Genomic DNA, 71136 nt, shown 5'->3' with positions numbered 1-71136 from the left:
TTTTCTAGATGCATGGATGCAAGCTGTCAGTGGGTCTACCATTCCAAATGGCAGTATTTTATATATTCATACATTAATCCATAGTAAAGAAATACATATATGTATTTCATTAATAAAAACAAGTAATCAGTGTAGTGTTATTGTGAAACTATGGGAATACCATATTACTCATCAACCATATACATGATTTAACAACTGATAATTCTTAACTGAGCTAATGCTTTCATAAAGATTTGTAGAAAGAGAACTTATTGCATCTGCCTCTTTCGTAGAAATTCTTCTGTAAAATACGCCTTTGCCCCTTCATTGGAGTCTGTTCAAGTTAGCCTGAAAGGGTAGGATGAATACTCAGTTCTTTCCCTGTATTCACCAATTTACTAATACAAACTGAGAAGCTTGTTTGTTAGTGATATGATATATAATTTATTTTCCAAATTGGTACACTTTTGAGAACAAAAGTGAGTGCCATTAATCATGAAGTCAGGATGTTCCTCAGAAAGCAAGGCCATATGGTCACTCTTTAAAGAGTTATGTGTACAATTTTTTACTAGTTTTCCATTTCTGAGTATCATTATAGAATTATAGATTTCTTTAATTCAATGTTTAATCCACTCTAATCATTATTGTTTTGATACTCAGATTATTAAATTTTTGATCAATAGAGACTTCTTACGCTAACTCCTATGTGTTCTCAACACAGGCCCATTAACTTTTTTTCAATAATCTTAATGTTGAAGCGTATGTAGAAAATGACAAGTTTATAGCTAGATAGATTCTTACAATGTGAATATACCTATACAATCAATATTATGTTAAGAAATAGTGTTGCAGTTTTTGTAGTTTGGTGAGCAGGAGGGAATGGCACCTGGTAGCTTTTTTTCTCCCCCATTGCTTGGCAAGCGGGAAGGAGGGTTACTGTGTTAGAGAATTCCTCCAGTGCTGCTTCTCCAGCTTGAAATCTCTGGCTGCCATGACCTCTGCCCAGGGCTGTGCTCCAGCCTGCCAGGCTCACTCTGTCCACTCGGCTCAGCAGACTGAACTCAGCTCATGCCCTGGCCTGGATCCCACACCCACCATAGGTTCTGCACTCAGCCTGTGGCTGGACCAGGCATGCCACAAGCAGCTTCCACATTGAGCATTGGTGTCTAGACAAGGGTAATGTGTTGGCATCTGAAAACTTGGAGATGCCAACAACTGTGAAGCCCCAAGAAGTGTTACAGCTCTTGCACAGAGTGTCCTGAGATCTAAGTATCAACAAATGTTACACTTCTCTCTTGTTCCTGCCACTCACAGCTTGGTGAGTTCCAGGTTCTTGTCCCATGGCCAAAAAGAATAAGGCACACAGACACTGGATAGTGAGTAGGGCAAAGAAAAATTTTATTGAGTGACAGAGAAAAGCTCTCAGAGGAGAGGGGACCAAAGAACAGGTAGCTCTATTTGTGACAGGGGGCCTGAAGGTGGGTAGGCCTCTGTGAGACTGAGTCCGGGGTTTTTATGGACTTTGAGTGAGGGAGTGCATGCTGATTGGTCCATGGGTGAATTGGGAAAAGCACCAACTGATTGGTTAAAAGACATCGAGGAAGTTCTCATTTCCATCATGGACTCTTCCCAGAACTGACAGCTCAGTTTTCAGGCTTTAAACTGCCTTTGGCTTGAAGGTCAGTTTTCACCAGGGACCTGTCCCTGTCTGCCTAGGAATTTGTATGTCTCCTGTTGCTATTAATAGCAGATTACTACCAACTCTCCCCCACACCACCACTGTGCAAGAAGTTCTGGACCCAGTCATTATTCTCACAATCCAGTGGGTAACCCCTATCCTGATTTCAAACGTCATAGATTATTTTTTCTGTTTCTGAACTATTATGTATTTAACTCTTTTGTCTGGCTTCTTTCACTTACTATTATGTGGTGAGGGTCAACATTCCTTCATATTGTTGCATGTGATTTAGTGTGTTTATCTTCATTGCTGTAGAATATTATCTTGCATAAATATAACACAAATATTTAATCCATTTTACTGGAGATAAATATTTAATTTGTTCCTGATTTTGGCAATTGCAAAGAGTGCTGCTATGAGCGCACTGTTGGACACAATTTTGAGAGACATGTGCACTCCTTTGTCTTAGAAATATGCACAGGATGAGGATTGCTCCATCACAGGTTGTATTAGTCTGTTCTCACACTGCTATAAAGAACTGCCCAAGACTGGGTAATTTATAAAGGAAAGAGATTTAATTGACTCACAATTCTGCATGGCTTGGGAAGCCTCAAAAACTTACAATCATTGTGGAAGGGAAAGCAGGCACATCTTACATGGAAGCAGGTGAGAGAGAGCAAGTATTTGAAGGAGGAACTGTCAAAGGCTTGTAAAACCATCAGATCTCATAACAACTCACTAACTATCACAAGAACAACATGAGGAAATCTGCCTCCATGATCCAATCACTTCCTATTCTCAACACATGGGGAATACAGATCACTTCCTTGACACATGGAGATTACAATTTGAGATGATATTTGGGCGGGGACGCAGAGCCAAACCATATCATTCCGATCCTGGTCCCTCCCAAATCTAATGTCTTTCACATTCAAAACCAATCATGCCTCCCCAGCAGTCCCCAGAGACTTAACTCATTTCAGCACTAATATAAAAGTATAAGTCCAAAGTTTCATGTGAGACAAGGCAAGTCCCTACCACTTAGAAGCCTGTAAAATCAAAAGCAAGTTAGTTACTTCCAAGATACAATGGGGTTACAGACATTGGATAAATGTTCTCATTCCAAATGGGAGAAATTGACCAAAACAAAGGGGCCACAGCCTCCATGCAAGTCCAAGACCCAGTGGGGCAATCATTAAATTTTAAAGCCCCCAAATGATCTCTTTTTACTCCATGTCTCACATCCAGGTCATGCTGATGCAAAAACTGGGTTCCCATGGCGTTGGGCAGGTCCGCTCCTGTGGCTTTGCAGAGTACCACCCACCTCCTGGCTGCTTTCATGGGCTAGCATTGAGTGTCTGCAGCTTTTCCAGGCACATGGTGCAAGCTGTCAGTGGATCTACCATTCTGGGGTCTGGAGGATGTTGGCTGTCTTCTCACAGCTCCACTAGGCAGTGCCACAGTGGGGATCTGTGTGTGGGCTCCAACCCCACATTTCCCTTCCATGCTGCCCTAGCAGAGGTTCTCCAGGAAGGCTCTACCCCTGCAGCAGACTTCTATCTGGACATCCAGGCATTTCCATACATCCTCTGAACTCTAGGTGCAGGTTCCCAAACCTTAATTCTTGAATTCTGTGTACCCACAGGCCCAATACCATGTGAAAGCTGCCAAGGATTGGCAGCTTCTAAAACTATGGCCCGAGCTGTTCCTTGGCCCCTTTTAGTGCCAACTGGAGCTGGAGCTGCTGGGATGCAGGGCACCAAATCCCAAGGCTGCACAAAGCAGCAGAGCCAGGGGCCTGGCCCACGAAACCATTTTTTCCTCCTAGGCTTCCAGGTCTGTGATGGGAGGGGCTGCCTCAAAGGTCTCTGACATGCCCTGGAGATATTTTCCCAATTGTCTTGGCTATTAATGTTTGGCTTCTTATTACTCATACAAATTTCTATAGCCAGCTTAAATTTCTCCCCAGAAAATGGGTTTTTCTTTTCTATCACATCGTCAGGCTACAAATTTTCCAAACTTTTATGCTCTACTTCCCTTTTAAACGTAAGATCCAATTTCAGATAATCCCTTTCAAGTTCAAAGTTCCACAGATATCTAGGGCAGAGGCAAAAATGCCACCAGTCTCTTTGCTAAAGCATAGAAAGAGTAATCTTCATTCCAGCTCCCACTAAGTTCCTCATCTCCATTTGAGACCACCTCAGCTTGAACTTCATTGTCCACATCACTATCAGCATTTTGGTCCAAACCATTTAACAAGTCTCTAGGAGGTTCCAAACTTTTCCATATCTTCCTGTCTTCTTCTGAGGCCTCCAAACTGTTCCAACGTCTGCCTGTTACCCAGTTCCAAAGTTGCTTCCATATTTTCTGTATCTTTATAGCAGTATCCCACTACCTTGATACAAATTAACTATATTAGTTCATTCTCACACTGTTATAAAGAATTGTCCAAGAATGTTAATTTATAAAGAAAAGAGGTTTAATTGACTCATGGTTCTGAATTGCTGGAGATGCCTCAGGAAACTTACAATCATGGCAGAATGGGAAGTAGGCACATTTTACATGGCAGCCAGTGAGAGAGAATGAATGTTTGAAGGAGGAACTGTCAAACACTTATACAACCATCAGATCTCACAAGAACTTGCTCTCTATCACGAAAGCAGCATGAGGGAAACTGTCCTCATGATCCAATCACCTCCCTCCCTTAACACTTGGGGATTACAGGTCCCTCCCTCAACATGGGGATTACAATTTGAGATGAGATTTAGGTGGCGACACAGAGCCAAACCATATAACAGGTATAGAAACGTTCATATATAGTGGATATTACCAAACAATTTTACAAAGCATTTGTACCAATTTACCCTTGCACAGTAGTATATGAGAGTTCAATGCTACACATATTTGCCCAACACCTAGTATAATCTATCTTTTTTTTTCATTTTAGCCATTCTAGTGTCTATATGTACTGCTATCCACAAATAAAAATTTGTAGCTTTAGCTTTCATCCTTCTGATAAGTAATGAAGTCCGGTACACATTAATATGTTTATGGTCTATTTGGATATCATATTTACTGAATTTCATGGTCAATTTATTTTCTTTATTTTTTTTTTTTTTTTTTTGAGACGGAGTCTCGCTCTGTCGCCGGGGCTGGAGCGCAGTGGCCGGATCTCAGCTCACTGCAAGCTCCGCCTCCCGGGTTTAAGCCATTCTCCTGCCTCAGCCTCCCGAGTAGCTGGGACTACAGGCGCCCGCCACCTCGCCCGGCTAGTTTTTTGTATTTTTTTAGTAGAGACGGGGTTTCACCGTATTCGCCAGGATGGTCTCGATCTCCTGACCTCGTGATCCGCCCGTCTTGGCCTCCCAAAGTGCTGGGATTACAGGCTTGAGCCACCGCGCCCGGCCGGTCAATTTATTTTCTAATTTTTCTATTGGGTTGTATGTATTTTTCTTATTTATTTGTAGATAATCTTTATATATGTTTGATATGAGTTGTTTATCAGAGATACATATTGCAAATATCTTCTAGCTTATATGTCACATCCTTATTTTATTAATGATATTTTCTGATAAAGAGAAGTTATTTTTAATGTAGTCCAGTTTATTATTTTCTTCCTTTATGGCTGTCAGATTTTGTGCTCTGATAAAAAATCTTTACCTACCAAAAGTCATGATAATATTCTTTTGTTACCTTCTAAATTATGTGTTTTAATATTTACTTGTATTTTATTTTGTGCAAACCTTATTCAAGTATAACATACCTACAGAAAAGTACATGAATCATAAGTGTATAATTTGATGAATTTTTCACACTGAAAACACTATTAGCATCAAGATCAAGAAATAATATTATACCAGAACTCCAGAAGTTATTTATTATACACTCCCTACATGATTCCTCTGCAGCTTGCATAGTCTCAGTTAACTGACTCAAGTTTAAAAATTACTTTAAGAAAAAGATCTGAGTTAAAGTTATTTTCATATAAGGAAACTGAATAGTACAACTATTCAGCTTTCTAATTATGTTTTTCATCATGTAATTTTATTTTATTATTATTAGTTTTTGATACAGAGTCTCACTCTGTTACCCAGTTGGCATGCAGTGGCACGATCTTGGCTCACTGCAACTTCCGCCTCTCAGGTTTAAGCTGTTATCCTGCCTCAGCCTCCTGAGTAGCTGGGATTACAAGCACGTGCCACTATGCCCAGCTAATTTTTGTATTTTTAGTAGAGATGGTGTTTCACCATGTTGGCCAGGATGGCCTCGATCTCTTGACCTCATGATCCACCCTCCTTGCCCTCCCAACATGCTGGGATTACAGGTGTGAGCCACTGCACCCAGCCAATTTTCTGGTTTATAGTACTGGAAGCTTTAAACTTATTAAATATATTGAATGAAAACATAATGATCAATATTAGCTTACATACAGATATATTACTAAAAATAATTGACTATACATACACGTCCAAAGGTATACACACACACGATCCTTATTGGGATTAAAATCAAGTAGTCTATTTAGACTATAAAGTCAGGGAGTATTTCTTTGATTTCCTCTAAACATAAGTTTTATTTTACGAATGCTTGAGATGTCATAAAGGCTCAAACTTGAATTTGCTTGAAAGCATGAACAACTGTTTCTTTTTAAGTACAGTAGAAATCTCTACCACTTACTCACTTTAGAAATTGACTTGCTGCTCAATTTAAATATGAATCTAAATATTTTTGAAGAATTATATTTTAAGAAATAAAATGAATGATTGCCATAGCCATCATTTTATTTGCCAATAACAAGGTCATTAAAAAATAACTTTCACATGCCTCCTATAAGAAGATGTATTGGCTTTAACATACTTCTTATAAAAGTAGTTTATTTAGTATTTTTTTTCACAGAAAACTCGACTGGAGTCCTGAAAAAGTAGTTTTAATTTGACAACTACTCCAATCACTAAATGTTAAGATAACTAACTTCTTTTCAGTGCCTCTTATTGAAAGTTAGATACTATATAAAAATATAAAATATAGAAAGAAATGAAGATGATGATAAAGACATTCTAGAAAAATTTCTAAAAATACAAAACATGTTTAAAACAGTATAGAGAGAGATAATTTTATCTAGATTATTGCTGTATTTGCAAAGCAGACTTCTATATTGACATCTACTGGTTTAATTATCTGAATCAATTTGCTTTCATTTAAATCTAACTTTAGAAAGAGGTAAATACAGAAATGGGACTCTAATTGCCACAGAGTGTCTTAGCTAATTCTTCATAGAACTAGAAATTTATACACACATACTGTGACATTAATGAACATAGATATTTTCTTTCAAAACTTTTTAAATGTAACAGAAAAAATTTAAATCTAGGAGAGAATTACTATATTAGTGATTTAGATGTATATAATAATACCGATTTATCCCTAGAACAAGTTTTTGAGGTCATGTTTAACTATTTCTTTCTACAAAGGTGCTTACTTTCCATTATTTTTTATAATAACATAATAAAAATATAGAGACTTTAAAAATAATGGCATCACATGCAATAATGCTATGTCTAAGTCTATAAAAATCTATACACAATAAATACTATTCAGCCATTAAAAAAAAGGAAATTCTGTCATTTATGACAATACGGATGAACCTGGAGGACATTACATTAAGTGAAATAAGCCAGGCACAGAAAGACACATACCACATGGCCTCACTTATGTGGAGTCAGAAATCGTGCACTTTGGGAGGCTGAGGCGGGCAGATTACCTGAGGTCAGGAGTTCAAGACCAGCCTGACCAACATGGAGAAACCCCATCTCTACTAAAAATACAAAAATGACTGGGGCGTGGTGACGCATACCTGTGATTCCAGCTACTTGGGAGGCTGAGGCAGGAGAATCACTTGAACCTGAGAGGCGGAGGTTGTGGTGAGCTAAGATCGTCCCACTGCACTCCATTCTGGGCAATAAGAGCGAAACTCCATTCAAAAATAAATAAATAAATAAAAATAAAGAGTGGAGTGGTGGTCATGAGAGCCTGGATCCTTGGTTAGTTGGAAGAGGGGTAGGGAGATATTGGTCAAATGATGCATAATTACATTTAGATAGAAAGAATAAATTTAAGAGATCTACTGTGTAGTAAGATGACTAGAGTTAATTATTCATGGATATTTGTTTTATATGACCTTCTTCTTTTTAATAGTTACATAGTTCATTGTACCAATATACCAATATTTGTCTAAAATGTCCCTTAAACATCATCACTGTTGATAGATTTTGCTACTATAAACAATGTTGCAATGAATATACTTTTAGAAACATCTTTGCCTTCCTGTAGCATTATAGCTGTAGAATTAATATCTAACTGTGTCCAAAAGTAGAAATGTTGACGGCATGTTAATATCCATCAAAATTTTAGATACACATAGCCAAGTTGGCCTTCAAAAAAGGCTGCACTATATTATACATCCACTAACACTGTATAAAAGTGCTTGTTTCCCCATACTCTTGCCAAAACAAGATATTAACCATCTTTAATATTGCCAATCTTATGGATAAACAGTAGTCGTATATTGTTGTTTTGATATGCATTTATTTAATTAAATTGAGCACAATGGAGCCAATTGAGCAACTTTTTCTATTTTTACTAATTGTTTGCACGTGTATTTCTGAAAATGGGGAATTATAAAGATATTATTCTTGTTCCTAGTTCATCCTATGTTGTGTATCCAATTTGGTAGCATATATATGAATGAATTTCTCAAAGGGTGACATACTTACTACAAATGGCATTTGAAACGTATTTAGGTGGTACATGGAATATTTTTATTTTATAGCCATTATTTATATTTATGTAGACTTGGGAAAAAGTCACTTTCTATTTGTAATATAATTCAAAGATTCAATTTAAAAAACATTTCAGTTTGAAACTAATTTGACTTTAAAATACATTAAATAATATAAGTAGAAATACTTTTCAGTCTGTATGTGAGTAACTGAATTTTGGTACATACTGGGTTAATACATGTATTATTCTCACCATTAAATATACACTAAGCAAGAGGAAAGATAGTTTATTAAGTTTCATTGCTTATGCAAAGCATAGCCATAATAGTATCAGAGTTAGCAAGTATAAATAGAATAGTATAGTATCAGAGTTAGCAAGTACAAATTGACATATGTTTACATTCAATGTATAGGCTTTATCCACAACCAAAATATAAGAAAGTAAATATATTTGTTTATTTAAAACATCTTAGAAGTCATATAATTCCACTCATAAGAACTTCATTGTAGTTATATAATAAAGACTTTATCAACATAGCCACAATACAATATCACATTCAACAATACTAACAACAATTCCTTAATATAAATTTTCTCCATGTTTATTTTGTTGCAGTAGTCTGTAAGATCTATGTTTCAGTTGGATCCAAAATTCAACAACGAAAATGGTTCACACTTTGGGATTGATGTCATGCCTGAGTACTGTAATTTTAATTTCTGTAGTTTTTATTTGCCTCAGGGCTTGGGAGATTTTTGGAAGATGTGAAATACTATAAGATTACTTTTGCAGAAATTAGCCTACCTTCACAAAACTGGAAGGTTAAATATTTGTTGATGATAATTGGGGAAAAAAACAAAATTGGAGTTGAAAAGAAAAATAGAAGCAAAAATCAAGTAAAGGGGATGCTTTTGTAAGGAAGACTTTATATTTAATAAAGTACAAATAAAGTAAGACAAAGCAAAGTACTTTAACCCCTTTAACTGTCAACCTAAGTTAGCGACAAAACATAGATGGAAAGTAGTTGTTAAAATCATCAAATTTTTCTGCTGTTTTCTAAATTAGGTTATTGTATGCAAAGCTAAGCCCATGTAACTAAGCGAATTGGGAAAAGGGATTGAGAAATCCCTTAGTTTCAAATGGTAGTTTTCCTTTTTCTTAATTAAAATAAATATTATACTGTCTGTGTGTGTTTTTTTCTTTATAAAGCTATTGAATGGGAAGTATTGATTAGAGGAGGGTGTTAGAGGGGATCTCTATAGCAGAAAGAGAAATCTTCAAATTTTGTAAATAGGAACCATATAAGTTAATTTAGTTAATATAGCAGAAACTGAAGCAGTCAATAAACCTTGCTAAAAGCAGAAAAAATAAAGATGGAAGAAATTTTGCATTATTGGGGATACTTAACATTCTAGCAATGCCTTGCCACTCTTAAGAGACTGGCATTACATCTCTTACTCCAACTCTCTTCATATAGCATCAATATAGTTTTTGACCATGTCACAGGTGGCAAAGCAGTCCACAGAATATTAGATAAGCATGAAATTGTACACTGATTATTTCTAATAAATATTTAGGCTTTTAAAAAATTATTTTTCAACTCTCAATACTCTTCAAAATAAGATAATAGCTCTAGCCCTTCTAAATGTAGAAGACAATTAGTAGTACCCGAGATTATTCTAACATTATAAGTTTACCTAGGTGTAGGTATATAAAAGAGAGAATAATCTAAATTGATATGACTTCATTTTGTATGGCCAGCTTTTCTATATTATGGGAAAAGTTGGCTATTTATTAAACATAAAGAGACACATTATTACATTAATTATTAGAAAAAGGGAACTCGTATGACTTTTGCTTATCATGTCTCAAAACAGATTTTCCAAAGAGGAAACCTCCCCAACAAACAAAATAGTAAAATTAAGCAACCTGCGTTCATCAACAGTGCGAGTAATTCTGAGCAATGCCATTTTTATTTTAATAACATAAAAATCTAGCATTTTGATTGATACAGATTATTTTCTTCATGAGTTAGATCACAGGCATAAATTGGCATAATTTCAGAGAAAAAAATAACTATTTTCCAAATGCACAAATACAAATTTCATTTCATTTATTATCCTATTCCATTTTGTAACGGGGCATTACATTTATTTCATTTTCACAGAACTGTAGCTAGTTCTGTTAATAACAAAAATGGTACTTTTTATCATCATCTAATACTAATCAATCATTCAAAAATGCCTGCATAGGATTATTTTGTACAAAATCACAAAGCAAAATGAATTTGAAAGTAAAAGATTCCCTTGGAATGTATAGTATATTTCTTTTCTTTCTTCTTTTTTTTAATCACTCTCAACAGAGTGGTTTTATACCCAACACATTTTCATTATTTCATTTTCTCTTACGCAATTCTGAAGAATTTCACATTTTGCCTTAAATATAATATTCTGAGTGAGTTTCATTTTATTGTCCACACGAATGCTATTTTAACTCTATCCCAGCTCTATTTCATTTTTGTGAAAGATACTGAATTTTAAAGTTGTCTCTTATAAAGTTGTGGTCTTAACGTAAATGAAACAAATTTGGAACTACGAAACTGAAAATTAAAAAGTAACTTGCAGTCAGGTAAAAATGATATAGGCTAGACCTATAAGGCTTGTGTCGTAGATATTGTATACCATGTGGGCATTATATGCACAAATTAGCCTACCTTTGTAGACACCTGAAACTCATAGGTCTCATCCTTAGAAAGATGGTTTCTATTTCAAATTTTCTACATTCTGATGCCAGGCATCTCACCGGATGCTCAGCTATCTTGTGAAAGAAACCAGATACCTTTTTGCAAATGTGAACCTCATTATTATTCCGTTCTGCTAGGGTCTGTCAAAAATTTGATATCAGTAGTAATTCAGCTTCATAGTTTCATCTAGCCATCAAGTCAAATCTAGCTAATGGGCTGGAATCATAGATTGGCTTTCATGCCCTCTGGTGGATGCTCAAAGAAACTGCTACACTCATTAGTAAAAATGAAAAAAAACAAAACAAAAAAAAAACAAAAAAAACCTCATTTTAGAAAAATGAACATTCTTGGCCTGGCGCTGTGGCTCCGCCTGTAATAACAGGAGGCCGATGTGGGCGGATGACCTGAGGTCAGGAGTTCGAGACCAGCCTGGCCAACATGGCAAAACCCTGTCTCCTCTAAAAATAAAAAAAAAAAAAAAAAAGTTAGCCATCCATTGTGGGGGGCACCTGTAATCCCTGCTACTCGGGAGGCTGAGGGAGGAGAATTGCTTGAACCTGGAAGGCGGAAGTTGCAGTGAGCCGAGATCGCACTACTGCACCGCAGCCTGGGTGACAGTGAGACTCTGTCTCCAAAAATAGATAAATAACTAACTTTCTTTAACATGGGAAGAAAAAAATTCAGTCCTATTACAAACACAGAAATAAACCAATCAACCAACCAACACCAAATAGGTACTTTTGTTTGAAGTGCACTGACCCATAAATGCAAGTAACTTTAAAATAAATTCCGATTACTTCAACTCTGACTTTCACTACTGTCTTAGGCAAATTAGCTGCTAAATCATTAGCCCTGTTTCTAGATGTGCTTACACTTTTCTAAGGGTTAATTATAACCACTGCCTGCTCTGCAAACGGAATGGGATGTAACATATGTAGCTCATAGGATACAAACAAAAACTTTTTCTTAGAGTCAATCATTTGAGGTCAATGTAGTTATATTGATCATTCTCTGATGTTTACTTATTATAGTCACTTTTAAAGTTAGAAGATCATAGTGGAAAAATATCTGAAATAGGAACTGGAAGATGACAATACTAGTCTCTAGTTTTGCTTCTTACACTAATTAGCTATACAACTTGGGCAAGTCAAATCCTCTTCCAGGGTCCACACTTTCTCATCTGTTAAATGAAAGCAGACACACATGCATAGATAGATAGATAGATGGATAGATAGATAGATAGATAGATAGATAGAGAGAGAGAGAGAGATCTTTTGTGTCTATTTTTTATAACAGAATCTGTGAGCTTTTCAACTATAAAAGTATATATATACATTATTGAAAAATTAAAAAATCGAGAAACATAAAAAATGAAACCACCTGTAGCCCCATTATCTGAAGATATGTTTTACATTTTTTACTTCTTTATAGTATGACTTCCTTTGTTGGCTTGGAATCACAAGCTATAACACTGCCAAATCATGTACTTGTTTAATTTTATATTTCTTTCTATTTAAGAAATAAATGAACTTCATTTTAAAAGTCAAGTAGTACTATAGAATCGTAATAGAAATCAGAACTTTCCTGCCATACCTAATCCCACACATTATCTCTGAGTCCAATTTCTTGAGACGACAATTTTCAACTCTTTTAGTATTTTGTTACAAATATTTATGATCTAATTCTAAAATTATGTGCTTTAGCACCATTTGGTTTTTCCTTTAATTAATTAAATTTCCACCATCTGAGATTAGCATTTATGTTTCTTACTGTATCCTGCCACCTTCCTTCACAAACCTTTTCCCTTTGCCTATCTTGTTAATATAAATAATACATATTTCAAAATATTAATTTAAAAATTTTAATTAATTTAAATATTACTTACATTATTCATCACTTAACCATTTTTAACAGTACTAATTATTTGTAATTTTCATAGCTTAACCATTTTATAGTTAATTTAATTTTTGTTTTTCATGGATTTAATAAATGCCTTTTTTCACTTCCTCGGTTTTCTACTTACTACTAATTTAACATTGAAGTTACATGTATATTTTTCTTTAATCATTCCTCTTATTTTCTGTAGCTCATTGCTGTTATGTTCTGATTGGAATTGGCTCTTCTTCGGGCTGCTGCAATGCTGTCTTCCTATAGATTAACTTCATTATCATTTTCAGAATTCTCTTCACTTCTTTTGCCTCTAATGCTTGGACATTTCTGGATTGCCATAGCAAATATTAGCTTAATCATTCTATTTCTTCCATGACACTTAGCAAAGCAGAGAAACTCAAAGTCTCAGTCAATCATGACAACCATCTGTGTCCATCTCATTCATCTTTCCAAGTACTAAAATCTTATGATTAACTTTCTTCTTACTGTCATCTTCTTATCTCTGTCTCTGTGACTTAAAAACATTTTAATTTCTTTCCTATAATCAGTAGGTTTCTGAAGAGAGTAGACGTGTTCATTCTGCCATGTTTAATTTGAAGTTAGGAATAGCCAGGTCACAAAATTGTCATTAGAATAAAATCTGATAGCATATATGAAAGCAGTTTGTTCACCATATAGCCCTACACACACACCAGAGACTACTGCAGTACATAAACACAAGCTTCTTCATATCTTTTTCATCAGCAGATACAAGTGAGATTATGTTAACAGCACTAAGTCAGCTGTGTCTGGCTTTTACTCACCCTCACTTTCATAAGGCCTTACCCCCATTAAATCCTCTTCCAGTTTTTCGGGGATTTCCAGAACTAGGAAACATTACTTTAAAACTTAAGTACAGGCAATGATTTCCTTCACTTGAAGATTTACATTCTAGCCCTGGAAGAAACATACCAGACTACCAGTAGAAAAGTACATGATGCTCCTTATATTATAAAAAGATTACTCCACATATTAAAAGTTTCTTTACATCATGTGTCATTAGGGAATTGCAAATTAAAACAACAATGGAATACTACTGCATATCTATTAGAATGGCCAACATTCAGAAGACTGACAACATCAAATGCTGGTGAGAATGTGGAGCAACAGGAACTCTCATTCATTGCCACTAGAATTCCAAAATGGTACAGACACTTTGAAAGATAGGTTAGTGGTTTTGTTGCAAAACTAAACATACAATCCAACAAACATGCTCTTGGTATTTACCCAAAGGAGTTAAAAACTTATATCTCCACAAAATCTTGCATATGGATATTGACAGTAGCTTTATGCATAATTGCCAAAACTTGGAAGCAACCAAGATATCCTTCACCAGGTGAAGGCATACGTAAACTTTGGTAAAGCAGACAATGGATTTTATTTAACCCTGAAAAGAAATGAGCTATCAAGCCATGAAAAGACATAGAGGAAACTTATGTGCATATTACTAGGTTAAAGAAGCTAACCTGAAAAGGCTACATACTGTATGATTCCAACTATAGGGCATTCTAAAAATGCAAAGCCATGGAGAAAATAAAAAGACCAGTGGTTGTTTGGATTTAGAAGGGAGGGAAGAAAGGATAGATAGGCAGAGCACAGAGGACTTTCAGGGGCAGTGAAATTACTTTGTGGGACACTGTAATGGTAGGTACATGTCATTCTAAATTTGCCAGACCTAGAGAATGTACAACACCAAGAGTGAGTCATAATATAAACTATGGACTTTGGATGATAATGATGTCAGTATAGGCACGTCAATTATAAGAAGTGTATCACTCTGGTGAGAGATGTTGGTAATGGGGGAGGTTATATAAGTGTCAAAGCAGGGTGTATATAAGAAATCTCTCTACCTTCTGCTCAATATTCCTGTGGACCTAAAACTGCTCTTAAGATAGTTTATTACAAAGGATTACCCTAGCTTCTATGGCTCCAAGTATTTTTTTGGCCTGAGCAACAGTTGCAGTTAACTGAGATGGGGAAGGTTTGGATAAAACAGATTTGGAAAAAGGAGATTAGGAAATAAGTTTGGTCAAGTTAAATTTGAGATATCTATTGATGTTTATTGTTTTGTTCAACAAATTTGTCAGCTGAAGATCATATGGCATGATGTTTTTTTCTGTCCCCCTGCTGATGGCCACTGCCAAAATGCCACTTGAAGATATCTCATTGCTACTTCTGCAGTCCTCATGAGAACAGGTATCTATGCCGAAGGTTCTTAGAATGGTGCTGCAATAAATGCCAAGCCTTGAGGCTCCAGGGAAACACTATGGACTATGGAGTCCACATTCATTCCTGTAAAAGGGGAACTTTTCTTTTCTCCCCGTATTGTCATTAAACGTGCTCCAAATCTTCAGCAATCTCCTTTACCTTCTATCTACAATTTCTTCCTCCTCAGGCTGAGGCATAAAACCTCTTAGACTGAGACTTGTAATCTTTTCCTTTTCCTCTTCATTTATCCTTTACCCTTCAACTCCAAACCTTTCTTTTTCCTACTCTCTCCCCTTACCTTCATTCAAATATTATCTTTCTGGTTCTGGTTCTGGTTCCGGACATGTTGGATTCTTGGCTTGGGCTATTGTTAAATTATAATAATTTTTATGGACTCCACACTAGGAAAGAGTTTAAAGCAGAAAATGGTGTGATGTATACTGCAGTGGAGCCCTAAACGTGATGGAAACAACTTTCAGCACCTAATCGTTGCCTATTTGGGTGTGAGTGGAAAAGCATTAATTTGGTTGTGTAGCATAAAAGTATGACACAGCAGTGACACATCAAGAGCCCACTAATTTACTATTTAAACATCTCCATGACCCAAATTTTTTCCAACATCCATTCTTTTGTCGAATTGTCCTTCCTCAGACTATATGAATAGACCTCTGGACATTTCCGATAACTGAAATAACTATTCCTAAATTTGATGTTTTGGAATTACAGATGTCGTTAATGCTTTAAATTGATAATCCACACCTAAAATCAGCTTGTTTTTAGAATTTCTTCATATGGAGGTGGGGAGCCTAACGTGCCAAAACATGGAGCAGGAGCAGGATATAGGTCAGCGGTTTGAGTTTGAAGGTGAATTCCAACAGGTGGACTCACAGCTGCTTCTGTCCCTGGAAAGAGAAAGATGAAGACTTGTAATCTTTCTAGTGAGCATAAAACATAGGTACAGGAACTGCCCAATAAAATCTGGCATTTCTGAAGCAACAGGAAATTATTTGTATCTATGAGAAAAAATTACAACTATCTTGCTCTTTGCAGGGAAGGTTTAGTCACCATAGCAAAAAAAAATCACTTACCTGAATCGATGAAATCATCATTGTCTAACCCATCAAGAAGCATTTACAATTTAGCAACTGAAACTAGAAGGAATATTCTCTTTTGTACATCACAAAACAGGATTCCTCAACACTAATAGCATTTCAGCTAATGCTCCCAACATGGGAAATGTAAGTTGCATTAGAAAAATTAAAATATCACTTTTGAAATTGTATTATTTTACATTTATGTTTGCAAACTTCAACTAATACAAGTAATTAATTATTCCTCTTTAGTAAATAGTAAAAATGTTAAGCTCGGTGATGAAAAGCATGTATTTAAAGTATACACACAATAAAGGAATATATTCTAAAATTTAAAAAAATACTTTGAAATCAAAGCTGGTGACTTCTAGATTAGGCATAATACAGGACATTAACTATTACAAACTGGCCTTTTATTTCACTAACTGGTAACTTTGAAAGAAAGACAATATGCTTACTCTAATGGCTCTTTTGGAAATTGCCTGTTAGTATTTCCTTGAAAGATTGGGTAACACAAAAAAAAATAGTGCTATTTTATAACCATCTTTATATTAATATATGGCTGTATATATAAAGATGGTTTATATATATATATAAAGATGGTTTATATATATATACACACACACACACATGCATACACACATACATACACACATATATATAAATGCTTATATATAAAGAATATGTATTCACCTGGATATATTCACCTGGATCCTTACCCACCTTTAAATGATTTTGACTGCCTTTTGCCAAAACAATAGCAACCACTAAAAATTCATCTTTAAAAAGAAACTAGTCCCTTGAACTGAATCTGGCCTCCGTCTTTTTGTATATTGGATTTACGAAACATAATCTTATTCATACATTTACATATTGTCTATGGCTGCTGTTGTACTACCATGGCAGCGATAAGTAGTCCCCACCTAGACCATACATTTTGCAAAGCCAAAAATAATTTCTATCTGTCTGTTAATGGAAAAAGTTTGCTGACCTTCCTTAAAGGAGTAAGATTTGATGCCATTAGGAATATTCCAAACAACATGCCACAACGATCAAAAGAATTCAAAGAGTAGTTGCATATTAGACATTAGCTGCTTCACTAGGATCCATATGGAGATTACTCAAAATGATTACTTTGAAGAGGATAATGTTAATTTAGAATGATGGATTTTCATACAGTTGCGTTTGTCTTATTTCTTATCTCACAGGTACCAGAGCAAAGACTAATAATTCAAGTATGTAAAGGGTGGAGCATATTTAGAATATATGTCTCACCTTCTGGTTTAGCACTTTTCTTAGAGTTATCTATTTGATTAAATAGTCTACTTTTGGGTTATTACATAATTTTTTTTACCTCAGTTTTTTCTTAGGCAATAAAGGTATAATACTAGTGTCTACCTCTATAAAAGCAAGGCTAAATGAGTATAAAGTACTTAAAACAAGGCCTGGCACAGTAATTATGCATCAGGGTTTACTATTATTATTACAATATGTCAAGAACTGTACTAATGCTAGGAACGTGCATGTATCTTCTTTTATTTACAATATTATTTTTCAATCCATCCTCTTTTCATGGTTAAATAATGATTTAGACATTATCATTATTAATTATAATATAGAAGTTATTAAATGAAAAGTATTACGGAGTTAGAGCCCTTTGCAGTTTGTAAGTTTGGGTTGATGTCAGATAAGTCTGTGGGACTTGATCAATCAGAGTTAACACTGGTAAAATACAGTTGTCCCAGTAATTTCCTCCATTGTGAATACTTGCAATGAATGATGGCTATTTCCTTGGTGAACTGCACCTAGTGTATTCAGTACAAAGTCAAAGGTAACTCTCTTTCTGCCTAGAAATGGTCAACCAAACTACTTGACACATCTATTATTTGTACTAGCTCCAATTTATGTCTACGATTGCCACTGTCAATATTGTGCTGCCAGTGATAGAGTCTTCATAGTTGTTTTCGTAGAAAACTTTCATTATCTTCTTACTACAAATTTTGCTGTTGATCTTAAACTTGTTATTAAAACCACAAGGCATTGGGTAAACATAATTAAGCCAATGTGCTCAGGAAGTTTTGAAAACCAAATATAGGTTATATCAGTTTTCAATCTTTTTTCAAAGCATGTTTACATATAATATCAAGTGATTGGATACTGGGGAGAGCAGACATTTCTATCTTTTGACAAATTAAGAAACTGAGAGAACTGAATAAAAAATGCCAGCAAAAATCCTATAGTTTTTACAGAACTGCTGTCTAAGATATCAGAGTTTATTGTTTAATTTTGTAAAACCAATACACTTACTGCTTAGTTTTTATAGCCAGAGTGGAGATTTCCTATGTTTTTAAGAATCACTCAAATAGACTTCACCTCTTTCTATATGTTCTTTCTACCTATTTCTCCTCTTTCCTTTACTTCATTCCTTTCTCTTCTATGGGAGTGGCCAGAAGAACTGAATTTGAATCACAGTTCTGCCATCTACTTACTATGTTGCTTAATCTCTAAGTGCCTTTGTTCCCTCATTCGTAGAGTGGTCAGAATGATAGTGAACTTTCATAGAGTGATAAGGAAGAATAAATGAGATTCGGGATGTCAAGTGTTAGCACAGGGCATGGCTCCTGGGAAATGCTCAATGAATGAGTCATTACTATTATCGCGTCTTTCCATGAAAATCTGTGAATGAAATACTTCCTTTTTTATTACTGAAAATAAGTCACAGAATATTTACACATACAACATGAAACATAGGGAAATGACATTTCTGAAAAATCATAAAATAAAAGAATCCTGGGAGACTTGGAGGGAGAAGAGAGCAGAGCCTGTAAGACCTTGCTTCTTGTTCACCTCTCTGGAGCCCTCTTTTTTATCCCCAGCACAGAGCACTCATATGTAATCACTGCTGGAATGCTGGTATTTCTATTTTCCCAGAAATAAGAAAGAGGGAAGATTATCCCTGAAACTGCAGAAGAAATGGGGTCAGAGAGATTGTATAGTTGCATTATCAAGCAATCTGCCCCAATGAGAAGCTAAGCCAAGATAAGTGTCCCTAGGACGGGTGTCCCCTTGGGCTTCATCTTGCAATCAGCTCAGGAAAGGCAGGGAACCTCATCGGGAAGCCTTGTCAAGCCTGAGGGAACCCAGCTCCAATCCAGAGACCTCATGGCATAGAGGCAAAGGGACCCTTATTTAAATGTTATGTGATTGATTATGTTTTATTAAAAACACGGACAAACAGTTGTGGGGGTCCCTCTCCTATGCTCTCCAATTCTCTCTTTTCTAATGCATAGTTAATTGTTTTTCTGCCTCAAGCTCTATTTGTCCTTTTCTCACCTCCAAAACTCCAAGCATTTTCCATTATCTTTAGATGTCTTGCTTCCTCATTAATACGGATTTTTATTCAGAATCACAACTTTATTTTTAATAAAACATTATTGTCATCCTCATTTTTAGTAATTAAAATAAAAATAACCTTTCATTTTTAATAAATTCCAAAATTCCTTTGACATTGCCTACTTTTAATATACAAATTTAAGAAACAAAACAAAACAATTAACCTAATCAATAAAACCAAAATCCTTATCTTTTTTTAAAAACTATTTTTAATATCTGTTTTATCCTGTCATAATTATAGTCCTTGGATTTATGAACTGCTGAGCAACGATCACAAACAATAGAGATTTGGGATACAGACGGTCATGTGAGAATTTTCATGATTTTTCTCTTTTTTTTTCCTCAATCTTTACTAAAAATTTGCATACATTCCTTTTAAAAAATCACTGTCTGTGGCTCAGTGTGTATTTTCACTTCCCATTTCCACATTTTAGAGAGGGGGGAAAAACTGGTTGTAGATTGATATGATTTGGATCTGTGTCCCCGTCCAAATCCAGTGTTGCATTGTAATCCCTAATGTTGTAGGTGGGGCCCGGTGGGAGTTGACTGGGTCATGGAAATGGTTTCTCATGAATGATTTAGCACCATACCCTTGGTGCTGTTCTCGTGATAGTGAGTTCCCATGAGATCTGGTTGTTTAAAAGTGTGTAACACCTCCCGGCTCCCTCTCTCTTCCTCCTGGCCCAGCCATGTGAAGTGCTTGCTCCCTCTTTGCCTTCTGCCATGATTTAAGTTTCCTGGGGCCTCCCCAGAAGCCAAGCAGATGCCAGCATCATGCTTCCCATACAGCCTGCAGAACCATAAGCCAATTTTAAACTTTCTTTTTCATAAATTACCCAGTCTCAGGTATTTATTTATAGTAATGTGAGAATGGACTAATACAGGAAGTCTTCTGTGTTTTCAGTTGTATTATCACTTAGGAGATATTCTGAAGGCATTATTAAATTAGGTAAGATAGTGAGTGATATGGTTTGGCTGTGTCCCCACCCAAATCTCATCTTGATTTGTACTCCCATAATTCCCACGTGTTGTGGGAGGGATTTGGTGGAAGACAAGTGAATGGCAGGGTGGCTTCCCCCATACTGTTCTTGTGGTAGTGAATAGGTCTCATAAGATCTGATGGTTTTATCAGGGGTTTCCACTTTTGCATTTTCCTTATTCTCTCTTTGTCGCTGCCATCTATGTAAGATGTGACTTGCCCCTCCTTGCTTGCTACCATGATTGTGAGGATTCCCCAGCCGCATGAAACTGTAAGTCCAATTAAACCTATTTCTTTTGTAAATTGCTCAGTCTCAGGTATGTCTTTATCAGCAGCATGAAAATGGACTGATACACTAAGATAAGAAAACATCGAAACGAATGAAAAAAAATTACCTAAACATGGATGCTGAACAAAATACACCCACATAATACTAGAATTATTCATCTTTGACAGTTCAGAGAAGGAACTAATAAGGTCTCAGAAGCTACAGCATGGATGATGCCATTTGAGAAGACATGAAGGCATTGAGTGGATGCTCTCTGGGTTATAGCAGAGATGGTGAAGGAGAACCAGATCCAGAAGATGAGTTAAGTTCAGGGGAGCATAACAAGGGGAGAAGAAAGAGGAGGAGATTCTGGAGCCGTGACCAGGAAGAGGAAGTGGGGCTGAAGAAAAAAAGAAGAATTTAGAGTCTGTATAAAATAAGTAGGTTTGAATTTTAGTCCTTAAAATATCTCTGATTTAAACTGTTTCTTCTCTTCTTCCTCTTTCTCTTGCTCTGCATCTTCTCCTTCTTTGCCTTCTTGACTTTCTTCTGATCTTCTCTTCTTCTTCTTTCTCTGACAGCCCCTCTTCCTCCTCACTCCCCAAGAGAGGAGTTGTATTAGTTTACTAGGGCTGTCATAACAAAGTACCACAGACTGGATCACTTAAATAACAGAGATTTATTTTGTCACAATTTTGGAGTCTAGACATCCATGACCAAGGTGTCAGCAGGGTAGGTTTCTTCTGAGGCCTGTCTCCTTGGATTGCAGATGGCCACCCTTCTCCTTGTGTCTCTATATGGTCTTTACTTTGTGCCTGTCTGTCTGTGTGCGAATATCTTCTTATAAGAATGCTGGCCATATTGAATTAAGGTTCATCCCAATTACCTCATTTTAATTTCATTGTCTTTGTCTTTTTAAAGGCGCTATCTTCAAATGTAGTCATATTCTGAGAAACTGGGGTTAGAATTTGAACATATGAAATTGGGTGGGGGACAGCTCAGCCCACAACAGGGGGCATCAGAGGGAATATTTTTCCCTTTCTGAAGGGTAAGAGCTTCCTGACATATTGTGGACACGGAGAGTGTCCATTGAGCACAGTAAGTGCCAGGATCTTTTCTACTGAATCCAAGACTTTTGAGAAGCCCCGAGTCTAAGGACCCACACTTCAGGGGTATAGATCCTATGAAGAGGAAGGAAGACCAGTTATCTAAAGACTGAATCAGCAGAGCACTGTGAAAAGACGGGAACATTAGTCCAGGAAATGCTACTGGGGTCTGCGGTGTTTGGGTGAGATCCCACAGACCTCTCCCAGACAGGAAATCTCACCAGACATTGGGATGGGCTGTGTTGGCAACACCTTCCTTAAATACCTCTTATAAGGATCCAAGCCAGGTGTTTTCTTCTTTCTGTTTAGTATTTCTAATCAGAATAACTGGCAACCTGTGCCATGTAATAGTGTCAGTAGTTCTGATTGAAAGAAATGTTCTATTTTATGTATTTTAACATTAGCACAATTTGACCACCTCAGTTTCTCAGTCAAAAGTTTCCTCTGAGTTCTGCTTAGTTGAGGGCAGCTTCCAGGAGATCCTGAGGGTCAAACCTTTGCTCCACAGGTCAGAAGAGCCGAGCTATTTCAATTAATGTATTCAATAAATGGTGATAATTAAGTAAAATAAGTTTGGATAAAAATTTTAAAAATTAAGTTCTGGGAGGAACCCAACATTAATATATCAAATCTAGTCTCTCCATTAAAATGTTTCAAATGACCCATTTCCCACATTCTGTATTCAGTGGGGAACATCCCATCTTCTCCTTTGTGCTCAAGAAATGGCAGGGAGTTCAGAAACCTTATTTTATATTCTAACATGTCACCTGTGTCATTCCAGAGATTTCTCACTTTTCTCTTTCTCTTCTGAACAGGGACTGTGAGGGAAATTCAGAAGCACAGTCCCATAACCTCAGTGTGGGTGTATGAATCCTGAGGCAGCTGGACTCAATTCTTAACTGTGAGCACATACTCTGTGGGAGCTGCGGAGGTAGATGCTGCGGTTTTGACCCTCACCTCCTTCTGTAGCCACAAAAGCAAGTGGTTCTCTTAACTTCCCTTTTGGAAAGCAGCTTCTTTTTATAGAAATACTAGGTAGGAAGAATCATTTGTATGGAGAAGTGAAGGTATCATGAAGATCCAGTGAGGAACGTAAATTTAGCATGGGTCCAGGTTTCAAATTGTCTTAAAATATTGACTGCCTGAAATTTACTTCCAGAAATTACTAGGTAAGAAGTCGCTAGAGATGGGAGATCACCACTTCCTAAATTACTCTTTTGTATTTTGTTTTGGAGAAGAGAAACAGGAATGCCACAAAGCTCAGCTCTGGGCATCATATCCACATCAAAGACTGTATGAATGGCTGTTCCCTGCCTGTCCTGCCATCCTGAGCATCCCTGGGACACGATGGAACATGGGCAGTGGGTGGAACAACCTAACAATCAATTCAGCGTAGGCACAAGAAAAGATAAATAGGACAGAGTACGTAATGGGAATCAATAGTAGAGAGATTTGCAGTGCATCTCAGGATGGAAGAGTTTAAATGTTTCTTGAGCAAAATGAGATCCAGAAGTTAAACCAGTGGAATTGGGAGGAAAGAACAGAGTAAGGATGGGCATGAAGATCCTGGAGCAAAAGCCCTACCACTGAAAAGCTGCTCTATCGAAAACTGTAGGTGTTCAAAGAGTGAGGCTGTACTTAGTGTCCAGGGATGGGCTGGGCTGTCAGTGACCAGCCTACGTTTTCATAGGTTCCCTATTCCCAATTCTGGACAGTTTAAGCTCGATTCGTTGACTTGCAGTAAACATCTATGCATGCATGCTTCCCCTTGAGAGTGAGAGAAGTAAATAACATCCTCTAAGATAAATAATAGTCGCTTTTCCAAGTTGATATTTAGGAGTTAGAGATAATATCTGAAAATCCTCAAATTACTGCTTAGCATTTGACAGACGTAAAAAAAATTGTGACCGTATTTTTTTAAAAAAGCAGTTTACCCCCAAGGGGTTGTTTTTTTGTGTGTGTGCCTGTTCTGAATGATTTCAGAGTAATATAGAGAATGCGAGTCTATTGTCCATCACTCAGTGCTAGCACATGCAGTGTGCTAAAGCAGTACATCAGCCTCAACACCTTCTCTCACACTCATGGCTGTTCAGCCAAGTTCAAGAGCATGTATGGAAACTGCCATGCAAGAAATAGAAAAACATTAGATAAAGAGGTATATAACCATGGCACATAAACTGCTTTAAAATTTTTAACAGTATAACTGTTAGCTTAACAATACACTTAAAATTAAAAACAAAATTCTTTTAAGATTCAAGATAGTTGAGGAAAAGGTCTGTCTCAAAGTGAGAGAAGAGCTGAAAATACTAGGCTGCGTTTTTCTTTTTAGAAACTTAAGCTCAGATAAAAGAAGCATGATTGCATTGACTTATTAAATACCTCTACGTAAATAAAGAAAAATAGTCCAATGTTATCATGTTGACTCCTTTGACTAACATATTTTGTTAAAAGATCAGTAACCCTATTTCCCTCTATGCCCCGTGGAAGGTGCTTTTGTAGGAAGAAGAACTATTGTTTTGGAGACTTTAATTATCCTTCCTAAAATAACCACTTCCCAGACTGATAATGTGTTGCCTCTGTTAAATAACTTTTGAAGGAAAAAAAATGTTGGAGGTGAATATAATCATTATCTTAGAAAACTAAGTTTGATGTTAACACATTTTTGTTTATTTTTACCCCACTTTTCATCTTGCTGTTAGTTTTCCTCAGGGAACACCCTACTCCATCTGTTGCAAATTTCATGGTGGCCCAAGTTTCTGATAGATGGCTTTGGCTATTATCTCTGTTAAGCACTCTCGAGGTAACTGTGGTGTGTAATGCAGCACCTTAGAATAAAGTCTCACAACAGTCCTGGTTGAGACAATACTTAAGATGAGGAAATAGCTATCAATTACGGCCTCCCAGAAATCAGTAAGTTGTTTTTTTCTTCTGCTCACAGTTAAGGCTGGCAGCTACAAATAACTCTAAGCCCTTAATTTCCTGCAGTCTTTACTTCCTTATGTAAACTGGAAAATGAAGGGAAGGGCATGGTTTTTGGAGGGGCTCGGAAGCTGACAGGATCAGGATGCTGAGATGAAAGGGGATGAAAATTGACATTCTCCTGACCACTTCACGGAATTTCAGATTCTGCCTTGACCGCAGACAATCTGGAAAGTGTTGCTCAATGTTACTTCAGATGAGTTCAGTAAAGCATAGAAAGCTCAGTAAATGAGATTATAAATAGAAGTTAAGATAGGTTGATAATAAAAGCTCAGAGATGCTTTTCGGTACCCTAAACCCTACCATTCACCTGGACTGCCCAGCCCTGCATACTCCTTCTCTTCTGCTTGCTGAACAACAAACTATTTAGTTGCTTTCCTTATACAACTGTGCGTCAGTTCCCCAGACACATTTTCTTTCTTCTGGGATTGCCTTTCTTATGACATTTTCTCCTTTAAAGTCTCCTCAATGCAGTCAATGGTGTCTCCAATAAGCCACATCTTTTTCTAAGTTCAGACATCTGCTTTTGGGAGAACAGCTTTTCAATTCACCACAAAACCGCAAAGTATCAAAAAAGAGTCCAGAAGTGTATAGACAACTCACCATAAATGGAGTCCAAGTCTCCAACAGCAAAAACGGCCATGGTGCGCCTGTGAGAATCAATTCGGGGCCTCCTCAGCCAGCACTGGAGGCAGAGAACCACTGCTCCACAGAGAAGAGCTGCCACCAAAACCAGCAGCAGGATCCTGACTCCAAAAGTAACCGAGAAAAGAATGAGGTAGAGCATGCGGGGAAGTTAAGAGCTTCCATTACTACCTAGAAGTGGGGTGAGGATTCAGCTAGACTGGCCACAAGCAATGTGGGACACCGAATTCCTTAAACAATTTCCTACCACCACCCATACATTTCCATTGAACTGGAAATATTCTTTGGCCTTTTCCAGGTGGTAATAATCATTTTCTCCTTAGAAATTGGAGGCTTATTCTAAAAGGCAGTGTCTTAATTCATTCATCCATTCTTCCTTTCAGACATCCATCCATCCATTCATCCATCCATGCATCCATTCATTCATCCATTCATCCTTTCATCCATCCATCCATTCATCCATCCATGCATCCGTCCATTCATTCATTCATCCCTTCAGCCATCCATCCATCCACCCATCCATCCATCCATGTATCCATCCATCCATCCATCCATCCATCCGTCCATCCTTTCATCCACCCAGTTAGTATTTAAGCAACTGCACACACTTTAGATATTGGGGTTAGGAATTCAAAAGTAGGCAGAGAGGGTCTTTGCCTTTAAGGAGATAACCCGCAAATTGAGTGAACTGACAATGTTAAGTTTAGAATATACAAATGTCAAGATTTAAGAGGTTAAGATTTCTGAAGGGGCCGGGTGCAGTGGCTCATGCCTGTAATCCCAACACTTTGGGAGTCCAAGGTGGGCAGATCATGAGGTCAGGAGATCGAGACCATCCTGGCCAACATGGTGAAACCCTGTCTCTACTAAAATACAAAAAATTAGCTGGATGTGGTGGTGCATGCCTGTAGTCCCAGCTACTTGGGAGACTGAGGCAGAAGAATTGCTTGAACCCAGGAGGCGGAGGTTGCAGGGAGCCAAGATCATGCCACTGAACTACAGCCTGGTGACAGAGCAAAACTCTGTCTCGAAACAAAAAAAATCTGTAGGATTATCTCATGGAAGAGCTAGTGGTCATTTGGAATGGCTTTTAAGGCCAGAACTAGTATCAGTGGAGGGTCATTTAAGGAGATTTCAATAACAATGTTTTTTTCTACTATATTTTCAAAAATAACAATTATTTTGCTGTTAAAGATTTTCAACTCTAGAATAAACTTATTTTTAAAAATAGTGAGTCCCTTTGTCACAAGAAGTGTTTAAGGAAACATTGGCCAACAATCTGCAAGTGATATTTCTATATTCATTTGCATGACCCCTAATCTTTCCTTAAGCTGTATGATTTCATGTACCATCTTGAATTATTTAGGAGAAAGAGTGTGTATATACCACCAACTGTCATGTAAAACAAAAGTAAGATATCCTTACCAGATATACCAGCCTTTAGGGTGTTGATCATTATAATTTACACACCTGGTGATAAAGGAAGAGGGTTAGTCCTGGAACTCTGGATAGCCAAAGCCTATTTCTTTCACCCAATAACATTGGTATTGATCACACTTGTTTCTCCAGAACAATCATCTACCTATTCCCATACCAGCCCACACCTCCCGGCACCCAGCACAATTATGCAAATATTTATGCCCACTCAATTCAAGGCACTGAGAATACAAGTAAATGTGAAATTATCAGATTATATATAAACAGATAATTGCATTATAATGGGTTTGATTCTAGAGTTACAAATACTGTTATGCATTGAGAAGGCAGTGACTAACTCTTCAGGGACAACAAATCACAGGTGTCGGGTGTTAGGCAGATAACCATTATAGCTATATACTGTTCATCTAGAAACCCACAGTCACGTAAAACTCAAATTCTCCAGGGAAGAACATCTTGGTAGAGAACAGGAGGCATCGGACAACTGTTTGCACTCTTGTTATACAATTGGTGAGGAAAGAAATTAGGCCAGGAGGAAAATGAATGAATGTGACCATACCTACCATTTACCAAGGAGTTAGAAGTGGATTCCTTCAGTCAGGAAGTTGACCCTCCTGTGTGTGTCTAGCCACAACTCAATCATTCTTAAGACAAGTTTTAAAAGGTCACAGACAGACAAAGTTCACAGAGTGATTTTTGGGAGGTATAACTCGGCAGGCGTAGAGTCCCTCACTGTGCCTAACGTGGCATACTAAATGTAAGTGGGCTGATGGACGCTTTTCATACCTCAGTATACGAACTACTTTTAAGGTATTCTGTGCTTCAGCAGTGGAAATCTGTTATTCACAGTCAGATACGCTTCTGAGAAGACACTATACTTAATCATATCTTCTTCAGCCGTTGTTAAAATAACTCAGTTCATTTCAGTTTGAAGACATTCATAAATGTCAGTTAATTTATTACGTCTAGCTTCCCTGAGGAGGCAGGGTGTCATCACATCATCATATCAGTCAGAAATGACTTTTAACATATGTGAAGTGTCCATTTAAAAATTTTATCACAAACGTTTAAGACAGAAACCAATCACCCAGCCTACAGATGATTTCATCCCCCTCCACGTATACATCTCTGCTGCTTTTTTTTTCTATCTGTTCTTTGTTTGTTTGCTCTTTGTTCTCAGCACACAGAGTGTTTAGCAAAATTCGCAGGTATGCCTGTAGTCTCAGCTACTCAGGAGGCTGAGGCAGGAGAACGGCGTGAACCTGGGAGGCGGAGCTTGCAGTGAGCCAAGATAGCACCACCACATTCCAGCCTGGGCAACAGAGCGAGACTCCATCTCAAAAAAAAAAAAAGAAAAAAAGAAAAAAAATTCACAAGTATGGCTGGAAAAAAAAATGGCAACTGAAGTAAGACTTTAAAAAGCATTCTAAGACAAATGACCATCAATAAAAGACGTGAAAAATAATTAATGGGATATACTTACAGAGGAATATTATTAAATCATCAAAAATAATGTAGACATGCTTATAAATAAGTCTTGCTAAGTAGTATAGAGACTTCAGTCTTACTTTGTATATATTATTTTTCACAAGTACAATGATTTCACCAAAATTACTACCAGACATACATATACACCAAACTACTAAAGTGCCCACTTCTCTTGAAGATGGCATTATGAAGAACTCTATCCCTTTACTATTGTTTGAATTATTGTAATGTACATGAATCACTTTGTAGTAAAAAGAACTTTAAAATATTACGTTAAAAAATTAAAACATTAAAAATACAGATTGTTTAAGAGGCAGAAGTGGGGAAATTCTCTTGGTGTCCTGATTCAGTGAATAAAGCAGAAGGGTTTGTTTTGTTTTGTTTTGTTTGTTTTGTTTTGAATTGTGACATCTAAGCTCATGACCAGGAATACGGATTATTCCACCTCCCTCCTCTTCCTTTTCTTTTTTTCTATTTTAAAATAGCCCCTTTACTTATAGTTGAACTCAATTCTAAATATTAACCACCTCATTTTGTTTCTTAAATCTAATTTTTAAGGCCCTCTGTTTTTTTTCTTTCTGGGCTAACAATTTTCCAAACCGACTTGTTTCACTTTTTCTTTCTGAGCTGGTGCACCCTCTGGTGGAGCTTCTGATAAGCAATAACATGGCTAGGAAGCAGTTAGCTGGAGAAATGCAGTAATCATGTAAGTTCTAAATTGCAGGCACCTTTGAGATCGCTTATTCACCTTTAGGATTTTGCACAGTGTACCACTGAGACTTAAGGTGGAGAAAGGAAGTGGGGAGGTCACTACCTAGTCAGAGAACTACACATGTGTCTTCTGGCTCCATATGCTCCCCTCCCTAAACATTATTTCCATTTCTCTCTTAAATTCAAGTTTTAAACAGATACTTTTTGAGTTCCTAAAAAACTAAGAGTATTCTAATTACTCAAATATTACTTCCAAGATAGTCAGTATGGGAAACGTTATATTTTTGAAAATGAAATTATTCCTCAGAGATTGGTCAAATCGGTATGATTATGCTAAAAAGAAATATAATCATCGGGGGCGGTGAGAGCTGACTCTAATGTGTGAGAAAGACATTTGGAATAAGAATTATCTGGAGTTCGTTGTTGAAGGAGATAATTTCTGTCCTTATCAGAATGATTTCCTTTTGTTACTCTGATGTCATGGAGATGATTTCTGTGCTACACGGACGGTGAGATGAGTTGATCTTTATTCTTCTTCTTGGTGCTGAGAATCTGTGGACCTTAGATTAACTCTACATTTACGAATTTGATAAATTCAGGAAGAAATATGCAGAGTTGCTCCACTGGTTTCTCTGTCACATCTCTCAGCATTTTCTGGGGCAGACACTCTTCTAAAATCAAATGTGTAACTATATGTGAAATAACGGACTCTCAAACTTCCATCCCTATACGTTTGGGTCATACTATTATAATTCTCCTTTTACAACTGAGAAAACTCAGTCACAGAGACGTTAAGTAACTTGCCCAAGTTAGCATAGCTGGAAGTGGTAGAACTAGGTTTTAAACTCAAATGTTCTGGCTGCAGAGTCCATGTCTCTTAGCACCATGTAGTGGTGCAACTGGGAACAGTAATAGCCAGTTCTAACCTCATATTACTGTGTGGAGTATTGCCTGAGTGAATCCAATATCCCGTGTTCCAAATGCTTTAAGGAAATACTGAAAATTTTTTAAAAAATGGAAATGAGAGCCTGGTGAGGATCAGACAAAGAGAATAGGCCAATAGTGAGATCAGTTTGTAAACCGAATATAGTAAATACCATATATAAAATTTGAATTGAACTGTAGATCTGACTTAAGCTTCCTAGCAGCTAACATAATGAGAGAGAATATTGGTTATGTAGTGTCCTCTAAAATTAACAAAATGAACAGCATTACTCACCAGATGTACAACTATTCCTGGCATAGAACCGAGAGAAAAATTCAAGCTATGAGGCCTCACAAAGAGAGCACTGTTAACATAAGAACAGTGTTTTCCATAGTATTCTCAGAATAAATTCAACAACAAATTTCATGATTTTTTTTTTTTGTTATTTTTAAAAAGTCATTTCACAACATAGGCCAAAGTACAATTCAGCTACAGTAATTTGAGGGACGGATGAGTCACAAATCATATCACCCAGAAACTGGTAGTAAATTGTACACTATCTCAAAGAATGAATGGACTGTGTATCTCTCAGGTATTTCACCAGATGTGTAATTGATTAAATGTTGGATATACAATATAACTTTGTGGTTGAAATTCTGGGCTCGGGAGTCAGTCCCAGGTCCAAGTCCAAGTTCTGCCTTTTAATTTGCTTTCCTACTCCTGAGTAAACTATTTCTCTTTATCGAAGCCAAGCAAGATGTGGTATGTCATTAGAAAATCTATCAATGCAATTAATTTATAGAATCTTTTATATGTATAGTCATATTTATGTTTCATAAATCAATCTATTTTTGTAGATTCATGCACATCAGTGTCCTTGGCAATTTATCAGAAGAGGACTAAGTTAGAAGTATGATAAGAGGGGCTCTGTCATGTTTTATTTCATAAAATAAATTACTGATAGCATTTAAATTTTATACAAAGACAGCACACCAATGCTTTGTTCATGTTAAAAATAGAGTTATAAAAGTAAAATAATTGGATTGGATCAGAAAAACATACCCTGGTGTTTGAAAACAAATTTAAATAGGTAATAATAAAATAGACCAGTTTTTTTGTTGTTGTTATTTGAGACGGAGTCTCGCTCTGTCACCCAGGCTGGAGTGCAGTGGTGCGATCTCGGCTCACTACAAGCTCCACCTCCCAGGTTCAAGTGATACTCCTGCCTCAGCCTCTTGATCAGCTGGGATTACAGGTGTGTGACACCACACCTGGCTAATTTTTGTATTTTCAGTAGAGATGGGGTTTCACCATGTTGGCCAGGCTGGTCTCGAACTCCCCACCTCAGGTGATCCACCCACCTTGGCCTCCCAAAGTGCTAGGATTACAGGGTTAGCCACTGCACCTGGTCGATCGACCAGTTTTTTTTTTTTAATGGAAAATATATGCAAATTGTTTTGCACAATTCTTGGAACATGGAAGTTGACTAATACAAATGTTTTTATTTCTAGCTAATCAGCACCTCCTCCACCATGGCCTCTACCTAGGCGACCCGTGTTTCGTGTTTTTACTTTGATACTCCCTTGCATTCCAATCCAAGTCTCCCTTTCCGGTGTCCATTTTGCACGTGAACTTTGGACAAGTTACTGTCCTTTTGTGTTTCTTATTTCTGAAAGACATTTAGAGTAGGCCATCTTTATGGTCCTTTTCACTGTAATCTGCCATGTTTGTGTGTTACTGTCTAATAGCAGTGCTGGTAAATGGATGAATATGGTCTCTTAGCTGGGTAGTGTATTTTAACAGGAGATAATGTCCCAGATCAAAGAAGCGATTCTAAACTGAAGTCTCTTGTATAAATATAGTTAGAGAAAGAGGATTTTGTTGGAGGGGACTTTTTACTCCTGCAGAAAACAGCGTGACTTTCCTTATAGATTCATTCCACTGACACTGTCTTGTGATAACAAAAGATTTGAGATATTGTGCCCATCTTCAATACATTTTCTTACCTCATACGACCACCCTACATTCCCAGCCACTCTCTTTTTTGTTTTTATTTTCTGCCCATTTACATTTCATTTGAGGGTTTGGTTTTGTTTTGTTTTTACTCAAAAGCAATTGTACTAAATAATGACAAACATTACAGACACTTAGATGCAAAATGATGTAGCCAAAGAATGTGATACCTAAGTACCAGTTGAAGCCCTACTACTAATTTACTATTTCTCTTACGTTTCAATTCCTTCACCTAAAAGGGAGAACAGTAGCCTCAGTAGCTCTAAAGTCAGCATAAAAACTTTCTTAATATCATATTTTTTCTGTCGCGTTGATTAGAGTTAGATTCAACATTTAAGATCCTTTCCAATTCTGAACTTCTTTATTTTGTTAGTGTGGGTCAAAGGCAGAAGATAAGGAGATAAGATAAGGGCAGCCAGGAAATCCGGAGTCAGATAAGCATGCAAACAATCAAATCCTCTGTTACATCACAAACAGCATAAGACAGAGTGAAAAAGCAGTTCCAAAATTAACGTAAAGAAATAGCAATCGAGAGCCACGCAAAAGCTGAAAGAGCAGCACAAATTTAATAAGCAGATTGTTAACCATAAGATGATCTACCAGAAACAGGTGGATGGTCCCAATCCCTGCTGTGCAATACAAGCATAAGCCTCCTGCTATACACGGAGCATGGCTTTGAGGGTAACAGGCAATGAAAACAGCTAACAGTAAGGGCTGCAACCAGGAGAAGATAGTGCTGGGTGGAAGTGCTTTTCTGACACTAAATCACAATGAATTACAGATATTAATTATCGGTACCATTATGAATGGCACCTTCTCTTCATCTCCTGAATAGAATTCTGAGAACCATTAAGTCTATAGCACAAAAAGTGAAAAAACTGAGTCAATTGTTCACATAATTCATATCACGAGCACTTTGAAATATACACACAGTACAGGTTAGAATTTTGATTAATTTGCTTGTATTTTAAACTGAGTTATACAGAAAACTGCCTCCCTTGGTCACTGTGATTTTTGAGTGTGGATGCAGCCATAGATAACATCGTGATTCTTTTATGAACTTAAAATACCCTTGAAACCTTGAGGAAGAGAAATTCAGTGTGCAAAAATATCTAGAAATCAGCTAGACCTCTTATTTAGTTAACAAAGCTGATCGTAATGAAAATTACCTTTCCTGTTTAAAAAAAAATTGAGCAATCTGCATTTACAAACTATTTACTTTTCTTCTGATTATAATGATCATTTGTAACTCAGCTGGGCTTTTTCTAATGACTTGAGCCTTTTTTATACTTTGAATTTTTTAAATGCTAAATAAAAACATGTAGTTTTTTGGTGTTTACTTACATTTCATCTTCTTCACATGGTAGGTCCGAGAGCACCAACTGAAACACATGTTGTAGAACAATAAAATCCAAACATCTCATCAATCTAATCCTTTAATACAAGCAGCGCCTAGAGACAATGTGGGTTTATATCATTTCGTTTGCTTTTTTAATTAAAAGCTCTGTAGCAGACTTTATTGTTGGTACACAGAATTTTAATTGAAAAAAATCTCTGGGTGGATTCTTAAGCTCAGCAGTGGCAGAAGATATATGTTTTGAACCAGATTCCATTTCTACATACCAGTATAAATGGATTTTACGACAATTTTTGTTTTTTCTATACGCAGATTTTGCTTGCTCTAAAGAGCTTTTGTGCACCTTGCATTTTTTCTTTTCATGTTTTAGCTGGAGGACAGCGGTTCATTATTAGTGAGTATTATTTTCACGCAAAAAAAAAGTTCCAAGTACATACATGGAAACAGAAGTCAATCCTATCAGCATTAATGGGTACTAAATATATATTCATGAAAGGGTGACTTTAACCTGCTCTAAGGGTAAGACCCATTTAAGATCACATGACATTCCAGTTGAGATTTACAGTCTTCTCTTTATCAGAGAAGAGGAAAAAAGTAATCATTTTGTTTGCTTTGTTTGAAAAGACCAATACTATAAGCATTCTAAAATAATGCTCTTAGCTGTCTGCACTGAGTGTCATAGGTTACAACATCTCATACACCAAATCACAAGGAAAAAGGCGCTTCTTTCTAAAGGTTTTATTATCTGTTTGCTTGCTTGACCCTTTGAACCAGGACTCCTTCCTCGCACAATGAGAAAGTCTTTAAATAGCATTTATATGTAGCTCTAAATACTTCGTTGATGAGGTCAGTTGAAGTATTTATTTTCCTGGACTATAACATGCACATAAAAGTAAAAGAAGTTACAAAATTTAAAATGATAGACTTGGGATTTCTATGTGAGATGTGTCTTTTCCCCCCTTAATCCCAAATACATCTTCTTCAGCACCTTGTATTTACTCCACCAAGTTTATCTGGGCAAAGAGATTTGTGGAGTTGCAGATGGAGCCATGAATTGGCCATCAGAGAGCATGGTAATGAACAATTTATAAGCACAGAAAATGAGTTGCATTCTTTTTTGCTAGGATGCTGCAAATAGATTTGCATACTAAGTGAAAGGAAAGTGAACATTCACATTTTGTCCATAAAGAAAGTTTATTTATGAGTAGATGAAATCATCTGGGATCCAGCTTAACAGATAAATGATGCCAGCATTTCACTTTCTGGTCACTTCCATGTCTTTTGTGTGTGTTGTAACCTAGCAATAGTACACAGTATTAAATTATTAGCACCTAACTGCCAACACATTACCTTTCAAACTTCCAGTTATTATGAAGAGGTAAGAAAAGCCATAATTTACTTTAGATCTAAATATTTCAGGTACCTTACATTGAAGTAGCACAGATATAGAGATGCACGTATTAGTCAGAAAGGGATGCTGGAGCAGAGGAACTGAAATAAATCCTAAAATGGTTCTGTCCACATCAGTCAGCATTGAAAAACTGTCAAGCATCCAGTATGGTTGCAGGCAATAGTAAACACGTCTTAAATTAATCCAGCCATAGCATTTTGTTCTGTGTCAATAGCATTTTGAATTAAAAAAAAAAATTACAGCATAGCAAAGTTAAACAAAGGTTAAATTTGCAATCACATTATTTCAGTAGCAATAGAACTAATTAAAGGAGAAATAAGACTAATGCCATGGACATTTTGTTTTGTCCCTCTGACCAATGAATACAAGAAATCATAAGATGCTAGTAACGCTTGAAAGAAATCTTTTAAATGTAGAACAGTTAAGTTGCTCACATATAAACCTATAGCAAATCAAGTCCTCAGAGTACCTCTGGAAACCTTAACCCAGAAAGAGAGAGAGTTACCTGGAATAGTGGCAAACACAAGATCCCTATTGTTGAGATCACTGAAGTGACACTGAAAAGTCTGGATCTTGACATATTTAAAGGACAATCAGCTTAGGATCATGGTTTGCTGCCTGTGTTTATTTCCTTCTTTTCAGAACTTACTGGCTTCCCTGTAAGTTACGCTTCCTACCAGGACATGCATTAATAATGGCTCCTTGTGACTGATAAAGTGCGTGCTAGGGGAAGGAATGTTGGGTACATGTTTACAGGTACTAAGAGCCCAAGGAGTTTAAGGTCAGAACTTCAGTACTGTTTGTCAAGGCCTGTAAAAGTAGGGGTTATAAATGCTGACCTCCAGCCCTAGCTGGCTACTTAATAACTTTCCGCATCCAAGTGCATGTTTTATTCCAGGAAACTTCTGAGTTTCTAATACTATCTCATATTTGGAACATTTATTCAATTTTCTTCCTTTGTTGGTACTCTTTGTTCTCCTACACACCATTTTCAGTTCCAGGTCTAACCCAACCTTAGGCATAAAGCTTTCCCTGTTTTATTGCGATAATATCCCTCTTTTAAACCAGGTTTATTTCAGTGTTTATTTTATGAAACAACTCCATCACTACCACTGAAAAATAAAGCTAGAATATCTAGGGAAATTCTGAAAGAAAGAAGAGGCACTAACCTATTGTATATTAAGATGTCTTAATCTATGCATTTGACAAAAATTAATACTGATACATGTAAATAATAAGGTAAATGTAAAAGAATAGAGAGTTTAGAAATGGAGAGTTTAGACTCAAATAAACAAATTTATTTAAGCTTCCATTTTAAACTAGTGGAGAGAAGATGGATATCTTTCAGGGTACAATGAAGAACTAAATGGTTATGTGGAAAGAATGTAACGAATGATTGTTAAGATGCTTAACCTCAGTCATAATTAGATAAACATACCTTAGAATTATAATCAGATTGGCAAATTCAAAAAATTGATACTATAGGGAGGAGGGATAAATATGGGGAAGCAAATACTCTCTTATATGTTTGGGAAAACTGTACAGCTTATCTGGAAAACAAGTAGGCAATATACATCAGCATAAAAAATAAATATGCCCTGACAGCAAGAATTCTCCTCGCAAGATACGTGAACCTACCCCTTACACATGGCACAAATTATTATATGCAATGATGTTCATCAGAGCATTGTTGGTGTTAACAAAATATTGGAAACAGCAAATATTCATGAAAATGTGACTGAGTACAAAATGGTTATATAAATTTAACAGAATACTAGGAATCTGCTTTAAAAGGTGGAGACAGATCACAGATGCTGATATGGAGAGGTCTCTAATAGTTATTAAGTAAAAGGTACAAAAATCACAGAATATTGTGTACATCATGTTACCTTTGTATGCAAAAATAGGAAGGTAGAGCTATAGTATTCTCTCCATACACAAAGCTTAGGCATATATGCTTATATATGCATAGGATGTCTCTGCATGAAACTGCTAACAGTGGTTGCTCTGGAAAAGGGAAATTGGAAACTAAGAAAACAAGAGTGGGAAGGAAATTTACTTTTCACTGTTACTTCCTTGTATTTTTGATATTTTTTACAATGTCTAGATGTCATCTAAGTATTTTATACATACATTCACTTCTAACAGCCAATTTTGAAGGCAGTCATCTACAATGCAGAATGAGAATATTATAATTCAAGCTCCAGTGTAGTTCACCAAGTCCAATTCAAATTGTAATATATGAACCCATTTATGATCACACACATAGATTACTCTAGAAACAAACCAGCAGTGTTAGTTATCTAAACTACTGCACAGAGTTGGCCATCATAGTGTACGGACTAGTTGAGCTGCATCTGGATGGGTGAAGCCGACTGTGTGGTGACCATGGTCTGTTTAGTATGCAGCCACAGTCACAGCCATGCATTTCAAAGCAGAGGAAGGGCTTGGTGCCAATGCCAATAGGAGAAAAGTAAACCAAATCTACAGATTTATTTATCCCTAAGACACCCTCCATTTTGAGTGTCTCTGAAGCCTGTAATTAAACAGAATGAAAAATAGGCTTTTCACTGGTGAACTTATTTATTAGGCAGTCAGAAGCCTGACTTCCGTCAGTGGAGTCAATGATCTTAAGAATTTCTGGGAAAGGAAGAGGCCAGATGACTGGAAAAGAGAATGGAAATAAGGGCAGCATATTTGGTTTTGCTTCAGAAACTGCAATAATGACCAACTAGATACATGGATTAGATAATTCTTGTCCAAAAAAAAAAAAAAAAAAAAAAAAAAAAAAGCATGATTCTGCAGCAGCTGCCTGACTAGGAGTATGGTAGCTGAGTGGAGGTGGAGTCTATAGTCACAATAGTAACGCAAACACCACTATTATATTTGGTGCTAAAATCAAATTTTACATTCATTTCCACCTTTCTATTTCCAAATTGCCATTTATCCATTTACATCTGTGACTTCCCCACGCCACTTCCAAAGTCCAGCATAATATTTTCTAAGACAGTAGTTTCTCCATTATATTTCCTTCCTAGCATCATGACAGTGTGGTGGTCACGGAATAGAAAACCTGACCATAAGTACAATTTTACCTGCAAAGTTTTTTAAATAGATACTTACAATTAAAATAGCTTATTTTGTGATAAATTTAAATTCGCATGCAGTCTTAAGAACTACTACAGAGATCCCATATACTCTTCATTTAGTTTACCCCAGTGGTAGCATCTTACATAACTGTTACACAGTATCACAACCGGAAAATTGACATGGAGAAAATCCACCATCTGTATGATTTTTTAAAAAAATTATGTACATAGTAGTCGTTCACATGTATGGGGCACATGTGATATTTTATCACTTAACATGTGTGATTAATTTTGTAAGTCCAGCTACATCCTTATGTGCATGAACTTGTGGTAGTGAATTGTCATCACTGGAAAGTCAAGCTGAAGATGGATGAGTGCTATACATAGCAGTATGGTCTCTTAGATCACTAAGATTCTAGGGACTGTTTATGTTTGATTATAAGAGTAGAAGTAAGCAAAACTTGAATCTGTAGAAGAGGAAAGGACATGCACTGTGACAGTGTATAAAATTCGCCCAGTACTTGGATGGCGGACCTTTCATCTACGTCTTTGTTGCAAGAGAATGGGCACACATATATTCAACTTCACAGCTCTGGTTATTCACCTGTCTCTTTTCTTTGTGAGAAGGAATTAATCCTTCTGAAATGGCCGGAATTCAGGAAATATGAAAACTATCCTCTGGATTTGGAGCCTGACATAAGTCAAAATTCCCTGAAGCTCTGAAGTCATATCAATATTTGTCTTTAAAGGTCATGGCATGCAGCTGTTCGAAAGGATTGAGGACCAAAATTCAAGGAATTAAGCGAGAATAAATAAAAGGTATGAATAAAAGTGGGCATGCATAAAGGAAGGTCCAAAGGGCAAGCAAGGGAGCACCAGCTACTCTCTTTATCAAAATTAAAAGTGCAAGTTAAGGTTCTAGGAGTTAGGAAGCCTTGGTCACTAATAAGCAGCAGTATGACAATAACAGTTATTTATAAAAGCTGCATTTTCTAAAATAATGATAATAATATTGAATTATCTTTCTCAAATAATTTCATTAAAAATCACATTGAAACTATCAACATGAAATCAGATATTGCACAGATGTAAGATGTTGATTACTAGAGCATAAAACACAACAAAATAAAATAAAATAAACGAGAATTTCAAAATTAATTCAGAGATCCATGGAAACAATAGGAGTTGAGGTAATACAAGGAGGACATAAAATGAGGCAGCAAGCTGTCGGAGTCTCTAGTTTCTCCATTTGCTTCTTCCCGCAGTGAAAGGAAATATTGATTACATTGCCAAATCAATGATCAACTTTTAGTCATCTTACTTTAAGTAATGGACAACATTTGACACAGTTAATCACTTCTTGCTCCTTTACCTTCCTCACTTGGCTTCAAGAACAGTAGCGTTTTGATTTGCCTCCCAGTTTACTGACCATTTCTGTTCAACTCTCTAGACCTGACATGTTAGGGATGCCTTCAGACTCAGTTCTCAGACCTCTTTCTCTTCTATATACATCCACTCTCTCAAGAATCACAGTCAGTCTTACAGATTATCATCCATAAAATGACAACTCTGAGATTTGTATCTTCAATCCAGATAGTTCCCCTGAACTCATGTAATCAACTCCATATCAGTTGGCTGGGGAGGAGATTGTCGTGATATTTAATATAGCTGCTGAGGAAAACGTCACTGAGAATGTGGCATTTCAGCAAGGACCTTAAGGAAGTGATGAAGTAAGCCACATGGAAAAATGGGAGAGGTGCATTTCAGACAAAGGAAAGATCAAATGCAAAGCCCCCTGAGACAGAAGAATACCTGGGAAGTGTGTGGAAAAGCAAGAAGGCAGAGTGCCTAGAACAGACAGAGTTGAGCAGAGACTGTCAGTTGGCTGGGGAGGAGATTGTTGTGGTAGCAGCTGAGGAAACATCACATGTCACATCACATCCATGTCATCATTGGACATATTAGACTTCTGCAAATAAACTTAACCCAAACCTAGCTTCTCACTTTTCTTATCTCTTCTCTATCCTTTGTGTTTTCTCCAAATATTTCCTATATCAGTAAGCTAAAACACCCTTTTTGTTTTCTCAGGCCAAAAATCTTATAAATATTTTTTAGTTCTCTCCTTCATGTGCCATGTCTAATGTATCGGTAAATCCTGTAGTCTCAAATTTCAAAATATATACAGACCCTCAACACTTTTTACTACCTTGACTAGCAACTTTTTACCTAACTTACTCACCAACCACCTTCATATGTTACCAAAATTACCATCAATAGGTTCTTAGCAGGTACTTCTGTTTTTCCATTTGCCTATCTACAATATAGCAACAAGAATGATGGTGTTTTTGTTTTTGTTTTTGTTTTTGTTTTGACAGAATCTCCCTCTTCCACCCAGGCTAGAGAGTGCAGTGGCACAATCTTGTTTCATTGCAACCTCCACCTCCCAGGTTCAATCGATTCTCCTGCCTCAGTCTCCCAAGTAGCTGGGATTACAGGTGCCCACAACCATGCCTGGCTAATTTTTGTATTATTAGTAGAGACGGGGTTTCACCAAGTTGGCCAGGCTGGTCTTGAACTCCTGACCTCAGGTGATCCACCTGCCTCAGTCTCCCAAAGCACTGAGATTACAGGCATGAGCCACCGCACCCAGTCATGATGTTCTTAACTATGTCAGATCCTGTCACTTCTCCACACAAAACTCTCAAGTAACTTCTTAATTACCGCAAAGTAAAATGAAGATACTTTTTATAATGGCTTAGTAGGCCTCACAAGGTCTGTTCTCCCTTCTCTTTCTGGCCTACTAATCTTCTCTCAAGTCAATCTGTTCTGGGCACTTTGGCCTTCTTGCCTTTTTACAAACTTCCCAGGCATTTTCCTGCCTCAGGGCTTTCTATGATCTTCCCTTTGTCTGAAATGCACCTCTCACACTTTCCATATGGCTTCCCTCCTCACTTCTTTAAGGTCTTTGCTGAAATGCCACATTCTCATTGATGTTTTCCTCCACTGCTATAATCGATATCACAACCATCTCCTCTCAGCCAACACTCTCTATCCTATGTTTGTAATTTATGTTTTCAAAAAAATTTTGGAAAATGCTCATTTGTAATACTACATATACAGTATTTATTTATTATTTTTGCCCATCATTTGGAATGTAAACTGCATGAAGAAAGGGAATTTTGCCTCTTTTATTCACTGTGTATCTCCACTACCTAAAATAGAACCTTTCACATACTATGTCCTCAATAAATATTTGATGAATAGATGAACTAGTTGATTAACTAAGTAATGTTTAAGTGACCTGGACTAGAGGCTGGTTAAAAATCATCATAACAGTTGGCTAACTAGAAAGGAAACTGCTTAGGTCACTTTTGCTAGAATTTTACTGATTAAGCTAATGTCATGTGAATATAAGAAACCGTTAACCAGAAAAATATGAAGAGGAAGGAAGAGAATCAATGTTGCCACAAAGGCACAGTCGGTAGATGAATCTAAGGCCAGGTTGGGGAAATAGTATCTCTACAGCTTTTCGAATAGGAAAACTTGACATTGGTTTGTTCGACATTCATTACTAGATTGTACCAGTAACTAAGAGGCCGTGTCTGAAATGGACCATTAAATGTAGTCCTTTGCAAATTTAACACAAATTATATCACTCTGAAAAGTGCTTTGACATAACTTGGAGTTAAACATTTGCTATAAGTGGCACTGCTTATGGTAATAATTGACAAACAGTGCTTAGGTTAGATGTGTTTAAGGGTAGGAGTTGTTTCATTAACTGACCACATTATCGAATTCCTGATAAATTGCAAATTCTGGTTTGTTTTTAAAATCATTGAATAAACATTGCCGTTGTTTAATAGGTGAGTTTACTGGTCTACTAAATACAATGTGGCAGATATTAAACTCTATTCCATGATTCCTTTCACACATTTTACTGGAATTTTCTTCATTGTAAAATATTAAAAGTTTAGAATTCTAACTTTCAAAATTGGTTATGCAGAGTATTACCCAAACCTTTGTGAATGTATGAAGAATAAATACTCTTAGTTCTTTTATATCTCATTTGACATACCTCCCTTCCTACTTTCATTTTGGGCTGCCAGATTTTCTCACTTTGTACATAAATATTAGAGTCAGGGTTATCTTAAAAATAATAAAGAATACTTTTTAAGCTGTTTGTTTTGTTGTTTTAAATCCAGAAGAGGTGATGAGAGAATTCAGAATTTATCAATTTTGCTGTTTCCACGACAGTTAGTAAAGGGCAAATGTGACTTGTTAGGCCCATCCCTCACTATGAAAATTGGCTCTGTTTGGTTTGTGGAGAGAATACAAGCTCCTGGAAGCTTCTTTTATTTTCACATATCACGCTGACCAAAATAGCCACAACTTTCTGATCTAAGCAGATCGTACTAACTGTCGCCACTATTTACCAAGTCTCTGACACTGGATAAGTTATTTGCAATTAGTGATTGCTTAAGCCTTACCGTAACTTACTTTCATGTAAAGTCATTCCATTTTACAGATGGAGATGGTAAAACAATAGAACTTGTGCACCTTGCCAACGTTCATATAGCTAGCAAGTGAGAGAAGAGGAATTGGAAAAAGAAACGACCATGTCTGCCAGCAGCATGTGTACACAAATGCTCCTCTTCTCTCTTTAACTTCAATGTATTGCTGTCTAGACATGAAGTACATACAGAGTCATCATTCTGTTAGTCATGAATACACTGATGGCATTTGCTTCCACAGACCTTTGTTGGTACTCACTGTGTGCTCGATTTTGGGGATACAGAGATGAAGTCTCAAGTCTGTTTCTTATGTCAAACACACAGAGGACTGGAATACGTTTTCTTTAATAACTGTGTAAAGAAAATGCAATTTGGATTTAAAGAGATAGCAATTAGTTTTTGCATTGGAAAGAGCTAAAAACAATAACTGCCTAATCAAAATCGATTCCTCTTATAGCAATGGTTTTATTGAACTATTTACTCCTCTTCCATGTAGCTTAGGTTTTATCCCCATGGAAGGCTCAACCATTTGTGGTATACATTCATTCACCTTGTTAACAATTGGTTTAGACATAGTATTAGTTTAGGTGTGTCCAGTGTTAGATAATGAGACACGAGAAGAAATATACTATGGGGAATTTGGATTATAGAAACATTTCTCCACACTTATAAAATATTAACTGGAGGGTGATGAAACTTTCTGACTCTGAATTCTTTGCGTTTAAAACCTTGTGTCTATTTCATAGCAAGTTTCATGGAGGAGACATTATCAGAGATGAATCATTAAGTATGCATAAAGAAAAGTGAATGTTATGAGCATCTCAGGTGGAAGACAACAGATGAGCAAAGGTACAGAGTCAAGAGTGTGTAAGACATACTTGGGGAATGGCAACAAGGGACTTCAATGAGGCTAGAAACAGGAATGCGGGGATATACTGTGGAGGCTTTGATTATCAGAATAAGAAGACGGAACAAGTCTTTCTCTTCAGGAAATGAAATTGCTTCGAGGATTTTTAAGCAAAGTGATACCATGATTAGTATCTCATTTAGAGATCATTCTGGCTGGAGAAAATGTCAAGTGAAGTACTTGCTACTATTAACATCTAAACCACAAAATGGTTGCACGTACTTCAGCATATTATTAATAATTAATCATGTCTTTACTTAGTTTTTATTCAGGTGTTAAACATGTTAATAGTTGATCAGATTTTTAACAGAATGATGAAAGTAATTTAGGCTATAAATGTACCAAAATATCAAGGAAACCAAATATTCATTTTCCCATCACATAATTTTGACAGAAATTCCCTTGAATGAGGAATGTGAAAGAAAAGGAAAGGTTGACCAGTGAATGCCCTAGGGAGAATTTCTGCTCCATGAAGTCTGCATTCCTCTATGACTGAGGACAGGAGCACTTTGTGTCTGTAATTTAGACTGTAATTTGGGTTGCGATAGGGTGACACTAAGTGGCTGAAAAGGGAAAGGCTTAGTTAATGGAAATCAACAGAAGAACAAAAAATTGCACTTGTGGTGACATTCATGACTCCCTGGCAACAACATAAGAAAATTATATTCAGAGTAACTTAGAATCTTGAAAAAAAACATTTTAAGCTAGCAACTTCTTTCTTTCTGTGAAGCTTAAGATTCTTGTGCAAAGATGACATAAACCAACAAATATTGAATCATATAAGTTATATAAGCTGAATTAAAGGATAAGGTCTTTTCCTTTTAAATGAAAAAAAAATACCTTGCTATTACATTTTCTGATTCACATAGTTTTTTAGGTAGCTTTTTTCATTTTGGGGCATTATTCATAATAATAATAAACAGTAAAATAATTTTGCTTATCAGAATATAAAATGCACAATGGATTTTCAATGTAATGTTTCTGAGTAAATCTACTCCAGTAAATAAATATACATGCAATACTTAACTAACGCACTGCTTTAGATCTATTCAAAAATGTTTACCACACAGGGAAAGAAAAGATTATTTTTTCTGGCAAGCTCTGTAGTAAATTTGTGTTTTTATTTTTTTTCGTACTGCTAAAACTGTTATTGAGAGGAGTTATATTTTTATCTACTGAAAATTAAAAGGACTTCCTACTCTAATATTCATTTATTCCTCTATTTATTCAATAATTATTAGATTGAACCATATAAAATTATATTTTGTTGGTTGAAATGATTTAATACTCTCAATTATATATGATTCAACCTACTATTTATTAAGAACGTCTAGGTGATGATGATAGATATATGATATCTCTGAACATGGACACTTTTATCACTCTGGTATGAAAAACCCACTGGAGAAGTCTATTTTATCTTTGGGTAATTCTCACAAAATACATAACTTTTCTTCCTTAATGGAACTGATTTTTTTTCCACACATTGATTTTAATTCTGGATTTTTAAAGTCTTTTTAGTAAATGTTGTCTTATTTAATTTGTAATTATCAAATGAAATTGCAGATGGGGACACGGATGAAGAAAGGGGAGAGGTCGGCCAAGGGCACAAAGGAGAAATGGGCTCTAGTAATTTGTTACACAATATGGGGTGTGTAGCTGATCATGTACTGCATATTTCAAAAGAGCTAAAATAATGGATTTTTTTTTCTTTTTCTTTTTTGAAACGGAGTCTCGCTCTGTCTCCCAGGCTGGAGTGCAGTGGCGCAATCTCAGCTCACTGCAAGCTCCGCCTCCCGGGTTCCCGCCATTCTCCCGCCTCAGCCTCCCGAGTAGCTGGGACTACAGGCGCCGCCACCTCGCCCGGCTAGTTTTTTGTATTTTTAATAGAGACGGGGTTTCACCGTGTTAGCCAGGATGGTCTCACTCGTGATCCACCCGCCTCAGCCTCCCAAAGTGCTGGGATTACAGGCATGAGCCACCACGCCTGGCCTTAAAATAATGGATTTTAAATGTTTTCACCACAAAGAAACAATGAGCCACTGAGGAAATGGATATGTTGTCTCTGGCATTTAGAGCCACAAAGAGACAAATCTATTCCAGTTTATATATGATTAATCTTCAGATATCAGGTAACTAACTCTGCACTTACTTCTTCTTCTGTTCCATCGTCTTCACTTCTCTGGATTAAACACTTCAGTTGCCACACGTAAAATGTGACCATCCCAAATCGACATTTGAAAATGTTGGCCATTTCATCTTTTCAATTTTCTCCTCTTTCAGTTTCTGAGACATTTCTCTCTTCTGGTTTTCTTCCTGCATCTCAGATTTTCTTTCATTTTCTCTTGATTCTTTTTCTGTTACTAACCAACCCCTTTACCAACAATGTTCCCAGTAGCTTATCCTTTTGCCATGTTCTCTAAAGATACACTAGATGACTTCATTCTGCCCTTTATCTTCAGCTACCATTTATATGCTAAATGTTTCTAGATTTCTATCTCTAGATAAAGTTTTGAACTGCAGACCTGTGTATTTAACTGTCTCACAGACATAGCTACTGGAAGTCTCACCTATCCTTCCAGCTAAATCTGTCCTCAACTTGAATACATCATCTCTATCCACCCCATCACTCAGAGAAGAAACATAGTTACCCCTGTTATACCGTCATTCTCAGTGTCTGCTCCCAACCCCACCACAACACACAAATTCTACCTCCTTGCTTTCTTAAGATAGGAATCGGTCTTAACATACGACCTTATTTTTAGTAACAACTTCACTGAGATGTATATAATTCAGGTATCATACTAGTTACCATTTAAAGTGTACAGTTCAATGATTTTAATATATTCTCAGAGCTGTGCTACATCATCATTTCAGAATATTTTTATCATCCCCCAAAGAAACCCTGTACCCTTTAGCTATCATCCACCCTCCCAACTCTCTATCCTCCCCATCCCTAAACGCTACTAAGCTACTTCCTATCACCATAGATTTTCCTGTTTTGCATATGTAATGCAAATTAATTCATACAATATGTGATCTCTGGGACTGCATATTGTATGATTTCATTTGCGTTATATATGCAAAATAGGAAAATCTTTGGAAAACCATTTAGCAATGAATACTGAAATATATTCTACCTAAAGCCTTCTTTTGCTTCACATGATGTTTTCAAGGTTCATCCATTCTGTGTCATGTATTATTACTTCACTCCTTTTTGGGGTTAAATAATATTCCATTGTATGAATTTGCCACATTATATTTCTGTGTTCATCAGCTGATGGACATTCGAGTTGTTTTCACCTTTTAACTTTTATGAATAATGTTATGACCATTGATGTACAAGTTCTTGCATGGACAAATGTTTCTTTCTATATATCTCATACAGATACATATCATATGTAGAGTCAAAGAAATAAATATGTTTATTTATGAAATAATTACATATCTCATATACATAAATAAATAATTCAAATTGCTGGGTCAAATTGTAACTCTATATTTAGTTTTGTTGAGGAAATTCCAGACTCTTGTCCAAAGCAACTATACCAACTTACACCCCCACCAGGAGCGTATGAGGGTTCTGACTTCTCCACATCATTGTTAATACCTATTATTGACATTCTAAAATTATAGCCAGTCTAGGTGTAGGTATAAAGTTGAATCTTATTGTGGTTTTGATTAACATGTTCCTGACAACTAATGATCTTAGCAACTTTTCTTGTTTTTATTGATGATTCATATATCTTCTTTGGATATTTACTTTTTTTGCAAAACTATGTGTAAAACTGATGATAAGTCTGACTTGAAGATTTGACAGAATTTACCAGTAAATTCTCAAATTTGATGAGCCTCATGGGCCTGGGATTGTTTTAAGAAAATGTTTTAACTATGAGTTTAATTTATAAAAGTGATATAAAGATATTTATTTTTTGTTCTTTTGAGTCAGGTTTTGTTATTGTATTTTTTTCCTGCAAATTTTGTCTAATTGTCAAATTTGTTGGCATCAGGATGTTCTTAATATTTTCTCATTATCTTTTTTTAATGTCTGTATGACATTTGGTGGTATATTAGTTATGCTTCTCCAGAGAAACAGAATGACTAGGATATACAGATGCTCCATGACTTATAGTGTGGTTACTTCTTGATAAACCAATTGTAAGATGAAAATATGAATAGTTGAAAATGCACTCCCTACACGTAACTTCTACAACATCATAGCTTAGCCTAGCCTACCTCAAACACACTTTAAAAACTAACATTAGTGGCTGGGCACAGTGGCTCACGCCTGTAATCCCAGCACTTTGGGAGGCCAAGACAGGCGGATCACAAGGTCAGGAGATCGAGACCATCTTGGCTAACACGGTGAAACCCCGTCTCTACAAAAAATACAAAAAATTAGCCGGGTGAGGTGGCGGGCGCCTGTAGTCCCAGCTACTCGGGAGGCTGAGGCAGGAGAATGGAACCCGGGAGGCAGAGCTTGCAGTGAGCTGAGATCTGGCCACTGCACTCCAGCCTGGGCGACAGAGCGAGACTCCGTCTAAAAAAAAAAAAAAAAAAAAACCACAAAACTAACATTAGCCTATAGTTGGCCAAAATCATCTAACACAACACAAAACCTATTCTATAACAAAATGCTGAATACCTCACATAATTTGTTGAATGCTACACAGAAAGCGAAAAACCAGATAATCACAAAGATACTCAAAATACAGTTTCTACTGAATGCATATTACTTTCACACTATCATAAAACTGAAAAATTTTAAATTGAACCATTGTAAGTCAGGGACCATCTGTACATAGATATATAAGAGAGAATTTCTTATGGGAATTAGTTCATGCAATTATGGAAACTGAGAAGTCCCACAGTATGCCATCTGCAAACTGGAGAGCCGAGAAAGCCAGTAGTGTAATTCAGTTGGTGCCAGAAGGACTGAGAACTAAGGGAGCCAATGATGTAATTCTTAATCTGACCCCAAAGGCCTGAGAGCCTGGGAAGGAGGTAGGAGGATGCTGGTATAAGCCCCAGAGTCCAAAGGCATGAGAATCAGTAAAGTTCCAGTGTAAAAGGAGAGGAGATGAAAGTCCCAGCTCCAAAAGAAAGATATAATTCACCCTTTCTCCAACTTTTTGTTCTATACTTTGGATTCTGGCTATAATTCTGGGTCTGTCTGGTATAGGCAGTTAGACTCAGACTTCTATGGGTTCGTTCCCATAATTAAGGGTTATTGCTATTGCTGTCTTCCCTCCAGCCACAATCCTACTCCATCTCAGTTCCTTTCCTTGTTTCCTGTGGCCACACACACAAAAAAAACTCTGGGTTGTTGGAGCCTTGGTTGACAACATGGTGCCACTCTGTAGCTGTGGTTCATTTTCAAGTACCACCAAACGAAAAACAAAATCTGATGACCCATCCCCATTCTTGTTTCTTCTCCACATTTTGACTCCATTCCATAGTCTATTTATTTTGGTTTACTATCCCGACTAAGCAAAAGGTAGTTGTCTTATTTTGTGTAGCATTTATAGTTGTAATCAGTAGGATCGTGGGACTATTAGGAGCTCACACAGTACTAGAGCTGGAACTTGCACTGCTTTCTTTGGAATGTGTTCTATTTTATTTTTTGGTCATATGTTCTATAGGATATTACATTTTGAATTATAGGAAAGGAGGAAGAATTGTGACAAAAGAATTTGTATTCAATTATTTATCCTACACTTCTAGTAAATGACGAGGTTCAAAGTACAGGGAAAGGAAAGTCTGAGTTTCAGTCAAAGTTGAAGTTATTTAGTTGTTTGTACTTGGAAAAGGGATGTTGCTTCTAAAAACCGCAATTTACTTGGGGTTATATTATCAGGCCTCCTGTGGCAAATCTTTATGAATTCCAGACTTTTATAGAAAATACGGGATTATTACACTTGCAATCCTAAACAGCTATCTCAACAGATAATTTTACTTACTATCTGTGATTATTAAGAAGCACTGTAGCATTAATGCATCCATTTTGAAAAGCTAAAAGAGGAAACTAAGAAGCCTACAGGCATGAGTTTTTTATCTACATTGTTGCCACCCCCACAGTTAAAGCTAAAGTAATCATCATCTGCTGATCTATCACGCCCTAAGCATATTTTTCTTTGCCAAGATTTCAGGCAGGCTTGGAATTAAGTATCTAAATTAGAAATTATCTTATCTGATTATTAACTTATAGGTCTGTTTCATTTTTTAATGAAGGCAATTAAAAATATGATGAACCCAGAAAAATAGACTGTTTGAAAGCTCTTTATGGTCCTCATCACTTAGAAGAATAGCTATGCAATAAAATACAATTGAAATTTAAAGATTTAAGATGAAAACCACTGTGACTATAATTTTTATCTTTATAAGCTTTTTGGTATTCAGTAAAGGAATAAGGAATAATTTTTAAATTACATTTGATCCTTCATCCAGTTACTTTTATTTCTGCCTACAGAACAAATGGTATTTCTGCATACCCATTTGTTTACTAGAATTTGTATCCAGATGTTACTTGTAACTGGCATACAGATAAAACACCTCTGACAAAAATAAGTTATTTGAGATTTCAAGTCTTAAATTTCATTTAATCCTATTAAGGAAAGGACAGAAGGAAAGCAAATGACTTTTTTTTTTAAATATAAGAATTGTAACTTTTATTCCCTTTTGATAGACTGACATAGTTTTAGACTGGACTTTGAAATTATATGATAATAACCAGCACTTTTCATGAAGCATTATCAAGTCAATTTCCTTGGCAAAGCCATTTAGCAATGAATACTGAAATATATTCTGCTTAAAGGTATTTTATCAGCTAGTTCATGAATACTGTATTTGAAATTTTACATTTGGATGGTATATTTGAATGCAGCCTGATAAATACCAAAAATGATTGTTGAGAACCTCAGAATTTTAATGACTGTGAATAATTTATTTTCTTTTTTCATTTTAGATTTTCAAAGAACTTGTCCATAATTCTCACTTTAACATAATTTCAGTATCTTTATTTTTTCCTATAATTCTTTCATAAGTAAAATCTCTGGAACTATGATAATGATTTGTTGTGTTATGATGTCCTGAATATTTGTTTCTGCTCTTTCAAATTGTGTGATATATAGGAAGACCCTAGAAGTAAAGCTAGAAGTCGTCTCTGGTTGTCTTCTGAGTTTTGCTCTGAGTTTTGTTGAATGAGTTTTTGATAAACCAAGTAACCCCTTGCTTTCCAACCACTTCTAAATGGAGAAATCTTGTTCCATTACCACAGCAGAAGTTTGAAATGACACTCTTTGAAAAGTGTCATCTCATTCTCCCATGATGTCTTGTGCAAGCTGATATTTCGATATATAAATTATTGATGTTGATTAACAGTTACACCATATCTGATTTGGTTAAAATTCCTCCCTATATGGACAACTAAAGATGCTTGATTTAATAGACTACAGAAAGGGTGTAGCTGAACTAACAGGATGGAAAAGAATCTCTAACTGCTAGAAATGAAGAGTAATATATTCATGGGCTGAATCTCTGGAAACCATGGAATAGAGTAAACAGAACAGTTGAGCAGCAGATTCAGTCTACCTAGCACTTGGATTTTAATGACGTAAATTTAGCTTGCTCAAGTAAAAAGTTGTAAAAGTGACTGATGCCTAGGCCTTGGCCCCTAAGAAGGTTGAAGCCTCAGTGAAAGGGTAAACAAATAAAATCTTCACATTGACATTGGAAGCAGACAGAAAAGAATGAAGTTTCTATCCATCTAGATTCTGTATCAAAACAAAAAAAAAATAGAAGAATTTGTAAATCTGAACTCAAGTCCAAACATTAGAGTCTAAATTGCCCAAAACTGCAAGATATAGAAATCCTTGTCTCAATCATTAAGATAAAAGTTGATCACAAACCAGTGTGTGCCAAACAAAAGCAAATCCAAAATAACTCTCAAGAGAAATTCTACAATTCAGGCCACGAAGAAATCTCACAGAAGAAGGCCTTTTGAAAAATATCACAATAAAAGTAGATTATGAGAAATTAGTAAGAACTAAAATATGAATTAGAGAATTAAAAATAAATTAAATGACATTATCTATAATTTAGCAGAGACAATGAGATAAAAACGTGGAAGACAGGTTCTGAAATGGGAGGACAGAATGAGAATGCCCAATATATATTTGATAAGAGTTCCAGAACACAAAATAGAAAATGAGGGAGTCTACGGTTGAAGAGATCATGGTTGAAATTTTTCAGAATTAAAATTCTACGTATTCAAAAGCTACATATTCAAATTAAAATTCTACATACTTTTTATATAACGTTTAAAAGTTATATAAAGAGTAAATAATTCTACACTTAGACACATTTTAGTAAAACTTCAGAATGTCAAATCAAAGAGATATGCAAAATACAACTAAATAGAAAATATAGATTATGTATTTAAAGTACTGCAGTTAGACTATAGATAGTGCAATGAAAACAATGAAGGTCAAGATTTTGAAACACCTTCAGTTTGAAGACAAAATAACTGCTAACCTATAATTCTCTACCCAGCTAATCAATCAAGAGTAAGGGTCATAAAGAAAATTTCAGATAAAGACTGAGAGGATTTTCCCCAGTAGGGCTTTTATTCAGGAAGAAGGGTTTTACATCCTGAAATAAATGGAATATAAGAAGCAATGGTGAGCAAAATATTAAGAAATGTGTGAGAAAATATAAACATTGAAGTATTCTTATTATTTTCATGTTTTTTGTTTGAAAGGTAAAGTTATTGACTGAAGTTTACATCAAATCTGAAGTTAAATTTAAGCAAAAAAATATGTAAATGAAAATGTAAAAGTTTTAAATTAGTAGTGGCAAGAAAAGGAGATACATTCCTCTTAGATACAAATCCAAGAGGAAGTATAAGTACCTGTCCCTGTAGTGAAAACTTGTCAATTTTGAAAACTTACCTAGATAGTGTCAAAAAAAGTAAAGTATCCTTTCTCAAAAAAAAGGAGATACATTCTATTACACTAAAGTTAATCTAATGAAAGTATAGAAAAATGGCAAAGGAGAAAGAATGGTATGAGAAAATTAAATAAATATATACGGGGCAAAATGGCCGACTAGACACAGACTGGTGAAACAGCTACCACTAAGGCACCAGATGACTGGTACACTCCTAACATATCTTCAGAGGGAAGGATAGAGAGTGGATGGAGGGAAGACATGGAAGCTGGACTCACAGGGGAGGAATCTGGAAACGCTGCACAGGGCTAGTGTGCACTGGGACTTGTTCCTGGCCGCCAGTGTCTCTGGAAGAATAGGTGAGTTGAACGAGCAAGGAGCAACTTGCTCTGGCCATAGACCTCTGGAATCACAGCAGGAGGAGACCCCTCAACCACCATGGACATTGGAATTGGCAGGAAGAGCTACTAAGAGAAGTGGTAGGGGCAGCAAGCCAGCTGATATGGAACCCAGAGGGTTTGGTGTAGGTGTGTCTGTAGTGGAGCAAGGCCTGGGACAGCCTTCCCCCTAAACTCAACTTGCTCCCATTGGAGGCTTTAGTCCTAGGGGAACTGTTGGATCTGAACTCTATAGAACAGTTTTGCCCATCAGACAGAACCACTCTGACCTGACCACCCCTTGGTCTGCTGGCCTCTCCAAGGGCCCTAGCCTGGTCAGGTCTGCTTACAGGGCAGCCTCAGGTGCCCTGGGGGCCTGCATCGTAGTTTCTATGCCATAAAGTTATTGAGTGCATACAGTAAAATTAGGCAGTATGATAATTGTGTTAGGTACGCTCTCATTGAATTTTTATAAATATGTCAAATAAGAAATATAACTATTTAATTTTTAAGATGAGAAAATTGACATGCAAATGATTAAATCGTTTGCTCAAATTCACACATCTGGTAAGTAGTAAACCCAGTGAGTCTGGCCTTAGAGTCCTATCTTTTACCACTATAAATTTTCTATATACAAAATTAACATGATGAAGTAAGTCTGACTATATCAGTGATAATAATAAACGTAAAACATCTAAATTTGCCTATTAAATATAAAAGTATAAAGTTATCTTTTAAAACACTTTCTGAATGGACTTTTAAAAAGTAGCAACAAAATATACTATTTACAAAAAAAAAGAAATAATAATAAAAATAATTATATAAGTAGAGAAGCGGGAAAAAATACAAAACTTTTAACCGAAGGAATGCTTGGTTTATCTATATTAATAATAGGCAAAAGACATTAAGGCAAAATGTATTATTAAGAATAAATAGGGTTATTAAATGTTGAAAATTGAAATAATTTATTAAGAATATCGTTAAGGCTAGCGAATTGTATTTTCAAAATGATAGCAAAAATTTATAAATCAAACAACTTATTTGGAAAATATAAAAAGAACTTACTAAGTAATAGTATTCTCTTGTTCATATTTATATACTAGAAAATATTAACAGCAGAATTTTTCTCTAGCTTTATAAATTTCTTTTGCTGACACTCATGCTCAAAACTAACAAATTAAGCTTGCTTGGAGCGCCAGAGATAAATATTTCAGCCGGAATTTCAAATGTGCTTTAGACATAGTGCTAAGGATGGCCCCTCTCAAACAACTCTTCCACAAAAATTTTCTTCGTCTTTTCACTTAGGTGTGTCTCTCCCTGTTTTGAACCCCTAAATCACTTTCTCTTTCTAATTTATATAATAGTGATCTCCTTACTTTAACTCAGAGGTCTCAACCAGGGGCGATTATACCCACCAGGAGACATTCGTTAGCATCTGGAGATATTTTTGGTTGTCACAACTTGGAGGATTTTATGATAAGGGGAGGCTAGAGATGATGCTGAATATCCTACAATGCACAAGAGAGTCTCCACAACAAAGAACTATCTGGCCCAAAATATCAACAGTGATGTGGTTAAGAATGATAAATTCTGCTTTTGTGTATAATGTGTTTTGTTTGGAATTTTTAGCTTCTTTCCTTTTAGTTGTAAGCATCTTGGATTGTGTCTTACTCATCTTGGATTCCATATGTAGAATATGCAGCATTGTGTTTGCTACACAGTAAATCAGCATTTGTTTAACTGAATTTTCATTCAACAGCAATCCTTAGTGACCACCGTGTCTTGTGTACTATGTACTTTCCTTAGAATTTGTGTTAAAAGTATAAACAGTTTATCTTCTATAAATTTCTAGTGTAAGAGTGAGAGAAATGTATAAATGGATAATTTATAGTACAATACAGTACATACTTAAACAAAAATAGGAGAGGAAAATTATGCAAAAAGAAGCCAAAATAAATGGAGACTAATTTGGCTTAAAGGAGAAAGCTTTGCCTAAGAAATGGCAGTGAGTTAGAATTTGAAGAAAGAAAAATAATTCAAGAAGTCATAGAAATGTAAAGGAGAAAATTACCTTGGGGTTCATCTACTTAAACTCCAAATTTTATAGACAATGGAAACTGAGTTTCTAGATAGGTAAAGTGATTGACAGTGTCTCAGAGAGTTCCTAGCAGAGCCTAGACTGGAACTCAGTTTTCTGTCTATTAATTTCCATTATAACCCGTTGCCCTTCCTCAACCTTCATTGTTCAAGGGTCAGCATGTTTTTACCAAATTGTGTTATGTTTTACCAAATTCTGTTCTCCAGAGGAACAGAACCAATATTATGTGTATTTGTGTGTGTGTGTGTGTGTGTATACAGAGCATTACTATAAGGAGTTGGCTTATATAATTGTGTAGGCCCAAAATCCTGAGATCTGTAGTCAGTAAGCCAGAGATGCAAGAGAGCCAATGGTGTAGATCTGGTCTAAATATGTGCAGACTCAAGGCCCAGTAAGAGCTAATGTTTGAGTTTACATTCAGAGGCAGGTAAAGACTAAGGTTCCAACTCAAAACAGTCAAGCAGGAGGAGTTCCCTTTTGCTTAGACTTTTGGGCTACTCATGTCTTCAGTTGATTGAATGAGGTCCATCCACATCAGTGAGGGCATTCTGCTTTCTTTATTCTGGGGATTCAAATGTTAATCTCATCCAGAAACGCCCTCATGGTCACCCTCAGAATATTGTTTGACGAAATGTCTGGTCACCCTGTGATTCAGTCAAGTTGACACATAAAGTTAACTCTCAGAATCACTAAAAAACAAACAATGAACACCTGCTTTCTACACATAACAAAGTACTTTGAAGTGTGTTTTATTTGGTCTGGAGGAACTAAGGAGATTTCATAAAGTAAATCAAAACACACTAAAACTGTAGTGTCTACATTAATGCTAACAAAATTATTTCCTTCCAAAATGAAGAATCATATTAGGTTTGCATAAAATAGAAGATTTTTAAATTTATCTTTTGAAACTTGCCTTGAATTGTATATTTCAGCAATTATTTTTAAATCCCAGGAGCTCTTTCTTGTACTCAATTTACATTTTCCATAGCATTTTGTTGTTATTTTATTTATGAAATATTTTCTCTAATCTCTCTGAGGGCTTTGATTAGAGTATTGTTTTTCTGTGAAGTTTTCTTTAGCTTTATTTTTAATTATCAGTGTTAGCTCCTCTGGCTTGACTGCCTTGATTTGGAACATTAGTCTTTGCCTGTCTCCGGACGTAACCTTTGTGATATGGTTTGGCTGTTTACCCACTCAAATATCATCTTGAATTGTAATCTCCGTAATCCCCACATGTCAGGGAGGGACCTGGTAGATGGAAACTGAATCATTGGGGTGGTTTCCCCCATGCTGTTCTCATGATAGTGAGTGAGTTCTCATGAGAGCTCATGGTTTTACAAGAGGCTCTTGTCCCTTCGCTTTCTCTTCTCTCTCCTGCCACCTTGTAAAGAAGGTGCTTACTTCCCCTTGACCTTCCACCATGATTGTAAGTTTCCTGAGGCCTCTCCAGTCATGCAGAACTGTGAGTCAATTAAGCCTCTTTCCTTTATAAGTTACCCAGTCTCAGGTGGTATCTTTACAGCAGTGTGAAAACAGGCTAATACACTTTGCCTATTTATTTTGTTCTACTCCTTTATTTTAAAAGATATGAATACAATTTTGGTTTAATAACTAGATTAACTGATTCTAACATTCATATAGAAAATTATATGAGAAAGAATATTCAGGAGACTTTGAAAAAGTAGAGAAATAAGAGATGACTAGCACTACCAAATATAAAGCCTATGATGACAATATAATAATCTAAAAATACATATTAGAAAATAAAATTACAGTGACTACCTACCCTACTTTCTATATTTTAAAAAAGTTATTTAGAGTTAGAATATAAAAATTAAGCCACAAAAGAACCAAAAAGATTATTATTAGAGTTATACACATGCACATGCAGAAACAGAGACATTCACAAATGGAGTGAGGCTGTTTTTTCTCAGAAACTCAGAAACAAGGGCAAATGTATGGCTCCAAAATGGTGGTATAGAGGCAAGTTGGCTTCACTCTCTATCTGCCCAAAGAATGAACAAACAAAATTACAGTACCAAGATAATCATCAGAAATATCTCAGAACTCAACTATGAAGATGAGACAGTGGTTCCTGGGACTATGGAGAATTGAAAAAACTTCAAGCAGATGGCAAGAGAATTGGACTTCCATATCTGCAGCACCCCACCCCCAATTCTGCCTGGCCCCAAACACATGGAAAGTTTTCCCCCTAAATCACTCTTTCTACACTAGAAAATTTAAGATGGAGGTGGACAACCAGCTTCTTCACCATCTTAGGTTTCTTGGCAAAAGAGCTATTTCTGCCTTAACCTATGAGAAGCATTGCTAACAACCAAAGAAAACAATATCCTTGAAAACAGGCAGAGACAAAGCCGGGAGGTGGGACCACCATCCCCAGCCCAGAGAACTCTGCTCTGTAATTGGCCAAAGGAGACATCAAATCAAAATAGCTGTTCAGCAGCACCACAGGGTCAGAGGTATATCCCACAAGTCTCCTGGGCATAAACCCTTTGGCTAGCCTTCCCACACTGGTAGGATATCTTCTTTGGAGCCTCTTTCATTTTTTTACTCAAGAAGGACAGCAGTTTCATCATTTACAAGAGCTAAGACAAACCTGGCTTAAGGCATCACCTACAGCTGAAAAGGAGGCAGTGACTTAGTGGTAAAAAACTTAATATATGGGTTATTCTAAACAAATGTATTCAATAAAAACCAAAACAAACCAGGCAGAGGAGACTGGAATAAATAAATAATCCTTCAATGCGAAGACATAGGCATTCATCCACAATAAACAATAGAAAACAGAGAACCATGATCTTCCTAAATGAACAAAGCAAGAAACCAGTCACTGACCCTAAAGAGATGGCAATATGTGAGTTCGCTAAGAATTCAAAATGGTAATTTTAATGAAACTCAATGATCTACAAGATAAGAAATAAAAAGAAATTAGAAATTTATCAGAGAAATTTAACAAAGAGATATAAACAATAAAAAGCTGAAATTTTGAAACTAAGAAATACATTTTCAGAACTGAAAAATTAATTAGAGGCTCTCAACTGCAGAAAGGATCAAGCCAAGAAAAGAACCAGTGAGCTCAAAGACAAGCTACTTAAAAAATGCACAGAGAAGAAAAAAAGAAGAATGAAATGCAAGCAAATTTTCTGGAAGATATAGAAGATCACCTCAAAATGCCAATGCTATGAATTACTGATGTTCAAGTGGGAATTTAGCAAGAGCAAGTGGTGGAAAGATTATTTCAAAGAAATAATAACAGAAAACTTTCCAAAACTTGAGAAAGATATAAAAATCCAGGTACAGACAGCTCAAAGAACACCAAACAGATCTGACCAATGAAGATTACCCCAAGACATACAATAATCAAACTTTCAAAGGTCAAGAACAAGGAGAGAATCCTAAAAGCAGGAAGAGAAAAGAATCAAATAACATATAAAGGAGCTCCAATTTCTCTGGCAACAGACTTCTCAACCGAAACCATGCAGGCTAGGATAGAGTTCAATGACTTTATATTTTCAAAGTGCTGAAAGAAAAAAACTGCCATCCAAGAAAATCATATCCAGTAAAGTTATCTCTCACATATGAATGAGAGATAAATCTTTTCTTGAGCAAAAGTTGAGAGAATTCACCACAAGCAGACACATATTACAAGAACTGCTAAAGGAAATTCTTCAATCTGAAATAAACAACAACAAAAATTTGAAAGTATAAAGAAAGTATAAAACCCACTGGTAAAATTAAATACATAGACAATCCCACAATACTCTAACAATTGAAGTTGTGGTACACAATCTATTCATAGATGTAGTGTGAAGTGCTAAAGACAAACCTATCAACAATGATAAGAGATACCACAACGTGATATGAGATGGGCAATATAAAAATAATGAATCGAGAAAACTGAAAGTCAAAAGTAGTGGAGGTCAGAGTTACAGTGTAGAGGTTTTTCTTTTTCTTTACAATTGTTTCTATTATTTGTGATCTAAGATTAGTTGTTATCTCCTTAAAATAACTTGTAATATCCATGAAGTGTTTTTATAAGCCTCATGGTAACCATAACACAAAAATCTATAATGAATTTACTAACAATAAAAAGCAACAAAGTAAAACATACTACTAGGGAAAATTACTTAGCCACAGGGAAGACAGGAAAAAAGGAAGAGTTGTAAAACAAATTTTTTAAAATCAACAAATTGGCAGTATAAGTCTGTACTTGTCAATAGCAATAACGGCTATAAATTAACTCAGTTATTCAATTAAAAGGCATAGAGTAGCTGAATGGTTAAAGAATCAAGACCCAACTACACACTGCCTACAAGAAATGACCTTCACGTATAAAAGTACATATAGTGTGTTAGCAAAAGGATGTCAAATGATATTCCATGTAACTGGAAACCAAAATAAAGTAGGTGCAACTCTATTTATATCAGATAAAATAGTCTGTAAATCAAAGACTGTAAAAAGAGATAAAGAAGGTAACTATATAATGACAAAGGTGTTAAATCAACAAAAGAATATAACAATTTTAAATATCTATATGCCTAACATCATAGCTCCCAAGTATATAAAGCAAACTTTAATAAAATTTAAAGGGTAAGATATACAACAATATGATAATCATAGAGAATTTTATCACTCTACTCTCAATAATGGGCAGATCATCCAGACAGAAAAAAAGACTGAGAAACATTGATGTTAAACTACACATTAGGCCTAAGAGACCTAACTAATATTTGCAGAATATTTAATCCAAATACACATTCTTTTCATTAGCATGTGGAATGCTTTCTAGAGTAAAACACAAATTAGTCCACAAAAAGTTTAAAGAAATTTAAAAATTAGAAATTATATCAAGTACCTTTTTTGGCCACAACAGAAGAAAAGTAGAAATCAATAACAAGAGAAACCTTGCAAATTTCACTAGCACATGGAAATTAAACAATAAGATTCTGAATAACTAATGAGTGAATGATGAAACTATGAATACAATTTTAAACTTTTTTGAGAAAAAAAAAGGGAAGTACAACATACCAAAATCTATGGGATGCACCAAAAGCAGTGCTAAAAGAGAAGTTTATAGTGAGAAATACCTAAATTGAAAAGTAGAAAGACTTCAAATAAGCAACTTAATAATGTGCCTCAAGGAAGTAGAAAAGCAAGAACAAACTAAACACTAAATTAGAAGAAAATAAATAATAAATATCAGAGCAGAGACAAATTGTGACTAAAAAGAATACAGGAGACCAACAAAACAAAAAGTTGGGTTTTTGAAAAGATAAACAAAATAGACAAACCTGTGGCTAAACTAAGAAAAAAAAGAGACAACCTAAATAAATAATATCAGAAATAAAAAAGAAGACATAATTGAGACCACAGAAATACAAAGAATTATTAGAGACTATTATAAACAACTATGGACCAGCAAATTGGAAAATCTTGAAAAAATAGATAAATTCCTAGAAGCGTACAACTTACCAAGATTGAACAATGAAAAACCAGAAAACCTTAATAACCCAATAATGAGTCACAAGATTGAAGCCATAATACAAATTTTCCCATCATAGAAAATCTAGGACCTTATGGATTCAATGCAGAATTGTGCCAAACATTTAAAAGAAGTAATACCAATTCTAGCCAAATTTTTCCAACAACAAAAAAAGAGAGAAGGTGATGTGGTTTGGATGTTTGTTGTTAAAATGTGATTCCCATTATTGGAGGCAGGGCCTGGTGGGAAGTGACTGAATCAGGTGGAAGGATCCCCCTCAAATAGCTTGGCATCATCCCCATGGTGATAAGTGAGTTGTCACCCAGTTAGTTCATGTGAGATTTGGTTGATTAAAAGTATGTGGCACCTCCCCCCTTTCTCTCCTGCTCTTGTTATGTGATGTGCCTGCTCCCATTTCACCTTCCACCATGACTGTGAACTTCCTAAGGCCCTCAGCAGAAACTAAGCAAATGTTGATGCCATGCATGTACAGCCTGCAGAATCATGAGCCAATTAAACCCCTTTTCTTTATAAATTACCCAGTCTCTGACATTCTTTCATAGTAATGCAAAAACTGAATAACATAGGAGGGAATACTTACAAACTCATTCTACAAGACAAGCATTATCTTGACACTAAAACCAGATAAGGACAAAAAAAAAGGAAGAAAGAAAACTACAGGTCAATATCATAGATGGGCATAAATGCAAAACTTCTCAACAAAATATTAAGAAACCGAATTATACAACATGTGAAAAGATTATTCACCATGATCAAGTGGGATTCATCCGGGGATACAAGGATGGTTTAATACAGACAAATCAATCAGTACATTATATCAACAGAATGAAGCACAAAATCCATGTGATCCTTTCAACTGATGCTGAAAAAGCATTGGGTAAAATTCAACATTCCTTCATGATAAAAACCCTCAAAAACTGGGATAGAGGGAACATACCTAAACATAATAAAAGCCCTATATGACAGACCCATAGCCATTATCATACTGAATAAGGAAAACCGAAAGTCTCTCCTTTAAGATCTGGCACATCACAAGGATGTCCACTTTCACCACTGTTGTTCAACATATTAGGCTGCTGCAAAAGTAACTGTGGTTTTTTGCCATTTTTTAATGGCAAAAACCACAGTATTTGAAGGCCTAGCTGAAACAATCAAACAAGAGAAAAATAAAGGACATCCAAAGTGAAAGAAAGAAGTCAAATTATCCTTGTTTGCAGATGATGCTATGATCTTACATTTGGAAAAGCCTAAAGACAAAAAAAGAAAAAAAAGAAAACCCGTTACACCTAATAAACAGATTCAGTAAAGTTGCAGGATACAAAATAAACATATGAAAATTAGTAGCATTTACATACATGAACAGCAAACAATCTGCAAAAGAAATCACAAAGTAATCCCATCTACAAGAGCTATAAGGAATATAAAATACCTAGGAATCAATTTAACCAAAGAAATGAAAGATCTATACAAGAAAAACTGTAAAATACTGATGAAAGAAACTGAAGAGGACACATTAAAAAAAAAAAAAGATATTCCATGCTCATGGATTGGAAAAAATAATATCATTGAAATGACAATACTGCCCAAAGAAATTTACAGACTCAACTCAATCCCCACCAAAATATCAATAATGTTCTTCACAGAAATAGAAAAAAAATTCTAAATTTTGTATGAAACCACAGGGGACCCTGAAGAGCCAAAGCTATCCTGAGCAAAAAGAACAAAGCTGGAGGACTCACACTACCTGACTCCAAAATTCACACAAAACTACAGTAACAAAATTAGGATGATACTGGCATAAAAAAAGACATGGACCAGTGCAACAAAATGGAGACCTCAGAAATAAATATATCCATTTACTGCGAACTAATCTTTGACAAAGGCACCAAGAACATACAATAGGGAAAAGAGTCTCTTCAATAAATGGTGGGAAAACTGAATAACTCCTTGAATAATAAAACTGGACCTCTGTCTCTTACGACATACAAAAACGAAATCAAATGGCTTAAAAACTGAAATCTTGGATCTCAAAACTACGAGAAGAAAACATTGAAGAAATTCCCCAGGACACTGTTCTGAGCAAAGATTTTTTTTGTGTGTAAGATCATAAAAGCACGGGCAACAAAAACACAAATAGACAAATGGGATTACATCAAGCTAAAAAGCTTCTGCACAGCAAAGGAAACTACCAATAAAGTGAAGAGACAGCATACAGAATAGGAGAAAATATTTTCAAACTATCTACTTGACAAAGGATTAATAACCAGAATATTTAAAGAGCTCAAACAACTCCATAGCAAAAAGACAAATCATCCCATTTAAAAATGGGCAAAAGATCTGAACAGACATGTCTCAAAAGAAGACATACAAATGGCCAACCGACATATGAAAAAATGTTCAACATCACTAATCATCAGAGAAATGCAAATCAAAACTACAATGAGATGTCTCATGCCAGTTAAAATGGCTTTTATAGAAAAGATAGGTAATAACAGATCTAGCAAGGATGCAAAAAAAAAGAACACTCATACACTGCTGGTGGGAATGTAAATCAGTACAACCACTATGGAAAACTGAATGGAGATTGCTCAAAAAACTGGAAGTAGAACTGCCATGTGATCTAGCAATTTTACTTCTGGGCATATACCCAAAAGGAAGTAAATCAATATATTAAAAAGACATTTGCACTCCCATGTTTATTGCAGCACTATTCACAATAGCCCAAATATGAGATCAACCTAAGTTCCCATTTATGAATGAATGGATAAAGCAAATGTGATATATACATATAATGGAATGTGATTCTTCTTTTAAAAAGGATAAAATCCTGTTATTTGTAGCAACGTGGATGGAACTGGAGGTCATTATATTAAGTGAAGTAAGCCAAGCACTAAAGACAATTATTGCGTGTTCTCACTCATAGGTGGGAGCCAAAAAAGTGGATCTCATGAAGATAGAAGGTAGAATGGTGGTTATAAGAGGCCTGGAAGGGTAGCAGGTAGGATGAAGAGAAGTTGACTAATGGGTAAAAATATACAATTTCATTGAAGAAATAAGATCCAGTGTTAGATCAGTAGAGTAACTATATTTTACAATAATCTATTGTATATTTCATAATGGCTGGAAGATAAGAATGTGAATGGTTCTAGCATTAATAAGAAAACAAGTATTTAATTTAATAGATGGATTCCAAGTACACTGATTGATCTTAACAACTTATGTAAATGTATTAAATTATCACTTGTGCCCTGAACCTATGTACATCTATTATGCATCAGTAAGAAAATTCAGAAGGCATGAAATAAAAAATTGCTGAATTCCATTCTATAATTAAAAAAAATTTTCATGACAAAGTAATATTAACACCGTGGACAATATGCCTGATTTCCATTATACATAAAGTGTTTCCACAAATCATAAGCCAAAGATAAACAACACAACTGAAAAAGTGCAACAATTACAAATAGAAATGGAAGTATATGTAACTCTCAAACATATAAAAATATATTCAATTACAGTCATACTAGGAGAAGGTAAATACATAGAGATATTTTTTCATATGTCACAATGGCATTTTTAAAAATGATTAAAAATGAAATATAATGTATTTTTAAAACCATAGATGCTGGAGCCACACGTCTAAGTTTGAATTCTCATTCTGCATTTACTAATGGTGTGGTACTGGGAAAAATTATTTAACGACCCTTATTCCAGAGTTTTCTAATCCATAAGACAGGAATAATAATAGTAACTATCTCACAAGGTTACCATAAATATTAAACAAGATACCATATGTAAAATGCTTAGCACATAATAAGTGCTATAGAAGTAGAGTGATCGTGCATCCCCTTTGTCTTGGGATATAGTCCTTGTTTACACTTGTCTGTCTAACATAATTACTAATACTTCTACACTTTCATCTCACCGGATGCCCTCATTTAGATGATATATTATATAGACACTTTATAAGTAATGATGAAAGTAATTCTATGTGAGGATATTAATTGTGGCACTGCTTATAATAGGAAAGATTAGAAATAATGCCCATCAATAGATTAATTTGTTAAATATATTTTAGTCCATCCTTTCAGAGAAATACTGTGCAACAATTAAAAAGAAAATTAACTCCAGCAATTGTTAGAAGAGTGGTTTTTAAACTTTCTAGTTTCAGGACCCCATAAAGTATTAAAAGTCATTGAGAATCTCAAACATCTTTTGTTTTTGTGCCTTATATCTGGTGATATTTACCATATTAGAAATTAAAATAAAAAATTATCATAAATTTTAGAATAACAATACTGAACATATTACATGTTAAATTTATTTCTAATAAAAAACTGCACTGCATGTAAAATTAGCATGAAGTATTGCTTTATATTTTGACTAATATAGAATACGTCTGTTTGCTTCCGTATCCAAAGTGTCATACTATCGCTTCACTCAGATTTGGAACTTCATCATACACTCATGAGAGAATATTTTTAAAAGGGTAAATCACACTTAGTACTATTATAAAAATAGTTTGACTTCATGGCCCCTCTGAAAGGGTCTCTAAGACTCCCAGTGGTCTGGAGGTCACATTTTGAAAATCACTGGTTTAGAACGTAGACCAAAAAAAATTTTTTTCAAGAAGGAACATTTTATTACTGATATTTCTTAGAAGTGCCTACACACAGGATAATAAAAATCAGATTTTTAGTTAGTTTTATTCTTCTTCATGAATTATCGACCAACAATGTACCTTCTTATGAAAGGACACAAAGATACAAAAATGTGTACCCTCCCTTCCCCCCCCGCCCGATGTTGCTAAACTCTTTGTTCTGCTTTCTAATCTCTGCACGTACCAGAGGTTTCGTAAGTTCTGTAAGTACATGTTTTTCTTTCTGAGGCCAGGTCACAAGGAATGTTTAAGTAAGATAGCCAGGTCACAAGGTGTGTTTAAGCAAGATAGCCATAAACTGGTTGTGCAACCTGACGCAATATAATTAACTGCCTTTGTGTAAAACTGCTCTTCCGCCTCAAGGGTTGTACTGAAATATCAGAAATGGCGGGAACCAATCATAGTTTGCCAAATCGCTTTGTTCAAACTCCAGCCAATCATACCTCTAATTTGTATAATGATTCTATGCCTACTTTCCTTAGACTATATAACATTGTTCGGAGCTCAGTGGGGGAGCTCTCCTGCCCGTCTCGTTTCACGAGCAAGTGAGAGCTCCAGGTTCGAACCTGTAATAAAGATCCTTGCTGCTTAGCTTTGACTCTGGACTCTGGTGGTCTTCTTCGGGGAATAAACGGTCTGGGCATAACAAATGGGGGCTCGTCCGGGATTTCCCCCAAGCCCACCAGACCCCCAAGTCAACGGATCTTAATCTGTAGGTAAGCCGGCTTTGTCACTGTCTCTGTCTTTGTCTCTGTCTGTCTCCCTGAAATTTCGCGAAATCCGTAATCTGTAATCTGTATTGGTCTGTTCTGTAAGTGGCACGGTCTTGGCGGACGCGCTAGAAGACAGCCACTCGGGACTGGTGGGAGACGTTCCCCAGTGCCCATCTGGGGGTCTCCATCCTTGGTTGCCCTGTCTGACTCAGGTCGGAAGTCCGACACGTGCTCGCGAATGCTCATCGTTATCACTGTCTGTCCGTTATTGTTAAGTGTTAAGTGTAAGCCCAAAACGAAACATAAAACCTTTTCTTCCCCTTCCAGGACCGGACCTGTCGGATACTCCCCTCTGCTTCACACTCATTTTCATCCCCCCTTCTCTTTGTAGGAGCAGTCCAAAGATGGGCAACAACCAGAGCATGCCGCTCTCACTCCTTGTTACCAATTTTAAGGATGTGAAGGCTCGGGGGCATAACTTAAGCATAGAGCTAAAGAAAGGAAAGCTAGTTACTTTCTGCTGTTCGGAATGGCCCTCTTTCGGCATAGGGTGGCCCTCCGAAGGAACTTTCTGTCCCTCTATTATTACTAAGGTAAAAACTAAGATTTTCCTGCCAGGGCAGTCAGGACATCCTGATCAAATTCCTTATATTCTAGTGTGGCAAAATCTTGTGGAAGACCCACCGCCCTGGATAACGCCATTCATCCTTGAGCCTTGCAAGGTCCTAGTAACGCGACCTACAAGACAAAGGACTCCCTCTGCTCCCTCGCCCCCTGTGCTGCCGGACAGCCAGGACCCCCTAACGTTAGAACCCACATTTCCCCCACCATATCCGCACCTTATCCCGCAGGACCCAGTCCCCCAGGGTGGTGCTTCTGTAGAGGGAAACCGAGAAGCGGAAGCAGCCGAGAGCGAAAGTAACCTGGGGGGGCCGGCCGGCCGAACACGAGGCCGCCTACAGCGGGACCAAGCTTCCCGACTCCCTGACTCCACTGTAGCCCTGCCTCTCAGAGAAATAGGATCGCTCGATGATACCGGGCTCTCCCGTCTCATGTATTGGCCTTTTTCCACCAGTGATTTATACAATTGGAAGTCCCAAAATGCTCGGTTCTCAGATAATCCCAAAGATCTAACCTCGTTGTTAGACAGTGTCATGTTTACTCACCAGCCGACCTGGGATGACTGTCAACAGCTCCTCCAAATCCTGTTCACAACGGAGGAGCGGGAAAGAATCCAAGTTGAGGCCAGAAAGCTGGTTCCAGGAGATGACGGCCAGCCAACTGCAAATCCTGACCTCATTAACGCGGCTTTTCCTTTGACCGGGCCCAGATGGGACTACAACACGGCAGAAGCTAGGGGACGACTGCTCATTTATCGCCAGACTCTAATGGCGGGTCTCCGGGCTGCAGCTCGCAAGCCCACCAATTTGGCTAAAGTATATTCTGTGTTACAAGGTAAGACAGAAAGCCCCGCTGTGTATTTAGAGAGATTAATGGAAGCCTTCAGACAGTTTACCCCTATGGACCCGGAAGCACCGGAAAATCAGGCAGCGGTAGTAATGTCCTTTGTAAACCAGGCAACACCAGATATTAAAAGAAAACTCCAGAAATTAGAAGGTTTAGAGGGAAAGCAGATTCAGGACCTCCTTCAGATGGCCCAGTGAGTTTATAATAATAGGGATACTCCAGAAGAAAAACAGTTCAAGGCAACCAAAGAAATGACCAAAGTCTTAGTAGCAGCTTTCCCCTAGGCAGGAAATGGCCAAAACAGAAAGCAGAAAAAGCAAGGCCCTAGGCAAGGATTAGAAAAAGATCAGTGTGCTTATTGCAAGGAACGTGGCCACTGGATTAAAGACTGCCCAAAGAAACGGAGACCAGCTAACCCTACCTCCGTACTCGTTACCCAGGACTCTGACTAGGGAGGACGGGGTTTGGACCCCCTCCCCGAACCCAGGGTAACTTTGCAAGTGGAGGGGTCCCCAGTTCGCTTCTTGGTCGATACTGGGGCGGAACACTCAGTCCTAACCAAACCAATTGGAAAAATGTCTAAGAAAACATCCTGGGTGCACGGGGCCACAGGCATCAAAAAATACCCCTGGACAACCCAGAGGACTGTAGACTTAGGAACAGGAAAAGTCTCCCATTCCTTCCTAGTCATCCCAGAGAGCCCCTGCCCTCTACTAGGGAGGGACTTGCTGACAAAGATGGGGGCCCAAATCCACTTTGACCCAGAAGGGCCCAAGATAACTGATTCCCAAAACAGGCCAATATCTATCCTGACTGTCACCTTAGAAGATGAGTACCGACTCCATCAAGAGCAAAATCCCCCCGATCAGGAAATTGACTCTTGGCTCCAGCATTTCCCTGAAGCGTGGGCAGAAACTGGGGGCTTGGGGCTAGCTAAACATCGACCTGCCATATTTGTGGAAGTTAAGCCAGGGACGGACCCGGTTCGGGTTCGGCAATATCCTATGCCCCTGGAGGCAAGAGAAGGAATTACGCCCCATATCCGCCGACTCCTAGACCAGGGAGTCCTACGGGCTTGCCACTCATCCTGGAATACTCCACTGTTACCTGTTCGTAAACTCAACAGTACAGACTACAGGCCAGTACAGGATTTAAGAGAAGTTAATAAAAGGGTCATGGACATACATCCCACTGTACCCAATCCATACACCCTTCTGAGTGCCTTACATCCCAAAAAACAGTGGTATACCATTCTTGACCTAAAAGACGCTTTCTTCAGCCTTCCTCTGGCTCCCAAAAGTCAAGAACTCTTTGCATTTCAATGGACGGATCCTGAGAGGGGCATCAACGGTCAGCTAACGTGGACCAGACTGCCACAAGGGTTCAAGAACTCGCCAACCCTGTTCGATGCACCTGGGTGCCCGGCGAATGATAGACTTAATCAGGCACGCCAAGTTCAGAATCAGGCGCATAACTGAACTGGCCAGCGATGTCACAACAAATTGCAAAGCCTGCCAACTGAACAACGCTTGCCCCCAAACCCGCAAGACCGCCGCAGGAATTAGGTGTAGAGGAACTAGGCCTGGTGTTTATTGGGAAATAGACTTTACTGAGATAAAGCCTGGAAAATATGGGTATCAGTACTTACTTGTCTTTGTAGATACTTTTTCAGGATGGACAGAAGCATTCCCAACTAAGAGAGAAACTGCTCAGGTTGTAGCAAAGAAAATTTTGGAAGAAATCCTCCCCAGGTATGGCTTTCCTGTCCAAATAGGGTCAGACAATGGACCAGCCTTCGTTGCTAAGGTAAGTCAGGATTTGGCTTCCATTCTTGGGGCAAATTGGAAATTACATTGTGCTTATAGGCCCCAAAGCTCAGGACAGGTAGAAAGGATGAATCGGACTCTAAAGGAGACCTTAACTAAATTGACCATGGAGACTGGCGCTAATTGGGTAGTACTTCTCCCCTACGCTCTGTTCCGGGCCCGAAATACCCCTTACAGACTGGGCCTCACACCATATGAAATCATGTATGGCAGACCCCCACCCCTGGTCCCCAGTCTAAAAGATGACTTACTCAAACCTGAAACTGAAAATGTCTCTGAGCTCTTGTTCTCCTTACAAGCCTTACAGAAAATTCACCAGGAAATTTGGCCCAGACTACGAGAACTGTACGAGGCAGGACCTCCGCCGACGCCTCATCCGTTCCAGCCGGGAGACTGGGTCCTAGTCAAGCGCCACCGGCAAGAAACTCTTCAACCCAGGTGGAAAGGACCACTGCAAGTACTCCTGACTACTCCCACCGCTCTCAAGGTAGAAGGCATCGCTTCGTGGATCCACTACACACACGTCAAACCAGTGGACCCAGCATCCGACCTTCTCGGGCCGTCTGGAGCACCGGTTACATGGACTGTAGACAAAGCTAAGAACAATCCCTTAAAGCTAACCCTGCGCCGTCATCCCCATAGCCGTAACCACGTCTAGCTTACCTATGCTTTTATGCCTTATGCATCTGACTCTCCTCACTGCTGCGCCGTCTAATCCCTATGTCTGGAGGTTCTGGCTCTATGAGAACAAAACTCACCCCGGGGAAACCCCCCAAGCGGGTAAACTGCTAGCTAGCGCAGACTGCCCCCCCTCAGGGTGTAATACTATAGTTTACCTCAATTTCACTAGGTTCCAGATTGCCCAACCAGCAATACCCATGATCTGTTTTGAATATGATCAAACTGAATATAATTGTAAAAATTATTGGTGGCACCAGAGTGCAGGTTGCCCATATAGCTACTGTAAGACGCACTCTGTCCGATACTGGAGAGAACAACAAGGGTGGTATTTTTACCAAACTGAGTCTCCCGTCACTTACACTTGGATAATTAGAGACCCATGGGACTCTCGGTGGACAACCCCACAACATGGGGGAGTATATTACTCATCAACTAGTACCTGGCCCAGTAGCCATTTATATCTGTGGCGAAGTCTAGTCCAGATTCAACCCTTAATCCATACACAAATCCACAGGCAAGAAACCAAGCTATCACAAGACTTGCAGCCCTTCTCCTGGCTAACCCTACTACAGGAAGGGCTAGCATTCGCCAACCTCACCGGTTTAGGCGACCTGTCCTCTTGCTTTATGTGTGCAACCCTAGGAAGACCACCATTAATGGCTGTTCCTCTATCCTCCCCTCCCACAAACTCTACAGGTTTTAACTCATCAATAGTCACAATACCCAATGTGGCCCTGTACCGTGACCCATACCAAGAGAAATACCCCTATTGTTATTCGGCATTTAGCAACAGCCTCTGTAACCAATCGGCTACATACCCTAATAGTCCCATATATGCTCCCCCTGGTGTGTTCTTCTGGTGTAATATGACTCTGTTAAAGACTCTGTCCAAAAGCATCTCTGACGGACAGTTGTGTATCCCTGTTACCCTAGTTCCCCGACTGACACTGCTAACCCCGGCAGAGTTCATAGGCTGGGCAGGGACCACCCCAACTAAAACTGCGCGACATAGACGAGCAGTTTTTCTACCACTAATTGCCGGAATATCCTTAACCACCTCTGTCGTCGCAGCAGGATTAGCAGGAGGGGCCCTACAACACTCCATGATAGAAAACGACAAGCTGTTACAACAATTCTCTGTTGCTATGGAAGACTCCGCCTATTCCCTAGCCTCCCTTCAGCGGCAGCTCACCTCCCTAGCACAGGTCACCCTTCAAAAC

At 36.9% G+C, this 71136-nt stretch overlaps 1 protein-coding gene across 2 annotated transcripts; it reads right to left on the bottom strand.

The window, feature by feature from the left end:
- Positions 1–15149: 15149 nt before the first annotated feature.
- TMEM207 (transmembrane protein 207) lies at positions 15150–35792 on the bottom strand. Of its 2 annotated transcripts, none has more exons than XM_050779279.1 (5): positions 35623–35792; positions 33694–33731; positions 27201–27245; positions 25734–25876; positions 15150–16216 (listed from the first exon to the last, which is right to left on the bottom strand). In XM_050779279.1, exons 1-5 carry the CDS (start codon positions 35695–35697, stop codon positions 16080–16082), a joined length of 438 nt encoding a protein of 145 aa, XP_050635236.1. In that variant the 5' UTR covers positions 35698–35792; the 3' UTR covers positions 15150–16079. The 2 variants fall into 2 exon arrangements, with proteins under 2 accessions (XP_050635236.1, XP_050635237.1); XM_050779280.1 differs by having other exon boundaries at positions 33694–33801; positions 35623–35685.
- Positions 35793–71136: the final 35344 nt, after the last annotated feature.

This window comes from Macaca thibetana, chromosome 2 (assembly GCF_024542745.1).
Source record: "Macaca thibetana thibetana isolate TM-01 chromosome 2, ASM2454274v1, whole genome shotgun sequence".
Taxonomy (NCBI): domain Eukaryota; kingdom Metazoa; phylum Chordata; class Mammalia; order Primates; family Cercopithecidae; genus Macaca; species Macaca thibetana.
Note: the sequence above shows the minus strand (reverse complement) of the source record. Positions and strands in the feature narration are given on the sequence as shown.

Bases quoted from the DNA above. Each gene is read 5' to 3' on its own strand.
- TMEM207 (XM_050779279.1), bottom strand. From the start codon at position 35,697: ATGTCAAGATCCAGACTTTTCAGTGTCACTTCAGTGATCTCAACAATA. The intron at 27,246-33,693 runs GTAAGTAAACAC...CTTTATCACCAG, and splicing joins CCATGTGAAGAAGATGAAAT to GTGTGTAAATTATAATGATC. The intron at 16,217-25,733 runs GTGAGTTGTCTA...TTCTCTTTCCAG, and splicing joins AGACTTGGACTCCATTTATG to GGACAGAAGCAGCTGTGAGT.